Source organism: Culex quinquefasciatus, chromosome 3, assembly GCF_015732765.1.
Source record: "Culex quinquefasciatus strain JHB chromosome 3, VPISU_Cqui_1.0_pri_paternal, whole genome shotgun sequence".
NCBI lineage: Eukaryota > Metazoa > Arthropoda > Insecta > Diptera > Culicidae > Culex > Culex quinquefasciatus.
The window spans coordinates 36,641,608-36,713,696 of NC_051863.1; the positions used below are offsets into that span (position 1 = coordinate 36,641,608).

Consider the following 72,089-nt stretch of genomic DNA (forward strand, 5'->3'; position numbering starts at 1 on the left):
ACAATTGAAAATTAGTGTAGCTAGCTTATTAAATTCAAAAAATTAATGTAAATTTAAAGTAGTTAAATAAAATGTTCCAATTTTTCAAACAACAAAATTCAAATTTACTCAGAAAATTGTTGTGCTGAAAATGCGTTTTTTTTTTATTTTTAAAATACAGATTAGGTTTCGGAGTCGGAGTTGGAGCCGGAGTCAACAAATTTTGGAAAGCTGGAGTCGGAGTCGGAGTCGGCTAAAGTTGGTAGGCCGGAGTCAACAATTTGTGGAAAGCCGGAGTCGGAGTCGCTTGAAATATGTATGACCCGACTCCGCAGCCCTGACTCATGGTAACTATTTTTAAAAATCGCAAAACTGCAAATATTCCGCTGTAATCAAACATTTGGTGGCTACATCTTTAAAACGGGGCACTTTATCAAAAAATCGGTAGAGTACCTTTCGATTGCAAAATCACTTTTTCTTTAAAAATTGAGGTGAATATTTTTTACATTTTTTTAAAGAATTGCTCAAATTTTCAAAAATAAAAACTGCAATGAAAAGATAACAAAAGACACGGTAAATTATGCTTTGGTATCGGAAGATTTTTTTATATAATGAGATATTCAAGTCATTTTGCTTTCAATTTTTTGAGATATTCTCTCTTAATGCAGTCTACCAAGGTGCCTACAACACGCTCCAACGAATCCCGAAAAAATACGTAGCAATATTCAAAGGATCCCGAAACGACACAGTTATCCCATAACCACAAGGCAGAGCATACAACCCAGCCAGCCAACAGCAGTTGATAAAATATGTATAAAGAAATTGAAAACTGAACCTTTCTCCTTCCCCACCGCAAATCCTCGGTGCTTCCGCGCTCCCCAGGTCGCTCTCGGAATTAAATGTCAACCCGAGTGAGACTTCACAAAGAACGCCTCTGAATCTGGACCAGAGGTTTGAAATTTTGAGGCAAAAACGATGATTAAAATTGGAGCAACCAGCAGCAGCTACTGCATGAGGTTCTGGTAGTCCTGATCAGAAGAGTGTGGTGCTACCTCGGTGATATTAACCCACCCACACCCACACACTTCCCGTCCACTGGCGCTAAAGTGGGACAATCTGTGGGTTGCGGGGGGCGGAGGTGGGTGGCCAACTCCCCGCACTGCTGTGAGTGGGTGGGAAATTCGCTATTAAACTTTTGCTCCTCTCGTATCCTTCGATGCCGGTTGGGTTGGCTGGTTGGTCATACAGCTGGAAGAGCTTTATATGAGATCCTGGGATGTTCAGCATATGAAATTTCTTCGAGCGTGGGAGGCTGCAAAACACAACGACGGAAGCAATGAAAATTTATTTCCCTTTGCTTGGAAGTGACTCTGGCAAATGCTGATGGTGGGAGTCCTTCTTGATACACTTGAGTAGTTAAACTAATCCATTATTGCAGGGTAATCAATCTGTACTAAAGGTAGCGAGAGTTCACCGGATTTCAATCCGCTTCAGACAACCTACTTCTATTTACACCACCCGCAAACAGGACCCACAACTTCCTCGACGCGGCCTCAAAAACTGACGTTGAAAAATGTTTACCAAAAAGCAAAACCTCCACGTAATCCGGTAGAATCAGTGCGAGTCAACAAAACGGTTTCCGCAGTCCACACCGTTCCCAAGCATTTTCCGCGAGGCCATCACCGAGAATCGCCCCCTCGCTCACTCTCTCTCTCAAGTGGGTGGCAGCCAGCTCTGACAACCCACCCACCCACACAGCCAGGCAGGGGAGGTTCTGCTTTGTGCGTGGCCTCAGCAGTGTCGTCGTTCGCCGGAAGTTTTCGCATCTCATTTTCCGGCTTTTCCTGCCCCTACTTTCCCTCCCCAGCACCAGCTTGGCCATCGCATGCCAGAGGACACGGCAATGGCTTCACGGATGGCGCAAATGGGAAAATGTCGACTGAACAAACACGGAGTACTCGCTCCGTACGGTATCGATCAAAGCCGTCATAGGTCGAAGAGATTTTCTTTGATTTTTTTTAAAGAGTTGGAGTTTTTCTCTAGGTTCTAGCAAATCAAACCTTAGAACATGGTTAAACGAAAACAAAGCTTGCCGGGCTAGTTTCTTATGAAAAGTGCAAAACTTGATTATAATTTTTACCGGCTGAAATCGATTACTTTGTCAAAAGCCATTGACTATCTTTTAATTATTCCTTCTCTCCAAACGCAAAAAAAAATCAACTTGCGATAATACTTCCACTGCGCATTTATAAACATAATTAATAGGGTGGATTGACGTTTGTATGGAAATCTCCAAAAAAAATGTCCAATTCTATCAGGACACTCACTTTCTGAGCGTAATTAGGCCCCAAAGTAAACCCCTCAAATTTGGGAACAATCCGAGTAGACCCGGCTCTCCGGGAATTTGTATGAAAAAAACAAGTTTTTTGTTATTTGATTTTTATTATTTAAATTTTTCTGTCAATTTAAAAAAATAATACAATAGTGTTCAAATTGGAAAAAAGCTAAATCGTTCTCCAAAAAGTATGGTGCTCCACGCTCCATACAAAAAAAATGTTTTGTATTGAAATTATCCACGAAGGAGGGAGGGGGGGAGGAGGGAGGTCTGAGATTTTGAGTGTTTATGGAGTGTTTATGGATGATCCCTTAACTTATTTTTAAGCAGGGGTTATAAAATGTAGATTTAGCTTGATTTGTATTTTTCGAAAGTGCAAAAAAAAATAGAAATCTAAACTTCAAATTTCAAGCCATATTTTCGAAATTTCAAATCAGTGGCAACTGAATCCCTGAACCCCTGATCCCTGGTCAAAAATCACAGTCAAAATCGTCTACGTTGAACACATAGGTCTTAACTTGACGGAGTTTCGGATGACCTGGAACAGGGGTGCCCAAAGTATGGCCCGCGGGCCAAACGTGGCCCGCGAGGTGATATTTTGTGGCCCGCGGACCCATTTTGAATGTTCATGTAAATTGGCCCGTTGACCACTTGTAAAGTGATTTTATACTTTTTCAAAATTAGGGTTTATTTTACGATTTTTTATGCTAATCTTTTTTATTTTTTATTAATAATATTATTAATATTATTTAGGAAATAATTTGTTCCAAATATTTTGTAATTAAAACAATTTCACACGTTTCAATGTGAGTGAAACTAGTAAATATCGTCAAAACATTTATCAAACATTTTTAGAAATATCAAAAAAACGTACCAGTTTGTTTTAGGCAGAATTCTGTAATAGTTGCAAAAATGAGCATGAGCATGAGCATGAGCATGAGAGATCACCCATGGTTGCCCCTCCGTTGCTGAACAGAACCGTAATATCCTTTCAGCACTACTGATTATAGGCTTCGACGATCTAGTGGTGTTTCCCTTATCAACAGCATGTATGAATGCGCTGAAAAGATAAAACACCATGATTGCCAAAACAAGATCAGTTGCGAATAGGTAGCAGTCATTGGCCACCAACGGCGCCCGCCATGTCAGTTTGTAGATCTCGATTTTTAGGGACGGGAATGTTAGTTAGCGCAGGTTGCTACTAGGGCAGCTGATTTACTCTGTGCTTACACCCCACAAGCGCCAGGAACCTGAAAATTGGTTAGTAGGATAGGGTGTTTGGTCAGGATTCATCATAGAAGATGATGATGCGACCCAAAATCATAGTGTTTGTTGAAAGGTATTATATTTTATACTCAAGGCAAACAATCGGTTGCTGCGGATGAGACATTTCCCGTTTAACTGTTGTTAAATTTTAAATGAAATGGTTTAATCTTAGACAGCCGGCTGTGGAAAGATAAAACCAAATAATATTTATTTATAAAATGAGGTGTTAAACGCAATGCTGCAATGATAGCGTAGTCTGATTTTTAATTATATAATCATTTAGTTCATGAATTTGCAACGGAATAGACGCGACGAACTCAATCATCAAGTGCCTTCCGATCTTCTTTCTGTTAGCTAGATAAGGTATTGATTTTCGTTGCCTCTCGAGCTACGATGCTATGGAGAGGGCTTAACACACAAACAACCGACGTCGAGCCCTCCGAGCTACGGAGCTATGGGAAGGTCTTTTCAACACAAAAAGACTCGCGCACCACACGACGTTCTTAATGAATCAAAATAATTTTGCTGCGCGATAAACCTAACGAACTTAGATCGTTTTTATCGAAAACTATATCACAATTCACGACAAAAATGCGAAACAAAAGGCACACACAAAAAAAAATCACTTTTCACTCCGAATATTTTTTATTACGACCACGCGCTCCTTTGCCAATTATGCTCTGATGACGCTGCATTTTGGAGGGTAATTTTCTCCTCGCAGCGCACAATTCACGACAAAAATGCGAAACAAAAGGCACACACAAAAAAAAATCACTTTTCACTCCGAATATTTTTTTACGACCACGCGCTCCCTTTGCCAATTATGCACTGATAACGCTGCATTTTCGGAGGGTAATCTTCTCCTCGCAGCGCACAATTCACGACAAAAATGCGAAACAAAAGGCACACACAAAACAAATCACTTTTCACTCCGAATATTTTTTACGACCACGCGCTCCCTTTGCCAATTATGTACTGATGACGCTGCATTTTCGGAGGGTAATCTTCGCCTCGCAGCGCACAATTCACGACAAAAATGCGAAACAAAAGGCACACACAAAAAAATCACTTTTCACTCCGAATATTTTTTTACGACCACGCGCTCCCTTTGCCAATTATGCACTGATAACGCTGCATTTTCGGAGGGTAATCTTCTCCTCGCAGCGCACAATTCACGACAAAAATGCGAAACAAAAGGCACACAAAAAAATCACTTTTCACTCCGAATATTTTTTTACGACCACGCGCTCCCTTTGCCAATTATGCACTGATAACGCTGCATTTTCGGAGGGTAATCTTCTCCTCGCAGCGCACAATTCACGACAAAAATGCGAAACAAAAGGCACACACAAAACAAATCACTTTTCACTCCGAATATTTTTTACGACCACGCGCTCCCTTTGCCAATTATGTACTGATGACGCTGCATTTTCGGAGGGTAATCTTCGCCTCGCAGCGCACAATTCACGACAAAAATGCGAAACAAAAGGCACACACAAAAAAAAATCACTTTTCACTCCGAATATTTTTTTACGACCACGCGCTCCCTTTGCCAATTATGCCAATTCTGTAATAGTTGCAAAAATAAAAGTTTTCTTTATTAATTTGCAAGTCATATTGACCCTTTTATAAACTGACCCTCAAACTTACATTGTACTTCCTTAGGGATTCGAACTCATTACAGTTAGATAACGAATCTGATTGACTATCAACTGATTCAGGCAGACAAAATGTGGAAATCTGAGAATCAAGTTTGCAGCAAATATTTAACAAAGCTTTCGTCGATCAACCCACCCCTCCACCATTATTAAAAAATTGGCTCGAAAACCAGGAGCAAAAATATATTTTCAAAAAACATAAAAGAGAAATTTAAGTGCATTTTAATTAACACTGGAACGCCCAACGCATGTCCAACTTACACGGACGCCCAAGCCTCCCAAAAAAGTTGGAACGGTAACTTCAACACGCCCGTTCTCGGACATAACTCAACCAATCGGGACGATTCTTGTTCCCAGTGATTTGTAAGAATGTCTAGATGATCCTAAAACTTTGCAGAACTTGATTTGAACAAATCTGTAATTTCTGCGACCAAAAACATCGTTCCAACTTTTTTTTAAACAACTGCCTCCGCGGAATTTTTGGCGAATTTTTTTTTACACGCGAAAAAAAAAGTTGGAACGATGTTTTTGATCGCAAAAATTACAGATTTGATCAAATTAAGTTCTGCAAAGGTCTAGAATCATCTAGACATCCTAACAAATCACTGGAAAGAAGAATCATCTTGATTGGTTGAGTTATGCCCGAGAACCATTGAGTTGAAGTTACCGTTCCAACTTTTTTGGAGCCTTGGGCGTTGGAATGTTAAATAAGCATTCCTTTGCATTTAAAATCATTTGAGCATGTTTGGGTTTATTCAAAATAATTTGAATTTTAGTAAATTTTCGATGAAATAAATAAATGTTGATTCGCTTTTTTTTTGAAAATAATGATTGCAGGTTAACTATGCGGAAGCTTTCATCATTTTCTAAAAGTTTTTCATTAGCCACACTTAACTTATAGATGAATTGTTCAACATGTAATGTCACCACCATTTTCGAAATATAAAACAAAACTTATTTTTTTTTTGAAAACACAAGTACATTCAGCTAAAAAAAAAATTTTTTTCAAATACCAGAAACAACAAAATCAACAATACCGATAGAAACCAGTTATTTTGTGGTTTCTATTATTTTGAATACACATTTTTTTTAAATAACAGAAATGTAATATTTTACATTAAAATAACGTTATTCATTTTTTAACAACCTTTTTTGTATATTTGGCCCGCAAGCTCATTTGAGCTTTAAATTTGGCCCGGCCTCCAAAAACTTTGAGCACCCCTGACCTAGAACATCGTAAACCATGTAAATTATGGTGTAGCTGTATAGCTGACTTCATAACGATTCCAAAACACTATTGATTTGTATAGTTGAGATGATTTTTTTAATAAAAATATAGCCCATGTCTCCCATATAGCCAAAATCCCATTAGCCCTGTACCTCGCATATGCAACTCTTCCGACTAAACCGAATCAGATGGAATGACTCTTTATGCAAAGTTGCATATGCGAGGCACTCTTATACGAGGTTAAACTGTAGTTCTTTACAATTTCGCCTTTTTTTCGCCTTTTTTTCGCGTTTTTCTTATTTTCATATTTCGATTTGGATAAAACTTTGTCCGACATAGGGAGCAATTTTGCATTTTTAGTTTTTTTCATACAAATCTCCATATAATTTTTAGTGCTGGTCATACAAAATGAGTATGTAAATGCCTGAAATTCAGTATCTCAAGAAGGTTTTATCTAATCGATTTGGTTTCTTCGGCAAAAATGTGGTTAGGGCTTTTTGGATAAAAATAGATACACGGAAAATCCATTTTTTTATTACAAAAAGTCTAATTTCTTTAAAATAAAATTTTGTTGAAAGCTCAGAAGAAAAGATCATTTAAAAAAAATACCGTCACCGAACATTACATCACGATGGTATTCAAAGCAACTAAATTTCAATGAGAAATTTGTAATAATTTTTCACAGCTTTCCAATATTTTTTTCAAGGGTAAAACAAATCTTTTTGATTCCATCTTCAATTTAGCTTTAACAATTGAGTTTTATAAAAAAAATTGTTTAGGTTTTCGATATTTTTCAAACACCGTTTTTTCACCATCACACGTAATGCATATTTTGAGAATGTAACATTTAACGATAGAAAGTAAGATATAAAAAAATCGTTTTTTAGTGTCACAAAATGCTTTGTTCATTATTACAGTTAGGGGAGAGTGGGGAGACTTGATCTCCGGGGACACTTGATCCCAAGCCTGTATCTCGTCAGCATGTGGGTAAAACAATTAGCTTTGTTCTAGAAAGTTGTTTGAAATTAACTAAAACTCATTGTAGAAAACAAAGAAAAAAAAATAAAAAAATGCTAAGATTGAGTTACACACAATTTTATTAAACGAGCTGCAAAAAACTTCCAAGAGATCTTTTTTTCTTTGTTTTGATATGTATAGAAAACACTCAAAAATTATTCACAAAAATATTTTTTATACATGAATTGTTTGATAAACTTATCAACTCCAAAACCCTTACGCATTTGATGTTAAATTTATCGTCATACTATTTCAATCAATCAATTGTTTAAAAAAGTACGTTTAGGGAGACTTGATCCCTGCATTTTTACAGTCACTGGAATCAGCCTCAAGATTAATTAATTGGGCTGGGTTTTCATACATAGTTTCCTTTAGTATAGGTGTACATAACTTACTGCAGTTAGAACCTTTTTTCAAAAGATTGGTAAACAAAAATTTCCAGCTTTTGTAAACATGCTTAATTTTGGTCTAAAAAATAATATATTCAGTTTTTAAATATTTTACATACTAAACATGTTATATTTTGAACACAAACGAACAGGTTTTTTTGTGAAATTGTTGTAACTTATAGAAAATTAAAAGTTTGGATGAATAAGAAACATTTTGCACAAGATTTCTTCAAAATGTTGAAAGGGGGATCAAGTTACCCCTAACATTTTTAAAATGCCGGTTTAAAATATTTATTTAAAACGCTTGGCATGATTCGAAGAGTTCATCTGATGAAATATTCTTATAAGCCAAACATAGATGAATGGTTAAGCTTTCAATTCATGCAAAAAGTTGATAGTTTTGTGAGAAATTGACAGAGTCATCTGCGATACAAAAAAAGGGGATCAAGTCTCCCCACTCTCCAAGGATGCCAGATGCACAGATTTGTCTGTGTTTTACAGACATTTGGGCTTGTGTCAGACATTTTTTGAGGTACACAGACTTTTAAAAAACTTCATTAAATTAATATTTTGTAAAAATTTTAACCAAAACTTATTTAGTTAGTTCTCAAATGCATAAAAACGCAATTGCTGATGGATTTCAATGACTGTAAATTGATATATTTGAATTTTAGACAAGTGCACAGACATACACAGACTTTTTTACAGACATTTAAAAAAACCATCTGGCATCCCTGCCACTCTCCCCTATGTCACAAACATATTTTTTTAAATAACAGTGAATCTATGAAAAAAAAAATCTCAGGTTTTATTATTGCAATGAACAGTTAAATACTTGGTAATCGATAAGAATTTTACATCATTCACGTTTTTTTTCGGCATATATCAGCATTAATTTGGTCTACAAGCATATTTTTTAGAAATTTAAGTTTGCAGATCCGCAATATGGCGCTTTAACATTTTCTTTTCAAATTTATGTACTTTTTAAAAGACTGAGTATTTTTTGTCGTATAAAAAATTAAAAAAAATCATAATTTGTAATTTTTCTTCAAGCAACCGTCTGGGGCAAATCAGGACAACTGCAAAAGCATTTTTTTGCAAAATGCTTTGATTTTTTTTTTTGGTTAAAACAGGAACACAACAAAACAATTAATGCACCGATTCCCAGTTTCATTGCTCTTAAATTTGCTGTCCCTTTTCAGACTGTAGTCCCGATTTTCCTGACATAAAGATATATTTTTCAAATATTTTTTATATCAAACATGAAACTCTGAAGTTTCCAAAAAATCATCATTGAAAAAAAAATTGGTAATATTTACATTGGCCTTACGCCTTAAAAAAACCGTCAATTATCCTTTAAGTAAGAAATTATTAATAGTTGAGACCCTCTCATGCGCCAGTGACAGCGCACATCGTGGGTTTGTTTTTTTTCTAGTTTCGGTACGAACCCGAACCCATTTGTGTGTTGGTATTTTGGTTCATCGTACCAGCGCACCACGACACGCGTCGGCTCGTCGGCTCGGTTTCGTGTCTGGCACTCACCCGTGGCATGAACTCAGCGTATGAGCCAAGGTGGTAAACTCGGTACGTGCCGTGGTACAAACCGGGTCCAATAGAGGAGGAAAGCAACTCGCGACAAAATTTTGAGGCTAGGAATTGTGACAGGTATGATTTTCATAAAGTATTCGCCTCCTTTTCTCTCCCACAGAAAAAGTACGGACAAAGTAACTGTCAAACCGAACAAAGCAGGCGCAAAGCAAAACCGAGGTACAAGTGAACCGCGTGTGCCGCACGGTGCAGGGAATCTTGGATGAGGGTTTGAAACTATCAGGAAGTGTCGAAAAAAGATCGGGTTGGAATCTTTTTTTGTCGCAAAGGCATAAGTGTGTAATGACTCCTATATTTTGCTCAAAAAATGATATCAATTTGTGTTATTAATTCATTAAAACGTTTAAATCATTTGATTAGAAAAAGAATCAGATATATTTTTTAAGAGTAGTTGTTTCAAAAAACAACTTTTCGTTCATTCATTTCAATTCATCAAACCTTTCAAGTAGCCACCACCACCACGATCTGGTATCTGCATCCACCCACAATATTTTTGCGTAAAACGGTTTCCTGGCGTGGCAAGCTTCTGCGAATTCTTCCTACGCGCACCACAGCATCATATTCCGATACTACTGGGACTCTGGCCAGCCATTCACCGTTGCACGACCCCTTGTGGGTTGGCTGAAAGATGCAACAACCCCTTTTGCACGTGGGTGGTGACACCTCCACCTTGGCTCGTGGGTGGCGATTACGCGACGCTTTTGAACGGTATTGGAAATGGTTTCGTGGACGATCCGATTTCCATCGAGTTGTTTAATTTTCCGAAATGAGAGTTTGTAGGAATTTTAGAAGATTTTTTTTAAATTTCATTCCTACTTTCGTCGTGAAGTTATTTTTTGCACTTTTTGCTTTCCAGAATATTTTGAAACATTCCAGAAATCACCTTAAAGGTTTTGAAAGAATTGACTTCGCCGAAAAAACGGTGCACCATGGAGTACATCAAATCGATTGGAAGGTTTTTCCCTTTGAAATAAATGTTAACTAGTTGCTTGCAGCAAAAGGCAATGGCCTGAAAGGGAGAATTTTGATCTTTTTGAATTCATGTGAATCTCTTAGAATTAAATCAAAGAAATTAGGTGTAATTTAAAAAAAAAACTTGTATTTTTGTATACAATGATAACTCAACCAGAAATCAGATTATAACAGAATCACTTACCTATGTCATGATGTCAGATTATTATCTGGTCAATCAGAGTGCAGACATGAAGCAGTTGCATCGGTACAGCACAAGGGTGTCCAAAAAAAGTGAACTCAAAGCTGAAAAACTGCTTTCGTATAATAATGTATTCTAAATTATGTAGATTAAAGAAACATTTTTTGTTCTCGAGAAATTTTGAGAGCGTTTAAATTTGAGAAAAAATATGCCGATTTGAATCTGAAAATAACTTAACAAAACATTTTCTCAAAATCCGGGTCACCCTAGTGCAGCTCACAAAGGAATGCTTTTGTACCTTGTCATCTCGAGATGGTGATGCTACCTTCTGCTTCTTGAGTAGAGTTAATGATGGTGATGAACTCTGTGTCACTCGAGCTGACAAACAGTGACTGTGTCCGTCAATTTGCAGCAGAATTCCCTGTTGCAGTCATGATTGTGGCAGAAGTGTGACAAATTGTTAAATTGGTGGTTTTAGGTGAATGTGTACTGTCCTAATGAGTTGGAATTTTTTTTTGTGGAAAAGTCAAGACCAATCCAATTTAGAAACAACTTTTTAAACAATTAAAGTTTTAGCATTTAAATTTTAAACAATTTTTATTCACCTGTACCAAATTTTGTCACAACATAAAACGAGTCCAGTCTGGAAAACAAGCTGAAGAAAAGCTCGAATTGTTCACTAATTTATGCTAGACCTGTTCGCCGCTTCGTCCCACAACAAGCTGGGAAAAGGCATTCGTAGAAATTTCCTCCCCTTTCTGCATTTGAGTTTTTCCTCGAAAAGCACGAGTTGAGTCTCTTGGCAAGAAGGACCCAACTTTTAGCCTGACTTTTGCGAATAATTTTCGCCATTCCATTTGCCAACTCGCCTAGGTGGATGGGCCACCAACGTCTGAGGAGTGGGCAAAACAGGTGATCTGTCTTCGAGGAAAAATCCAACGCAAAAGTTTAAGATGTTCGCTGCTGCAAAGTCCGAACAGTGCGTTGCCTGGGAAAGTTTACCAAATTACCATAACGAGAAACGGTAAAAGGGCTCGGTTGCCAACTGATCGAATGAGTTAAAATTCACAAGTTGTGGAAATATATTTATGATTTTTTTTTTTGGAAATTGCTTCTATTTTACCATCACCAGATTTCTTTCAAAACATCAATGAAATAATAAATAATATTTTAACATGTCTATTTTAAATTTAATTTCTTGTTATTCATGCATCAAAACCTCTCAAACTTCCACAAATTGTATCCATTTAGGATAACACACCTTGAATCAGTTTATCTGAAATCGCTTCGTAGGACAGGGTACAGCAGGGGTAGGAAGTTTAGCTAAACTTTTCCAATTTTCATCAAAAGCTGCCAAGCGACGCTCTGTGTAGGCTTTATGGTCTCTCTCTCTCTCTCTCTCTCTCTCTCTCTCTCTCTCTCTCTCTCTCTCTCTCTCTCTCTCTCTCTCTCTCTCTCTCTCTCTCGCACATATGCCTACACACAATGCTGGAATGAGTATGTGTGTATGAACGTGTTCACGACGAGATTTTCCTAAACACACACACAGCTGCATTACGCTGGATGAGATACATTTTGGATGGAAAAGCTAGTTGTAGGAGGTTAGTGAACTCTATTTGTTGAATTTTTTTTTTATTTTGAAGAAAAGATTTTCCAAATAGGTTAAAATAATTATGAATTTAAAGAAAAAAAAATATCCCTTAAAACAAAGTTACGCGCAAATCGAAAAGTGGCCGGGGCAACTTTTTCCGATTTTGTGTGCCCGAGCATGGGTAAATAACAAAGGAAATGCCTAATAATACATTTCTCTGGTATCAATACCAAATTTTAACATTTAAAATTTGTCTTAAGGATTATGCAAGAGCAAAATGTGGTATCATACCAATTTAAGGTATTGTTTTGATATTGCAAAATTGCAGAATTTGTCAATGCTCGAACACCACATTTTGGTATTCTTTTGGTATTACAGTATTTTATTAAATTCCTCTGAAACTATGGGAAAATTTTGAGCAATTTTGACAAAATAATTAATTTTGCTCTAAATGATGTCTCAAAGCGAATGCTTTCATTGAAACCCGAAAATTTCAAACTTGATTTTATAAATTTTTGATATACCCCCTAAAGAAATGACTTGAAATTGTGAAAAATTTTCTAAGTCAGGATGCCGTTTAAATCGTTGAAAGTCGGGATAACCAAATACTTTGAAAAACGAGTCAATCGACAGATTATGGAATTTTGGAGAATTTCAATTCAGTTTCATTTTAATGACACTTATTTTTCAATCTTGTTATTTTTCAGAAGCTTCAAGAACTTCAAGCACACAGAAAAAAATAATGTAAATTTAAAAAGCTGTAATTTTGGAAGGTTGAACATTACTTCTTTTATGATGAAATTTTACCTCAATTTAGACTGAAAAAGTGACATTACACCAGAAAAGTGGTAAAATTACACATTTTCAGAGGTAAAATTACACCTTTTTTCTGACATAAAAGATTTACCCCTTCCCAGATGTAATATTACCATGATTTTTTTTTCTGTGCACAGGCCGTTCATCAATGACAAATGCATTCGATGTGGTGAAGAATATCACTTAAAACAACATGGAATCAACAGGTGAGAAGATTCGGTTGTTGCATATGGATCATTTCCGTTTTTTCACTAACTGCAACTGGTGCACTAAAAAATTATATGAAAATACCACATTTTGGTATTACTTGTGCAAATACCAGCGACCAAAATGTGCCTTTGGTTGCCCAATAATTGATGGTAGAATAACTTGAAATCATACCAAAATCATGCATGTGGAATACCAAGTTTTGGTATTCAAGCAATGTTCAAAAATCCGGAAGACCTCAACTTGGTATTGAAATGGTTTTATTTTGAGGTATTATTTTAACCTTGGAATATCATGGTTTGGTATTGTTGTGCCATTCCACATACAAGACTTTAGTATGATTTCATGGTATTTTACCATCTATTACTGGGCAACCAAGGGCACATTTTGGTCCCTGTTATTTGCCCAAGTAGGTAATACCAAAATTTGGTATTCCCGTGTTATTTACCCCTGCTCGGGATACGCGGTCTCACCATACTAATTTGACAGCCTCCCATACAAAAATGGTTTCTGTGGCTATAACTTCTCAAAATTATAATTTAAAGTCTTAAAATAAGAAAAAAAAATCGTATAAAATGACTGGATGGTGGTTCCTTGACTGAAATAATTCGACCCGTATTTTATTTGTTTCGCCATAAGGGTGACCTACGCCGAGTTAGGGTGGTCAGAAAATAACAAAAAATCCAAATTTTTCGCAAAAATCATGTTTTTCAAAACTAATAAATCAATGATAATAACTTCGGCTTTTGGAGAAAAATAGATTGGAATTTCAAAAATCTGTTTAAAAATGTCGTCTAAAAACTCAAAATGATGGTTTGCAAGCTTGTGAACGATAAAATTATCGAGGCTCGTTATTGTTGGCCGATAACGATAATCTATCGTTATTTCGATAATTCTATTGGCGATAATCTTATCGCCAAAATTTTCAACACATGAAGCGAAATTTGGTTTTCTTTTTCACAATATATCGTATTTTTTCGAAAGTACTAAAATGTTCATAACTTGCAATACGGGCACCAAACGAAGCGATTTTTTAAATACTTTTTCACTTTATTAGAGTATTTTTTCGAAAATATTTAAATTTTCAAAATATGCATATGGGTATCAAACGAAGGGAAATTTCGCAGGTGTTTTTTTCACTTTATAAGAGTTTTTGTTTGAAAATTTTCCAAATTTCAATAAATTTTAAATTTTCTATGTTTTCTTTTTTTCTAAAATTTTTACGAAATACCGTACTTTTTCGAAAATAATTAATTTTTTAAAATATGCAATATCGACGTCGTCGTGCTATCATGTCGCACCCGCCATTTTGACGTTCCGAGAAAAACGCGTTTTAATGTTTGACCTTGAATAAACAAAAATGAAAGCACGCAATGTAAACAATAACAAACACGTTTTGTTTGGCTGACCATTCTGTGCATTGACCCGAAGTTTGGTTGAAGATGGTTGCTGGAGTCCCGAGTTATAATTAAAAATGTTTACGGTAGTCTAACTTGTACGTGCGACAAACGCATCCTGACCTGAAATCCCTTTGCCCTTTGCCGCACTTACATCAATTTTCAGGGAGTGACAAGATAGCACGACAGGATTGAAACTTCTTTTATATGTAGAGCAACAAAAATTTTCGGAGCTGTTTTGGTTTTCATTGAATATCTCAGGATTGAAATCGAATTTTGGGGATCTGTGAAGGTCAAAAGATGAGGCATTGTGAGCTGCACAAAATGGCGTTCTTAACTCAATTTGGCCCAAAATGCACGTACGACAAGTTAGCACGATGGCGACGATATGAGTATCAAATGAAGCGAAATTTTGCAATCTGCATATATGCATTCAAATTGTGTTTGCATTCATATCATACACAATTTTTCGTCGTTTGATACCCATATTGAAAATTTAATAAATTTTAGTATGTTCGAAAAAAAATCGGTATTATGTGAAAATGTTAGTATTTTCAAAAAAAAAAAAAACAAAACTCTAATAAAGTTTTTTTTTTTTAAATTTGAGTATTTTTGGAAAAAGCAGTATTTTGTGAAAATGTTCGTCTTTAGTTTCATTTGATACTCATGTTACAAATATTGAAAATTTTGATTATTTTCGAAAAAAATACGGTATTTTGTGAGTCCATATTTATACTTTGAAACTTACTAAATTTTCATTTAAACATTCATCTATGTTTGGCTAATAAGGGTATTTCATCAGATAAACTTTTCGAATCATGCCAAGCGTTTTAAAAAAATATTTTAAACCGGCAGTTCAAAAATGTTAGGGGTAACTTGATCCCCCTTTCAACATTTTGAAAAAATCTTAAGCAAAATGTTTCTTATTTATCCAAACTTTCAATTTTTATAAGTTACAGCAATTTCACATAAAACCTGTACGTTTGTGTTCAAAATATAACATGTTTAGTATGTAAAATATTTAAAAACTGAATATATTATTTTTTAGACCAAAATTAGGCATGTTTACGAAAGCTGGAAATTTTTGTTTACAAAACTTTTGGAAAAATGTTCTAACTGCAGTAAGTTATGTACAGCTATACTAAAGGAAACTATGTAGTAAACCCAGCTCAATTAATTAATCTTGAGGCTGAATCCAGTGACTTTAAAAATGTAGGGATCAAGTCTCCCTAAACGCATATTTTTAAACAATTGATTGTAAAAATAGTATGACGATAAATTTAATTCTAATGCGTAAGGGTTTTAGAGTTGATAAGTTTATCAAACAATTCATGTATAAAAAATATTTTTTTGAATAATATTTGAGTGTTTTCTATACATATCAAAACAAAGAAAAAAAGATCTCTTGGATGTTTTTTGCAAATGTGTGTAACTCAATCTCAACATTTTTAATTTGATTGCTTTGTTTTCTACAATGAGTTTTAGTTAATTTCGCACAACTTTCTAGAACATACGGAATCGACGTAACACCTTATAATGTGGCCCTCTTAAACCTTGCGGTTTCGTCAACGGATCCACAGGCGTGTATCGTTCTTTTTGCGACAAGACTCCGCCTCCCGGGGCTCCTAAGTGTGAAGGTATGGGCACGGGGAGAGGGCACCGAATACCTATATTTACACTTAGAATTTTTTGCGTCCGCCCCGGGATTCGAACCGGCGACCTCTGGATTGTGAGTCCAGTGCGCGGTCCGATTGATCCACACAGGCAGACTTTCTAGAACATAGCTAATTGTTTTACCCACATGCTGACGAGATACAGGCTTGGGATCAAGTGTCCCCGGGGATCAAGTCTCCCCACTCTCCCCTATCGTAATCGTCAGACGATAATATTATTGACGATAATTTTATCGATTAACAACGTTGATTTTTGGTGGTTTCGGGACCATAGGGTCTATATTTGAAAATGCATATATTTTTTAGTTGTATCATAATTGAAAGACGCAACTAAATTTGGTTGAAATTGTGCGGTGATCTGATCTTTTTTATATGGTTCTTTCGAAAATCGAGGATAATTTATTTTGAATTGTTAGAGTTCATAACATTTTTCAAGGATTTCTGAAGGTTAGGAGTACATAAACTTTTATATCTTAGAAAAGTTTTCAAGAGAACGCAATAGTCATTATAATATGAAGAACATCATGCAATTTTGAAATTAATTTTTCGTTATAAGGTCGAAACTTGGCTCTGCTACAAATTTTTCTTGCGTTCTTGCGGGCTTATGCAGGAATAATCTAATTCATTATTTCAACAAATATTTATTAGATTCAAATTGAGTTCAACAAACCCTTGAGTCCCACTCAAACAAAAATCGTCAAAGTTGATCCTAATAAAACGCTCTTTTCAGCCAAACACGAACAGCCAGTTTCGCCGTAATTTTTGAAACTCAGCAGAACTCATCATGGAATTAAATTGTTCCTTGAAGAAAGACGCGCTATTTGCGCTTCCAGTAGAAAAAGTAACTTTTTTTTATTTCCACTCTTTTCTCGAATCTCTGTTTGCTTTCACCCGGCTTTCCTTTGAAATCAACCTCTGAAATATTACCTTTCATCATGTCAGCCGAGTAGGCAGATTTGCTCCCCGTTCGGTATTTCTTCCTTCGAGAATTTTGATTCGCTCCTCCGATTAAGGTGGGGTGCTCAGTCTTTCTGGTCTTTAAGGACATGCTCTTCTTAAAAAAAAATATTATTTTTTTCAAAATATTGTATTTTAATTGGTAAAAACTTTTCGAAGAAACTACTGAAAATTGGTAGTTTTCCCGTAAATCACCTCTCCATTCCGCTCACCAGAGTGACCAACAGAGATTTCCACGACCGTCGGTCCAGCTCGCGCGATAGAAACAAAGTCCACGCCGAGCTCCGGACTCTTGGACCAACCTGGTGCAACGAGCAACGGCAGGTCGCCCTGGGGACGTTCCACGGCGTCCTCGGCCAGAGTGAAGCAAAAACAAATAACATAATTTTTCATATCGTACTGCTATCTTCTTTTTTTTGCGCTGACTTTTCCCCGCAGTTTTTCCTTCGTGCCAACAAAGAACAGAAAAGCGAGTGGAAAACCTCCGCACCCCGTAATGGCCTTTGTTTGGATTCGGATGGACGCCGACTAAACGCGGGTGAGAGTCCTTTCCGATGCAAGGTTGTTTTTGCCCGACTGTTTCGTCTTCAATTTTGTCGATACTTTTAAAGGGTGTTAGGTTTTTATTGTTTGTTATATTTGTTTGTTATATTAATGTATTAAACTATTAAAAGATGTTAACATGTTTATACGAAAAATCATAAACATGGAAATGTCATATAAAATTTGTATGAATTCAACTTACCGAAAGATATTCTGGAATTGGCCAAATTCTCCCCAGAGTTGGAGCCGTTTGGAGCGAAGAAGGACTACTTTATATCGGAGCCTCGTTGTCCCTGCGCTTAGCTTCATAAATCTTTATTATGTTGCTTTGTGTGTGTTTTTTGGGGAGGGCCTGGACTCGGGAAATCGATGCTTCTGAGCGTGTTTTTCCCCAGTTTTATCTTCATCCTAGCACTAGCAGGTGTTTTTTGTGTTTGTAGTTTTTTGTTGTTGCGTTCTAGTACGGAAAATGAATTATGTTGCGCGCAATCCCATTTGTATGCACCATCGGCTGGTAATTGAATTTACTTCGGGAAATCGTGGAGGTTGGTACATTTATTGTTTGATACATGGACATAAAGATGTTTTTTGTTTATCTAACTTTCTAGCATTTTGATAACCTGCGTGATAGTGAAAATTTGTGAAAAAAATTCCGCAAAAAAAATTAAGAATCAGTCAATAAAATATCCGAATAAATAAGACTGTCCGGGGTAATCTAACATTCGACTGGTAATTTTTGTTATACATGACTGAAATACTGTCCATTATCGAAAATCTGACTTTAATGCCAAATGAAGTGATTTGAGGAAAACGCGTTTTATTGTTCATAACCCAATCATCGTCAAAGCCATTTCCGATTGGAATGGGATATCGATCGTTTGGTTTTTGCAGAATTTGCAGCCATAGATTAACACCTTTTTATCGTTTTTTTTTAAATATTTTATATGTATGCATCACCATGGGCAAAACTCTCGATTTTGATAATAATTTATAAAAGCATTTTTTGGAATGATGACCGCAATATTAATTGAGGCATCTAAAATAATGCATACATATAAAATATTTTTACTTGCTCAAGTTTTGTTGGTTTTATGAACTTTTTAGTTCAATTAGCCTATATTTTAGCTTGCAGTAATACTTAAAAAAGACACTCTCTTTTTCACTTTCAGGTATTTTCACATCCTCGCAAAAGTGTACAGCCACAAATGCCGCAACAAAATGTATTTGGTCAAAGTAGAGTATTTCGCTACGAAATCGGTCTTTTTGAATTTTTTAATCCGGTTGAACCTTTTTTGGTGCCTTCGGTATGCCCAAAGAAGCCATTTTGCATCATTAGTTTGGCAATATAATTTTCCATACACATTTGACAGATGTCCATTAAAAAATGATGCATGAAAATTCAAAAATCTGTATCTCTTCAAGGAACTTTTTGATCGATTTGGTGTCTTCGGCAAAGTTGTAGGTATGGATAAGGACTACGCTTAAAAACATGATACACGTTTAAACAAATTGAGTCAACTTTAAAGAAATTTCCAGAATGTGCAAAAAAATCTTTGACCAAGTTATAAATTTTTGAATCAATACTGGTTTTGTCAAAAAATCGAAATGTTGGTTGCAAAAAATTTTTAACTTCATTTTGCCTTCCTCACTGAGGTAAGGCTATAATCCTGCTCTAAAAATGAACTTTGTATAAAAACATCGTAGACCCACCTTCATGTATTCATATCGACTCAGAATCGAAAACAGAACAAATGTCTGTGTGTATGTGTGTGTATGTATTAGGGTGGGTACGTTTTTTAAAAAGTTCTCGGATCAAGTTTTAGTATGGTTCCCCTTGTAGGGCTTGCCCATAGGGACTTTCATGCCAAATATCAGCTCATTTGGTTGTAAACTGGCTGCGCGCATCAGGGTTAAAGTTTAAATGGGAATTACTATGGGAAAATTGGAAATTTTGTTCAAACGCTCCTACAGGTCTGGGAAAATAACGCGCCAACTTCTGGTATGGTCAGGAACATGGGGAATGGTCTGGAGAACACTTTTCCCGAAGAGAGCATATGGATTCGTTGTCCCTAGACCTGGCGCATCGGCAAACAATTCTATGTCTCCGAAATCAACGGTTTTCCCCCAAAAAGCATCAAATTTTCCTTAGTATGCTATGAAAGCTTGATGAACACCGCGACGCCATACGTCAGGCAGCTACCACGTGGTTGAAATATTTGCAAAAAAAATACAAATTTTCTATGCAATGATTCCGAATTCGACTAAATAATATCAGGATTGCTCGAAATGATCATTTTTTAATTAAAAGAAGGTTTGCAATTGAATATTCCAGCCGTTTCTCACCCACGCGGTAGCTGTCTGACTTATGGCGTCGCGGTGTTCATCAAGCTTTCATAGCATGCTAAGGAAAATTTGATGCTTTTGGGGGAAAACCGTTGATTCCGGAGACATAGAATTGTTTGCCGATGCGCCAGGTCTAGGGACAACGAATCCATATGCTCTCTTCGGGAAAAGTGTTCTCCAGACCATTCCCCATAGGCCTGACCATACCAGAAGTTGGCGCGTTATTTTCCCAGACCTGTAGGAGCGTTTGAACAAAATTTCCAATTTTCCCATAGTAATTCCCATTTAAACTTTAACCCTGATGCGCGCAGCCAGTTTACAGCCAAATGAGCTAATATTTGGCATGAAAGTCCCTAAGGGCATGCCCTACAAGGGGAACCATACTAAAACTTGATCCGAGAACTTTTTGAAAAACGTACCCACCCTAGTATGTATGTATGTGACCAACAAACTAGCTCATGTTTCTCGGCACTGGCTGAACCGATTTGACCCGAACTTGTTGCATTCGACTTGGTTTAGGGTCCCATAGATCGAGTTTTATACAGATTGAAGTTTCAATAAGTAGTTCAAAGTTATGTATAGAAATGTGTTTTCATATATATCCGGATCTCACTAAAATGTATGCAAACTATGTCTGGATCCAATATCCGACCCATCGTTGGTTAGGTTATCAAAAGACCTTTCCAACGAGTCCAAAACATTGAAGAACTGGCTACCCTGTCTCGAGATATGGCCACATAAGTGATATTTATGTACTTTTTTGAAGCCGGATCTCACTTAAATGTATGTAAACTATGTCCGGATCCACCATCCGACCCATTGTTGGTTAGGTTATCAAAAGACCTTTCCAACGAGTCCAAAACATAGAAGATCTGGCAACCCTGTCTCGAGATATGGCCACTTAAGTGATATTGATGTACTTTTTGGAAGTCGGATCTCACTTAAATGTATGTAAACTATGTCCGGATCCACTATCCGACCCATCGTTGGTCAGGTTATCAAAAGACCTTTCCATCGAGTTCAAAACATAGAAGATCTGGCAACCCTGTCTCGAGATATGGCCACTTAAATGATATTTATGTACTTTTTTGAAGCCGGATCTCACTTAAATGTATGTAAACTATGTCCGGATCCACCATCCGACCCATTGTTGGTTAGGTTATCAAAAGACCTTTCCAACGAGTCCAAAACATAGAAGATCTGGCAACCCTGTCTCGAGATATGGCCCCTTAAGTGATATTTATGTACTTTTTTGAAGCCGGATCTCACTTAAATGTATGTAAACTATGTCCGGATCCACCATCCGACCCATTGTTGGTTAGGTTATCAAAAGACCTTTCCAACGAGTCTAAAACATTGATGATCTGGTAACCCTGTCTCGAGATATGGCCACTGAAGTGATATTGATGTACTTTTTGGAAGTCGGATCTCACTTAAATGTATGTAAACTATGTCCGGATCCACTATCCGACCCATCGTTGGTCAGGTTATCAAAAGACCTTTCCATCGAGTTCAAAACATAGAAGATCTGGCAACCCTGTCTCGAGATATGGCCACTTAAATGATATTTATGTTCTTTTTTAATCCAGATCTAAAAAATAGATGAAATTTGTGTACAGCCATTGATGGTAATGAGTGAGGAAGGCTTCAACAACATAGGTGGATTAAGTTAGTTTTTCGATGTAAAATTGAATTTGCAATCAAAAAGTTCTTCAGCGAAATTTCACGCCATTTTAAAATGTTAGTAAATTAGTACTGATTCAAAAATGTATCACTTTTTTTTGCACTATCTAGAAATTTCTGAATAGGTGGCATTTGATGTCCCCTAAAACATATCAAAAATAAAAATTAATAATAAAAATTGTGTTTTTTTTTTTGCAAATCAATTTTCAGTGACAAAAAGTTAAATTAAAAATCAAAAAAAAAAAAAATTACCGCGCATCATTTTTTTAGTGTAGTCCTTATCCATAACTACAACTTTTTGAATTTTCATACATTCTTTTTGTATGGACAGCTGCCCAAATTTGTATGGAAAATATGAACAAACTAATGATGCAAAATAGCTTCTTAAGGCTACCAACTTTTTTTTCTATCAACATAAATGTGTCAAACAATCAAGTGCAAATCGTCATTCATATTTAAAATTGTCTGATCTTTACGATAAAAATATTTTCAGATTTTTACAATCTTACCTAACATTTGAAAACGGCCAAAAAATCTTTTATAGCGGAATTGGGGTTAAATTGACCCTAGATGATTTTTGCGGTGCAAGTGGTTATTTTTACTGGATCCCTGGGACATTTTCACATAAGTTAATAAAATAAATTGGTATCGTATAGCGAACTAACTGGAGATATCTAATGTTTTGTTTGAAAAGATCCCATAAACATAGTGATTTCCATAGCTTAAAGGGCCTTTTAAAAAACTCAAAATAATTTTTGTTGTTGGAAGTTTCACTTGTTTTATATAACTCTGCCAATGTTTTTAAAAATGATTTTCTTTGGGGTCAGTTTTTTCCTGACCTTTTCAGAAATTTACTTTATTATTCTTTAGAAAAAGTAACAGTTTTCTGTTAACTGAAAGTTGGCTGTCAAATCTAAAAACGAACGTTTCACACGAATTCCCCCCTAAAAAAATCAAACGCTTTGCCTAGTTAAAAACGCTTCAAATGTAAGCGGTTTGCATAGAAATCAAAACGGGTCCAAAGACGTTTGTTTCGGGTTATCTATAAATCCGAAACTCTCGTATGCCCGGTCTGTGTGAGGTCTTATCTGTGCTGTTCTACAATTAAAACCAACTCATAACTTCACCACACCCTAAACAAACATTTCGGACGGTTCAACGGTTCCACAGTAGCACCCCAATTTAAGACATCCGCTGCTACCCAAATCCACGGCATTGCGGCACCCTGGTAGCGGTCAGCGTTGTTTTACTTACCAATTAGCAACACCATCATCGATGCCCTGATCTCCCTTCCGACCCCACGGGACACCCGTATCATCTCCTCTTCAAACAGCCCGCTGATCTCGGTTTAGCTTTTCGGAAATCAATTATCATCATGGTCCCTCGTCCACACCGCAGCGCAGTCAAATGAACCTGGTTTAATTGCTCCAGGAAGATATGCTGCGTGGCCTAGGGTAGGGTAGTCATCAATGAGACACTTTTGGTTTTCAACTATCAATGATTTTTCTAATTTTTACATCAGCATGTTTTAATGAGCTTTTTGTTGCATTTTCTTTCTTTTAGTGTGTTCAAATATTGACCAAAATATGAGATCGATACGACATCTACAGCCAGAGTTATTCAACTGTCTCATTGTAGACGCACTTGGCAGGAACAATGAGACAGCTGGGGAACAATGAGACACTCTACGAAAGTCAATACTTTTCTAGTAAAACATCATGTTTTTGTATTGTTCCATTACTGGTGACTTGCCTTGAACATTTTAGAGCAATTTTGCCAACATGAAACTTTAATTAACAAAAGTTATACTAAAAAGTATTTAAATTTTGTAAAATCAATATATTTATACTAAATAACTTTGTATGTTTGGTTAAATGAAGTTAAAACTCTATAAATATGCCAAAAATCACTTCCAATTCTTGTTTTGAAAGATTTACGTGTATTTTGAAATGTTTAATGAAGAAAAATCAAAGTGTCTCATTGTTACCCAAGGGCTAAAATGAGTGGGGAACAATGAGACAGCCCTGGATTCTGGGTATATTCTAAATTTTGGTCAAACCTGATGAAAGGACATTGTAGCCCAACTCAATCGCTATGGAACGTCGAAAGAAATTTGATGAAATATTAGTTTTGGTTTAAATGGCAGCCTGCGAGCGAAAAAGTATTTTTTGTCCATAATTTACTTTTACACCCCAGAATCAAACATTTATGAATAACTTTTCAAGGGAGCGTCCATAACCAAAGCCACTTTTATAGCTGACGTGTATCTAGTAGATACACCTTTCCCCCAAATATGAGCCTGATTGGTTGAAACTACAACTTGTGAGAGCCATTTTATCATTGTTCCCCGTGTCTCATTGATGACTACCCTACCCTACATCGGGAGAAGCTAGCCAGAGTGTAAATTGACCAGCTTGGATTACCCGTGAGCACGCACAGTCAAGCACGTGTCAGCGGAAGAATCTCCTCTCCCGAAGTCCCGAGCCCGAAATGAGGTTAAGAACAAAAGACCGAAAAGCGCACAAGACATCATTATCGCTATCAACCGGAGCATCACCCCGTAAACTCCTAGCTGGTAGAGTGCTAGAAGACGACGACGACGACGAGAAGAGAGAGAGGACAATCCGATACTTGCCGGCATCCAAAGAGGACACAAGAAACAGTGGCAGCAGCCGGTGCATGGTGATGGTTCAGGGGGGGGAGTAGAAGAACACCAGATGCTGTCCACGGTAGCGTAGCAACCACCGACTGACGACGAGGATGTTCGTGTAATGTTTCATTTGGGTTACATTTGGTGTCTTAGCCCGAGAAGCCTACACAGCAGCAGCAGCAGCAGTCCACGATGGTGGAGACCTGACCCAGGCAGTGGTCGTCGACGACGAGTTGTGGAACATCACGTACAGATGCTATATTCATCATAAGAATATGAACCACCTTAAGAGAGACAGAGAGAGACCAGTCGTAAGCAGAGAGCATAAAAAAGAGTGTGGTTGATGAAGATGCGATGAGGAAGCAGATTCAGGTGCAGAACAGTCAAAAGAGAGTGTGCTGTAGGGGAGGAGGAGGAGGAGTAGGTAGTGGAAAACCGCGAGCATCAAGAGTTATTACATCGAAAACATTAAGTACAGTTAGCATTTTTGCCGACCTGCTGCTACTGACTGCTCTGCTATGAACTCGGTAGTTGTTGGTAGATGTTCTCGACTGCCTTCGTGTGCGCGCACACTTCCGCGGTCAGGCTAATCTCGACTGTTTGTGGACGGTTTTGCGTGTTGGAGCATTCTGCCGGCACCAAGCTTTTTGCACGTAGAACTACTATATCTCCGTTCCGGACAAGTTGGCTTGGTTCCGGCATTTTTCGAACAGAAATGAAGAATCATGAAGCTTAGAATATCCAATCTGATGCACGCAAACGAATTTCCCATTAATAATTGAACACTGTAAGATTTACATTTCATTTATTAGGTTATTTTAACCTAAGTGGTGCGAGCTGTCAGTTCTGGTCAAGGTTAAAAGAAAATCCTGGTATGCTTGATATAATATTCAATTTAGTAAAAATATAATGTTTATTTCGTACCAAGTATCTTAATGAGCAGAAATAATAAATTTTTAAATTTATTTTTTCTCGAGTTGTAATGCTTTCCGCAAAAATGATCGTTATTTGTCACAATTGAGCAATTCTCTGAACTTTCGGTCATTAAATTTTTGCCTTCGTCACGTTACTGAAAAATGAACTTTACAAATAGACCTCCTACACCCATCTTCATGTATACCTATCGACTCAGAATCAAATTCTGAGCAAATGTCTGTGTGTGTGTGTGGTGGGATGTTGATCAAAAAATTGTCACTCGATTATCTCGACATTGGCTGAACCGATTTTGTCCGTTTTGGCCTCATTCGATCCGTCTTGGGGTCCCATAAGTCGCTTTTAAAAATTATGCAGTATAGGGTTGGTGAAATTTCACGATATCGCAGAAAGCGTAAAATCCGTGAAATTTGGCTTTGCCCGCGAAATCCCGTGAAATTTTATGCTTGTGTGAAACTGTAACGATTTTTCTTAAAAATGATTTATCAAACTCAAATAGGAATAAACATAATCTTATGAACTACTGTAGAATTAAGCGAATGAATACCCTTGTTTGATGACTTACATAGTGTTGGTGATTTTTGGCGATTTCGTGGACGGCGTGAAATTCGTAAATATTATCAATTTTCTCAATTTTTTTTTTCAAAATAACAACATAATAAATGTTTCATCCATACAGACTATTCAATTAAATTTTATTAGTTTTCAATTGTAAAGCTTGATATGAATAATTTGAAGAATTGTTCAGATTTTTCAGTTTTTTTCAGAAAGTAAGTTTAGTAATGTTTTCATTCGCTGTTATATTTTTTTCTGCTTTTTTATTTGAAAGGTATAGTTTCAATAGAAATTAAAAGAATCATCTTTTTTTTATTCAAAATAAAATGAAAGCTTTTAAATCAACTTATAAAAACATTACAGATTTTTCTGAGTCCTGTTTGATTTTAACGATATTTGATTATTTGGGTGGATGATTCCCGTGAAAGATAAATTACTAATTTTTGTTTTGAATTAAAATGTCGATTTCGTTACAAATTATTTTATTTTTGCCTTTTGATATAAAATTTAAATTTTGTAAAAGGAGATAAAAACCTTTACAAAAATGTTAATAAGCTAAATGTCGCAAAAAATTCTAATTATTTCACTATTTTTTTGCTGGACAAGATTGTTAAATCTTGCTTTAATATGAAATGCAATGAAATCAAGCAAATCTGCAAAAAAAAAAACAATTTATCAGTCAAATATTTGAAAAAGCAGTTCAATAAATGAGAATACGCATGCCCTACATTTTATTTCAAAATATAGATAGAGCTCATCCATAAACTATGTGTCCTTTCCACCGCGTCCAAAGACATTGAAGGTTTGACAACCCTATCAAAAGTTATAAGCATTTAAGTGTTATTGACGCACTGTTTGGAGGCCGGATCTCAAATGATTTATGAAAGTAACGTATAACAATGTCTTTTTAATAAATCCGTGAACCACATTAAACATGCACATTAAACATATACTGTTTGTTCACAAACCCATATTGGTCCAATTACTATATTTTGATAATTAATCCTGAATTTTTGCTTACCTTTCATACAGAAATATTGAGGTCCCACATGAATTCGCCTGACCTTGAAAATATTATTCTGCTGACAGCACCACGTAGCACTACCACCACCGTAAACGGATTGTTTCAAACACCTTCAGTGTGAGTGTCAACAACACTGCTAATTCAATCGTCACGAGAGTCCACGTTTGTACTTGTTTTGGTGTAAAAGGTAAGTTTAATGAATCATTTTAGTCAATTTTCAGTTGTTTAAAATGCTAGTGTTTTCAAGTGTTAAGTTAAAATTGTTGGTGATGGTGTAAAAGTGTTCTTCAGGTTTGCAAAATTCTTGAACGACCAGTTTTGAAGAATTCGACTCATGCAGGTAATGTTCTACATGCATAAAAAATTTGGTTGCTATTACCACAATGTTTACAAAACTCCAGCATGACAAAAAAAAGTTTGTCCACACATAAACAAAAGGTTTCTTGGAGATGCGGGGCATCGATCCCCGTACCTCTCACATGCTAAGCGAGCGCTCTACCATCTGAGCTACATCCCCATGTTGAAAGAGAGGTGGCAAATGTCCCACCTGAACGCTGCCTCCCGACACTCTCTGCTTAGCTCGAGCTCGTTCACGCCCAAGAGAGACCGGTAGGTTTGTGTGTTTATTTCTCTGTTTCTCCCTCTTTGCTTCCAACTCCAACTGACATCGCACCGCATCGGCCACCATTCATGAATAAATAATACCAATATGGGTTTAACTTGAAGCTTCATTTTCGTACACAGCTTTAACGCTTATTGAGTGTTTAGTTGTGTGTGTATGTGTGTGCTGGCGCGTTCCGGGTGGTTTACGTTTTTACTTTCAATTTATTATTATGGTTCACGGGAAGTTATTGAGGGGTGAGATAATAGTTTCAAGCCCATTTGTTGACTTTGTTAGTCTTTCCACTGCGCCGTGACATAAATCCTATCAATTACTAACAGGGATTGATTGAAAGTGTTCGATTTTTATACTGGAACGATGAGTTTTGCTTTTTGAACTCTTGTATTCAAAAATGTTTCAATTATTTGAAACCCTGATTTAAAAGCATTAAAATTCGCCTGTTTTTTGTCTACATGAATGAATGTTGTGAATATCAATTGAAATGAATCTTGAAAATTTAATGAAAAAAGCACACTTTAATTTACAAATAATGTTTTAATTGATATATTAAATATTATCTGAAAACTCGAATAAAATATCAGAAATTGTCAAAAAGAATACGGGCTCAACCGGGATTTGAACCCGGGACCTCTCGCACCCAAAGCGAGAATCATACCCCTAGACCATTGAGCCACATGAAAGGGGCGGTGGTAAAAGTACATGAAAATAAATCTGCTTTACTAAACGGGGTCAACTTTAAGTTGACGTCAAGTTGTCGTTTAAGAAAAAGAAGAGGGGCTTTCGTATGTTGAATAAAGTGAAGTGTATCGTTTCAGTTTCCTCCATTTGAAGAGTATTAAATTGAGTATATTCTGTACGATGTAATGTGAGCAAATAAGATGTTCAACTCAATTGAATTGCTTTTTGTGATATATAATGTATTGAAAAATGTTTGTGCATCTTGCTGATTCTTTTGAATAGATAAACAAATTTTGCACTACTTGTAGTGAACATTTCATAATAATATTGCTATAAAATTGATTAATAATGCCACAAAATGTCACATATGCTAAAATTCCACGAAAAGGTTCGACCAAGAAGCGTGTTCTAAAAAGAAACTTCGGGCTCAACCGGGATTTGAACCCGGGACCTCTCGCACCCAAAGCGAGAATCATACCCCTAGACCATTGAGCCGCTTGCAATTGAGCCTGTGCAAAATTTTCGCGGGGGAATGGGAACTAAAAGATGTTTAAAAGTACTGCGATGGCAGTAAAAAAAGTTTCTTGGAGATGCGGGGCATCGATCCCCGTACCTCTCACATGCTAAGCGAGCGCTCTACCATCTGAGCTACATCCCCTTGTCGATTTCGGTGTGAAGTTAACCAATCTGGCGTTTCATGTGTTACACATGCTGATGCGTTGTCCGTTACGCTAAATTGTGTTGAATTATTAAATAAATGAGGGAAATCCTCTTTGCTCTTGAAATTCCACTGGAATCGGAAATATTCCTTAGGCAATCACGTTAAATCACGAAAAATGTTCAAAGAAGTGAAATTGTTTTCGTTGTCAGAAAATGCCATAATTTTGCTGAATTTAAAAAAAAACCGTGGAGGATAACAAAATTTCACTTTGGATAATCGAGTCACGATTTACTTTGTTGTTGTCTTGTTTTTGACCCCAAAACTACTCTGATGAAATATTGAAAAAAAAAATCATTTTTATTTTATTTTTATAGACAATCAACCATTAAAATTTGACTAAAATGGGGTCACGGAACTCTAATTTGATGTTAAGAGTAAGAAAATAAAAAATACGAAAAATTGTGATTCGATTATCCGAAATCCTGTACAAACCTTCGGATAATCGAACTTCGGATAATCGAATTTTCGGATAATCGAGGCTTCGGATAATCGAGTCTGGATTGTAGTTAATTTTAAGACAAGCTTATGGTTCTTCCTGTGATTTATAAGACTAATTTTAAATTTGTTTATTCCGAGCTTTAAAATTACAAAATTTAAGGTAATGTACCCGTCAATACCCATTCTCAATGTTAAGTTTCACGTTCGGTTTAGTTTTATTCCGACCTCCAAAACGGCTTAGTCATCAAGTCATCTCACACCAAGCAGCAGAACATCGCGATCAATGCCACGACCGTTTTGCTCAATTGAGATGTGATTGTGTGCAACATCATAGCCGTGGTGCCTAGCACATCCACCAACGTAAGCGTTTTGATGATCTTTTGGACGCGCAGCTTCAAACGGGTGGTGCGTTCGTTTGGGCAACCTAGGTTTGAACTCATACAATAACTTTTGACAGAATTTGAAGATTTAACGTTATTCAACGTCTAAATTTGTCATATTTCGATGAAAGAACCCAACGGAATCAGTTTTAAGTTCTGACCAGGGTCGCCAAAACGAACGCACCACCCCATTCATTCACTCTCTTGATTCGCTTGATGGGATTGAGGATGAGCGCGCTCCAATCTGGATGATGAACTGGCGGCCACCACCGCCGGTCGGTCAGGTTGATGGGAATCTGGGCAAAGTGTGAATGATTGGGAATTTTTGTTTTGTTTCCAGCGATCGAAAAGCAACGGTACCGGCTCGCATTGCGGTTCAGAGTCGCTGTAAATACCTGTGAACTCTGGCGAGAGGAATTCAAGCTTGAAAGCATCAACCTTCGTACTCAACTCGAGAGCAAGGTGTGTTGAACTGGGGTTCCAATTAGGTCCTCACTTGGCAGAGCTTTGCAAGTGGAAAGGAAATTTCCCATGAAAATTGTACGATACAGTGTCAGTAAATAAAAGTTTTTTCCAGCAAGTGCGATGTCCTCGTTTCGTTCGCACTTACGATGCCATGATGATGTCGTCGTCCTTCATGTCCCCTGTGACTACATGCAGCCGCGGAGTGTCAACTAGCTTCTGGAGGTCCTTGTATCGAAGGATGTTGTGCGGTGCGAAGGACAACTGCTGTGGACGTCTCTGTAGGCGCCTGTGAACCTTTTCCGTTGTGTCCCCTCTGGCTGGCCGATGTCCTGAGACGGTCATCGTCTTTGGGTAGCCGTTTGACGGAGTTAGTTCGATTAAATTACAAAAAGTTCCTTAAAAAATGTTATTTTGTTTTTAAAATCTTATTCGTGTTAAAGATCTGGTAGACATCGAATTTTTGTAATTTCTAAACATCACACTGTTTGATTTACCAATTAGTTGCAATCCATTCCCCAGCACGGTAAATTTCCTCAGTACTTCGTCGTAGCCTCAGTTTCCCCCCTGCCAGGTCAAGTCGCCAAGGCAAAACAATTGATGGAAAGGACATGAACTGCCAAATGGATGTCCGCCCCCACCCCCTCCACGGTCGATAGCTTCGTCCTTCTTTCCTTCCCTTTCCTTCCATCGACCTCCACAGTAACTGCGCCGTACCGTCTCACGACGACGGAGTTCCTCAACAGTCTCCAAATGGGGTGGAAGAAAAAGGGTGCTCACATGTAAGCCACCCCAGGCTGCTTGTAGGGGTGATGACGCCTCCGGTTTTCCACCCCCCGGACACAACAGAGATAGGGGGTGTTTATTGAATTCACTTTCCCCCTTTTTTCTGTCGTGTGAGTGTGTCACTCTTTTAGTACTTCCGCGTGCGCGATTGGTGGTTTGTGAAGACCGAAAGTGATTATGATGATGTTCAACAAGATTGTAGTGTGATGAAACGCAATGTGAATCGACATGGATTTTGTTGAAAATTTCTTGGTTTTTTCTTTCTAAGGCAAATTTTAATTGAAGTTTTTGTTTCCTTTTTTCAAACTATACCAACAATCAGAGGGAAGAAACACCTCGGGGACATAATGTTGAAATTAAAGTATAGGTTTTAGTGAAAAAAGAAGTTTTTCTCGTTTTTGTCATTTCCCGTTTTTTGCGTGGGTGGCGTGTTGAAAAACCCAAAAGAAAATCTTAAAAAAATCAAATCTCGGAATTCTATTAATGAACCTAACCCATTTTTAAGTATATTACGTGAAACTTCCCGAGGAATCCATCAAAAATATTTTCAGAAATCTGGCTCTTTGATCCAGACACGATCAAAACGGCCTTTGAACTATTATATTAAATATTTTTCCTTGAAAGCACAACTAATCATTTTTCAGTTGGGCCCAAGACAACTCAAATCGGTTGAAATGGAGCGAAGTTATGATTTTTTTTTAAATGAGGCTTTGTGAAATTTGCCAATCTTTTTATTGAAAATAATCTAGAAATTTTAAAATTTAGTCTTAAATGTGAGTTGGGATATTTATCAATTTGTAAACCTATTAAAAAGCTATATTTGATTCATAAGTTTTGAGTGTTTTCTTTCACAAGTATTTAATCGAAAATCGAGTCAATAGTTTCCGTGAAATCGTCAGTTATAATTTGACACTTAAAAAATCTAATTTTCATCGATTTAATTATTTGTAAGACGGTATCTCAGAAACTAAAATTTAATTTCCGAAAATTATAACCTCAAAGTGACAATAATTCCAAAACATTGCATTTTTTTCAATTTTTTGACCCCAAAAAATATTTTTCAAAAATTACACTTTTTTCATTAAATTATTCCTCAGTAATCAAATTTTGTACCATCATGCACTATGGCTCAAATTATGTTTCTTTGATTCCGATTAAACATTGGAAATATTTCAAAAATAAAAAAAATATCTATTTTGGGAATCCAACTTTTAGTGAAAAAACGAAGAAATGGTTTATTTTTTTAAGTGTGTTATTATTTTTTCCGAATAGTCCATATTTTAATATACAACTTTCCCGATGACACCAAATCGATCAAAAAATCTTACACACTAAAAAAATGTCCATTAGAATTTTTACTCAAACCAATGAATTGCGTAAAAAATCCAAACAACTCATTTTTTTATATTTTTTAGATGACAAAAATTGTACCATCTTTTGCCCAATGGTTATGATCAAAAATCATTTGGCAGTGTTGCCATTTTCCTCGTAAAATAAGAATTATTGAATAACTTGAAAAAGTCATTAAACTTTTTTGACTTTATTTTCGATGTAAAACCAAATTTGCCAAAAGTATAGTACATTAAATTTGATATCATGCATCGTTTTCAAGTTATAGCCTCTTAAGCATATTTTTTTGTCACGTGACGTGACTGCAACAACACATTTTCTGTCATCTTAAACATATTTAAAAATTAGATTTTTCAAAAATGATTATCAATTTAATTAATTTTGTATGTGAAAAATCGAATTGAAAAAGCGGTAGATTTTTTTTTGAGCAAAACTGTTTTTAAAGAAGTCCCTTATAGTTTTTTTTTTGTATGGACAGCTGCCAAAGTTGTTTGGAGACTTGCATAGACGAACTGATGATGTCAAAAGGTCTTATTTGGTAACAGGAACGTTACAACCAAAGCTTCATCTAAATAAATAAAAAAAACTTAACATAATTGTTGTCTCTCAAGTGTCAGAGAATTGCCCCTTTTTTAGTTGTGCTTCCACTGTTAAGTGTTCAAATCAGGGCTGTGGAGTCGGAGTTGGAGTCGGAGCCGGAGTCGGTGGAGTCGGGTCTTTTTGGGGACCTGGAGTCGGAGTCGGAGTCGGAGTCGGAGTCGTCAAAACTCGAATAGCTGGAGTCGGAGTCGGAGTCGGAGTCGGCTAAATTTTATGAGCTGGAGTCGGAGTCGGAGCCGGAGTCGTAGATTTCTGATTGACCCGGAGTCGGAGCTGGAGTCGGAGTTTCAAAATATTTTATATAATTCATGAACTTATTTATTTTTCAATATTTGTTATAATTCAGGTTAATTCTCATTTTTTTTAATTTATTTATTGAATCGCGTGCACTGCGTTGACATTTTTATAATCATTTTTTTTGGATCAAGATATTTATCAGATGTCATGATGTTTTCGAAGTATTTCTATTGTGATTGGAAAGCTCTTATTGTGTTATTTCAATGATAATCTTTTAATCCTCTCTTGTCAATGTTTGCATACACTGTTCAATAGTGTCATAACTCATAAAATAGTAAATAATTGTAGCTGTGTAGTCAAAAAATTTAAACATATTAAAATGGTTCTTTACTGTCTCTTTTTGCTTGTATTTACAGTATGTAAAAAAAGTATTTACACCCCTTGGGCCCTATGCACATTTTGTGATGAAACATGTAAACAATTTAAAGTTTGGCAGAAACCTAGTACTACGTTTTGTACAGAAACTCATGCCGAACATTTTGCTGAAAAGAATGATTTCTTTAAAAAGTTGTATAACAAATACTATTACAAAAATCAAAAACTATACAAAATAAATATACGAAAAAAATAACATGAATAAAGTTATTTGTTGTCAAATCACAATAAATCCAGCCTCCAAACTCCAAATAGGCATCTTCGACTGATTAAAAAAATAAATTGGATTGAATATAAAGTTTACTTACTGCTTAGTATAAAAGTTTATATAACTCTGGAAATTCTATATAAAACTTATCTTAACTTATTTTTGCAAACTTTTAATTCAACTAAATGTCAATATATTACCATAGAATTGGTAAGGTTTAAAGTAGATCCTTTTTGTTAATAGGAAAATAAAGGTACACTACCAGTACTTAACGAAAAAAATGTAACATTTGTAAAATTGACATTATAACAATACTAATAAATTATCAACTATTATATCAATCTACTACTTGGACCGCAACATGCTCATTTTGTATTTAAATAAAAATAAATCAAAGCGCCTTGCTGAAAACATTTAAAACAAACAAAAAATATCAAAAATAAGTTGCAACTAGTTTTGAAATAATCATTGATTAGATGTATCGATTACCTCAATGTTTACAATTTCTCTTAAAGTGTTGATTCTTAAGGATCCACTACACGCGAACATGTTTTGCTTCGACTTTTTTACGGAAATTGTCATAACTCTGAAAAGAAAACAGTTGGAGTCCCACTTTTTGTATTAGGTCCTGTAGAAATGTGATGCAAAGTAAACGAAATTTTCGCATTTTTTAAGGCTTTTTGAAGAAACTATTGAAACAATCAGATCAGTTTAGGTCTTGTAAACTTTGCATAACTTTTGTACAGGACTTAATACTAACTGTTTCCTATTCAGAGTTATGACAATTTCCGTAAAATACTCGAAGCAAAAAATGTTTGCGTGTAGTGGATCCTTAAATAATATCGATGAACAAGTCTATTTTTTTAAATACCTTAAATCGGGGTGATATAATTGATATAATTTTATTTTTTTTCAAATATATTAGAATTTTCTCATGATTTGTATGTTTAAAGTGTGTTCTGGGCTGGATCACACAATTTCCATATACGTCCTCTGAAATAAATTCAAAAGAGCTTTAAAAAATAGTGACTTTAAAAATAGTCTATTTCAAAACCAGCGTATCTTTGATAGTTACTGTGTTTCTTTAACATTTCAGCCTAAAATTATCCAAATGGATTTTATATGTTTATTCGATCATGAAGGTTAACTTTCTTTTATAATTTCATTTAAAAAAGTACAGTTAAAGAGTGTAGCTAGCATATAAACTTAAAAAAATGAATGTAAATTTAAAGTTTGTAAATAAAAAGTTCCAATTTTTCAAACAACTTAATTTAAATTTATTTAGAAAATTGTTGTGCAGAAAATGCGTTTAAATCTGAAAATATTTATGATTTTTGTTTCAATAACGCTGACAACATGTAACATAGAACAACGAACACTTATCTACCAAGCTTAGTATGGTTCCATATCATTCTGTTTCTATAAATAATTCGTATGTATAATTTTGTTTAACACCTCGAACATAAATGTCACCCCGGTATTATTCGCGCAAGTGTGAACTGAAATGTGAGTGATGTGATTAATTGAAATTTTTAAAATATTTTAAATACAGATTAGGTGTCGGAGTCGGAGCCGGAGTCAACAATTTGTGGTAAGCTGGAGTCAGAGTCGGAGTCGGAGTCGGCTAGAGTTGGAAGGCCGGAGTCGGAGTCGGAACCGGAGTCATCAATTTGTGGAAAGCCGGAGCCGGAGCCGGAGTCGGAGTCGGCTTAACTCAGAAAGCCGGAGTCGGAGTCGCTTGAAATATGATCCGACTCCGCAGCCCTGGTTCAAATGACGAAATTTTTCTACCACTAAACATTCAAGCCCAGCCAATTGTTTCTTTTCAAATGAGTTCAAAAATTTGCGTCTTGAAATTGTATTCTTTTTATACGATTTTGCATAAGGAAAGTTTTTTTTTAGACGATGGCAATTTTGTTTTTTTTTTTGTTTCCACTACAGGCAAAAAAACAATGATAAAGAAGGCAAAACCCCCCGTGTACTCCTCCTCGCAAAGCATTACTGTTTGCTGAATTGTGGGTGGCAGCGTTGCTGGTGGGTGTCGGAATTATTGATTTTACTCCTGCTGCTGCCGCTTTTCCTGCTGTAGAACGATCTGTGTGTGTGCGGTTGGGAAAAGGCCAAAAAGGCTACTCCGTGTGGCGACGATGTGGGATATCCTTTTGCCGAGAGGGTGCCGAGGGGTGAACCTCTCTCCGCTTTTCCCATGAATTGAATATGTTAATTACATTTGCAGTTTCGAAGAAGATGGGATCATCGCGTGGGGTTCTTGAGTGATACACGTGTCCCGATTTCGGCGCTGACCATGGGAAGGGTGACAACATAACACTGCAATCTGTTTGGATTGGCAATTAAGAGGAGTTTGCATGATTCAACAGTTGTAAAATCAATAAGTATTTTCAACTTGAGCGGTTTTCAGCCAATTTGCCAAATTGCACTTTCCAGCAACTCAGTGACCACCAACTTCAAGCACTTTTTATTTGGCTAGTTTTTCTTCCTCACTAAAGTTTGAGTTAGCAAGCAGGAGAGAAATAACTTTTTGAAGAGGATTTTCTTAAAAAAAAAAAAAAAAAAAAATTTAGGAAACTTTTGCGGTCCCTGTCAGTGTTCGAGAGAGAGAGAGAGAGAGAGAGAAAAGATTACCTGGCATGGTAAAAATAAGCTATCACAAAATTTTTTTTGACCCATTCTCACCCGTGATGACGGTAGCATTTATTTTCCCCTTAATTAAAACCAAAAACATCTTGTTGATACAAAAAGGAATAACAATTCATTCTTATTTCTCAACAAGGCATTATGGAATTCTTGCCAACAAATGGACCTTTTAATTGACATTGCCGAGAACTGTTTTGAGAATTCTAAATGATCAACAGCTTAGTTTGAGGTTGTAAAATTAATCTCCCCTTAAGGGAGCAAACCATTAACAACACAACAAACGGCCATGTTCAATTGCATCTTATTGCCAACATGTGTGGAGATTTCAACTCCTCCAAGAATCATAAAAAAAAAAAAAATAAAGCGAGGGAGTTCAATTATAGTCACCGTGCACAGGAGACACGTGGCTGTCTTCACATGGCGGCTGACAGCCGGAGAAGACAACTCGATATCCGATACCTTTTCCAGCGCCAACGTTGCCCTGTTCCACTGCGCTACATAAAGTTGTTGCCCGGCGACAGGAAATCGAGCTGCCGAACTAGGTGTACTCCGCTCTCTGGGTATTCGGAAGTTGCACATTATTGTCACAACACACAACGCGGCGGGGGCTGTCAAATGGATTGTCACAATTCTGGAGGGGAGCGGGGACACCAAGTCGTCTCATAGATCAGCTCCCTAAACGGAGTTCAACGACTTGAACCGAACACTGCTGTGAACCCGAGGTAGGTTGAAGTTTAAACGGCGGCGCGGCTCAAGAGAGATTAGGGGGAAATTTCACCCCGTAAACAGTTTATTGCCGGTAATAAAAGAAAACAAAAATGTTACACGCTGAGGACAGGATTCGAACCTGCGCGGGTAGAACCCAATGGATTTCAAGTCCATCTCCTTAACCGCTCGGACACCTCAGCTGATGATAAGGGGTGGTGGAACTTTCCAGCTTGGCGGCAACCCCAGCTGAAAACTGCAATAAAAAAGGTGCAGCAAAAAAAGTTATCAGCTGATGTTGTCACCCCTAATTTGGATGCAACACAATCAGTTGAGGCTCCGGCGAGATTCGAACTCACGATCTCCTGTTTACTAGACAGGCGCTTTAACCAACTAAGCCACGGCGCCGTTGAACGTGAGGCTGATTGGTATTTTTTTCAACGCATGTGGGGTTGTAAAATAATAATCAAACAAGTCAATTGAAAGGAATCAATTGTATTTAAATTTCCACGGCATGACATTTTTTCAGTTAGGTTTAATTATACCTTGTTAATTAAACAACAGTTATTGCAAGATACAAAACATTTGTTTGTCAAATTCCACAATAGTCTCAACCTCGTTTTAGCTGGCATATTTTATATTTATGAAAAATTTAAAAAGGCTTCCACAGACAAACAGACAAAAGCAGTTCTCTACGATTTCGCGTTTTTTAAATTTTATTTTTTTGATTTGGATGAAACTTAATGTAAAAATGTAAATGTATGAAATTTCTGATCGATTTGGTGTGAGGTACACGCAAGACATTTTCATTTCTTTTATTTAACTTTTTTCACTGAAAGTTAAATTCCCCGCTAAAAAAATCTCCTGAGCCATGTTCTTGATGCTGCAAAATTTGATAAACGAGATATGACATTTTTTTTGTAAAAATCGTGTTTTTTGAAAACTATCAAAATACTGCTAAAAAAATATTTTTTCAAAGCAAATCGAATTTGCAATTGAAAGGTACTTTTTGCAATTCCGTCGTGAAACTACTCACTTTTCCTGTCATTCTTGAACGACGAAATAGCCTACTTTTCTGTACCAAAAATAACAGAATCGAATAGCAACACTTTTCAAAATAAATGCTTAAAAGTTCTACTTTTCAGCACTCAAATGGGTGCTGAAAAGTTAAACTTTTCAGCACTTGTTTCGAAAAGTAACACTTTTCAGCATTTTTTTGATTTAAACGATTTATTGACAAAATACATGAAAATTTGACTTAAAATTTCACTCAGTGTGTGTTTTTTGGAATTGCAAAAAATGTTGTATGGAACTCGTTGCAAAACTTGATTTTTTCAGCACTCTTCGTATTTATTCAACTCGGTGAACCTCGTTGGATAAATGTACGACTCGTGCTGAAAAAATCCTCTTTTTGCAACAGAAATCCCTACAACATTTTTTGCAATTCCAAAAAACACACACTGAGTGAAATTTTAAGTCAAATGTTCATTAGGGTGTAATATGGTTGTATGGAAAAAAATTAAATTGTCCATATTTAGTGAGCACAGCACTTTTTCAGTTCCTTTTGGGGCCCTAAACAACTCCTCAAAGTTTGGGACTGATTGGTTTAGTCCTCATTTTGCGCAAAGCAATTCAGTTTTCCATACAAATTTGTATGGGGAAAACCATTTTTTTGGATTTTGATATTTATCAAATCCACGTTTCATGCTATATCAAAACCGGACTCATATTCGGATGCTCTGGAATGTCCTCTACAACTTTGCCGAAGAGAGTATGGTGCTAGCTTGCCCCTAAAAAAGATACAGCGTGTTCAAAACTCGTCTAAAACGTGTTTTTTGCTCGAAAATCACGTTTTAGACGAGTTTTGAGGAAGGTATATCTTCTTTCAGGAGCAAGTTAGCACCATACTCTCTTCGGCAAAGTTGTAGAGGACATTCCAGAGCATCCGAATATGAGTCCGGTTTTGATATAGCATGAAACGTGGAATTGATAAATATCAAAATCCAAAAAAATGGTTTTCCCCATACAAATTTGTATTAAAAATTGAATCGCTTTGCGCAAAGTGAGGACTAAACCAATCAGTCTCAAACTTTGAGGAGTTGTTTAGGGCCCCAAAAGGAACTGAAAAAGTGCTGTGCTGGAAAATCGATTTTGATATTACACCCTAATGTTCATGTATTTTGTCAATAAATCGTTAAAATCAAAAAAATGTTGAAAAGTGTTACTTTTCGAAACAAGTGCTGAAAAGTTCAACTTTTCAGTACCCATTTGAGTGCTGAAAAGTAAAACTTTTCAGCATTTGTTTTGAAAAGTGTTGCTATTCGATTCTGTTATTTTTGGTACAGAAAAGTAGGCTATTTCGTAGTTCAAGAATGACAGGAAAAGTAAGTATTTTCACGACGGAATTGCAAAAAAAGAGTTTTTAGTCTTTAGTTTTTAGTTTTTAGTTTTTAGTTTTTAGTTTTTAGTTTTTAGTTTTTAGTTTTTAGTTTTTAGTTTTTAGTTTTTAGTTTTTAGTTTTTAGTTTTTAGTTTTTAGTTTTTAGTTTTTAGTTTTTAGTTTTTAGTTTTTAGTTTTTAGTTTTTAGTTTTAGTTTTTAGTTTTTAGTTTTTAGTTTTTAGTTTTAGTTTTAGTTTTTAGTTTTAGTTTTTAGTTTTAGTTTTTAGTTTTTAGTTTTTAGTTTTTAGTTTTTAGTTTTTAGTTTTTAGTTTTTAGTTTTTAGTTTTTAGTTTTTAGTTTTTAGTTTTTAGTTTTAGTTTTTAGTTTTTAGTTTTTAGTTTTTAGTTTTTAGTTTTTAGTTTTAGTTTTTAGTTTTTAGTTTTAGTTTTTAGTTTTTAGTTTTAGTTTTAGTTTTAGTTTTTATTTAGTTTTTAGTTTTTAGTTTTAGTTTTTAGTTTTTAGTTTTTAGTTTTTAGTTTTTAGTTTTTAGTTTTAGTTTTTAGTTTTTAGTTTTTAGTTTTAGTTTTTAGTTTTTAGTTTTAGTTTTTAGTTTTTAGTTTTAGTTTTTAGTTTTTAGTTTTTAGTTTTTAGTTTTTAGTTTTAGTTTTTAGTTTTTAGTTTTTAGTTTTTAGTTTTAGTTTTAGTTTTTAGTTTTAGTTTTTAGTTTTAGTTTTTAGTTTTTAGTTTTAGTTTTTAGTTTTTAGTTTTAGTTTTTAGTTTTAGTTTTAGTTTTTAGTTTTTAGTTTTTAGTTTTTAGTTTTTAGTTTTTAGTTTTAGTTTTTAGTTTTTAGTTTTTAGTTTTTAGTTTTTAGTTTTTAGTTTTTAGTTTTTAGTTTTTAGTTTTTAGTTTTTAGTTTTTAGTTTTTAGTTTTTAGTTTTTAGTTTTTAGTTTTTAGTTTTTAGTTTTTAGTTTTTAGTTTTTAGTTTTTAGTTTTAGTTTTAGTTTTTAGTTTTTAGTTTTTAGTTTTAGTTTTTAGTTTTAGTTTTAGTTTTTAGTTTTTAGTTTTTAGTTTTTAGTTTTTAGTTTTTAGTTTTTAGTTTTTAGTTTTTAGTTTTTAGTTTTTAGTTTTCAGTTTTTAGTTTTTAGTTTTTAGTTTTTAGTTTTTAGTTTTTATAAGTGCAGTGCTTCTCGGGACGCGCAGTCCTGTTTTTTCGTGATAATTTTCGTCTCTTTTGTGTGGCTGTTTGTGTGCATGGGGTGATTGGTCAGTATAATTGAATAATGCCATCATAAGTGCAGTGCTTCTCGGGACGCGCAGTCCTGTTTTTTCGTGATAATTTTCGTCTCTTTTGTGTGGCTGTTTGTGTGCATGGGGTGATTGGTCAGTATAATTGAATAATGCCGTCATAAGTGCACTGCTTCTCGGGACGCGCTGTCCTGTTTTTTCGCGCTGTAGTTATAAAGCAAGATCGATCTTGAAAATTATTCATATTAATCGGTGAGTTATTGTGTGCTTCAAGCCCTTGTGTTGAAAAGACCTTCCCATAGCTCCGTAGCTCGGAGGGCTCGACGTCGGTTGTTTGTGTGTTAAGTCCTCTCTATAGCATCGTAGCTCGAGAGGCAACGAAAATCAATACCTTATCTAGCTAACAGAAAGAAGATCGGAAGACACTTGATGGTTGAGTTCGTCGCGTCTATTCCGTAACAAATTCATGAACTTAATGATTATATAATTAAAAATCAGACTACGCTATCATTGCAGCATTGCGTTTAACACCTCATTTTATAAATAAATATTATTTGGTTTTATCTTTCCACAGCCGGCTGTCTAAGATTAAACCATTTCATTAAAAAATTAACAACAGTTAAACGGGAAATGTCTCATCCGCAGCATCCGATTGTTGGCCTTGAGAATAAAATATAATACCTTTCAACAAACACTATGATTTTGGGTCGCATCATCATCTTCTATGATGAATCCTGACCAAACACCCTATCCTACTAACAAGTTTTCAGGTTCCTGGCGCTCGTGGGGTGTAAGCACAGAGTAAATCAGCTGCCCTAGTAGCAACCTGCGCTAACTAACATTCCCGTCCCTTAAAATCGAGATCTACAAACTGACATGGCGGGCGCCGTTGGTGGCCAATGACTGTTACCTATTCGCAACTGATCTTGTTTTGGCAATCATGGTGTTTTATCTTTTCAGCGCATTCATACATGCTGTTGATAAGGGAAAAACCACTTGATAGTCGAAGCCTATGATCAGTAGTGCTGAAAGGATATTACGGTTCTGTTCAGCAACGGAGAAGGACAACCATGGGTGGTCTCTCATGCTCATGCTCATGCTCATGCTCATGCTCATGCTCATGCTCATGCTCATGCTTTAGTTTTTAGTTTTTAGTTTTTTGTTTTTAGTTTTTAGTTTTTAGTTTTTAGTTTTTAGTTTTTAGTTTTTAGTTTTTAGTTTTTAGTTTTTAGTTTTTAGTTTTTAGTTTTAGTTTTTAGTTTTAGTTTTTAGTTTTAGTTTTTAGTTTTTAGTTTTTAGTTTTTAGTTTTTAGTTTTTAGTTTTTAGTTTTAGTTTTTAGTTTTTAGTTTTTAGTTTTTAGTTTTTAGTTTTTAGTTTTAGTTTTTAGTTTTTAGTTTTTAGTTTTTAGTTTTTAGTTTTTAGTTTTTAGTTTTTAGTTTTTAGTTTTTAGTTTTTAGTTTTTAGTTTTTAGTTTTTAGTTTTTAGTTTTTAGTTTTTAGTTTTTAGTTTTTAGTTTTTAGTTTTGGTGAGTTTTCCCAAGCAAATCACAACTCTTACTAAATGAGTGGAAAATTGATTATTTTGTTAATTTAGTTTACTTCGAGCTAATAAAACCTTCAGAGAAAATCTAAACAAATTGCTGTTCCTAGAGTTTGTCATGTTTCCCCTTGAAATTTCCAACTTCAAAGCTCTCCACAGCTGCGCGTTCCAGAAAGTGTTGGGTCAAGTCAGTTAGTGGAATCGGATGGGAACTTTTCATCCGAAAGCCCTGGATTTCCCACTGCTGAAAATCGGTGACGGAGCCAATTCCTGCCAATTTGGTCGTTTTAACATACGGAAAACCCTCAAAAGAGAGGGAGAGAGATTCAGCGCAGCCTTTTTCCGTGCAATTTTTTCCCCGGTTGTTTTCCAGTACCAGGAACTATTCCGGCAACTCTGGAAGGATATTAGATGATGTGGAAGGAAAATAAGGATACAGTTATGGTAGCTTGGAATTCCTGGAAGGTTAAAACGTTGCTCTAGGTGTTTCCAAGTTTCGAAAGTTTGATAAAAAAGCATTTATACATCAGAATTGTTTGTGATGTTTCAATTTCTTGAATATGATAGAAATAGAAAACAGAAAACCAATCTAGCCCTGGCAACAAAAGCCAACCATCAAATTCACCATACCAGCAGCATCCACAAAAGCTACACCAATTATGCTCGGTGAAGACTCGAAATTTGCCTGTTCCGCCAGCATCAGCATCTTCCACGGTCCCAACCATTCTCGTAATAATGAACTGAGAAAAGTGCACACAAAACAACTCATAATGAGGAAAAACTCGTGCTCTTTCCCCCCCCCCCTTTTCTACAAGGGTCTCTTCCCTCTTCCTTCCCCTTTCTGTTGCTCCGACGTAACAGATCATCAGGCTTTTCAGGGTTTATTGTGCCAAATTATTTTATTTCCCTCCTCCGATTTACCCACCCGCCTTCCTCGCCACATTTCACGCCTTGAAGCTGATCCTGGCGGGCCAACCAACCAATTCAGGAGCCTAATAATTTCATTTTCTCTCGCTTGTCCTTTGTGTGTGTGTGTGTTTGTGCAGTGGGGTCGGGGCAGGCGGGAAAAGTTTTCCACTTGTGCTTGGTGGCCAACGCTGCGGCGCTGCTTGTACTTTTGCGTTTGACTTCCAATCTGGGTATTGATTTTATGCTTTTTCCCAAGCCAGGGCACACAGGGCACAGCCGAGTCGAAACCAGTGCCAACATCGCAGGACAGCCAGGATATTTTGTCTGTGCAGTCAACGTTGGGACAGGGTTTTGTTTTGGTGCTGATTTTGGGGGTTCTTTTTTGGAATTTCCGTCGGAGTGAGAAGGATTTTTTGAAGTTGTTAGAAAGGATAAAAGAACGTTTGTTTGGCAACGTTTATTTGAACAAATAAAAGTATATCCAAAAATACTGACAAAACCGATTAGCATCAGTTTGATGTATAAAATTTCTGTAGTTTATTTTTTGAAGAAAAATTGGTTCATATCATATTCCAAGTAAATAGTACTATCTTCAAACGCAAGCTTGACAGGCCTTAAATTTATCATCGATAAGCCACACTGCTGCCTTCAATTGCCAATTTATAAATTTGTCTGTTGTGTTAAATGAATGTATTTCATTTAGCAACACTGGCGCTCGCTCTTTAAATATCTATTTTTCTTTGGTTTGCTTCTCCTATCTTGAGTATGCTGAAGATAAATTTTAATTTCAAGTCATTTTATTAATTAATCTTATACGCTTGCAAACTCACTTTGGACAGCATGAATCTGGAGCAACATTTGAAAGGGGCGGTACGACATTGCTCTTAGAGTAATTCAATGTCAAATAGGGAATCGGTTGTACCCGACCCTCTCCGATTTCAATGAAACTTTGCAGACATGTTATCCTACGCTTATATAAGCCATTTTTGTGTATATGGAGCCAGTAACACTCGAAAATGACAGTTGAGAAGGGCGTAAGTGTTTTAAATATTTGTGTGTTTCGTAATTCAAATATTGCTGTATCTTGAAGCCTGATCTTGCATCGTATCAAAAAGTTGTCAAAGACAATTTGTCCCAAACTTTGTGGGGGCCTTCCCTATGACCAAAGAAGCTTTTTTGTGTCATTGGTTCACCCATACAAGTCTTCATACAATTTTGGCTGTTGTCCATACAAAAATGTTAAATAAATATTCAAACAGCTGAAACTTTTTAGTGAATTTTCCGCAAAGTTGTAGGTATTGTTGAGGACTATCGAGAAAAAATAGAAACAATGAAGAAAAAAATTGCAGATTTTTTAAACAACTTTTTTTTCACAGAAACACAATTTCCCAAAATACGTATTTTTTTATTTTCGAGATTTTTTGATATGTTTTAGGGGACAAAAACTTGCAACGTTTGAGCCATATAAAAACATGGTAAAAAATCTGCCGCCGAGTCATGAATTTTTGAAAAAATAGTGATTTTTGGAAAAAATCGAAATTTCATGCAAAAACAAATTTGACGTAATTTTTTAATGTAAAATTAAATTTCCAATCGAAAAGTACTTCACAGATTTTTTGATAAAGGGCTCTGTTTTCAAGATATAGCCACCGAAAGTTTGATTTTAGCGAAATATTTGCAGTTTTTCGTTTTCTAAAAATTGTGACCATGAGTGACCATTTCCATTTTTTTTTGAAAATTCAGATAATTTGCTATAAAATTGCCTAAGAGACATTGAATATTGCTGGAGTTTTTTTTGAAAAGGTCCAATAAACCAAATTTTTAATTTTTGCTTTTTGGGTGTTTTTGATTACCCCTGACTCAAGGCGGTTCTAAAAACACCCAAAAAGCAAAAAAATGAAAATTTGGTTTATAGGACCTTTTCAAAAAAAACTCCAGATTGGACCTCGGGTTGCTGAGATACAACCGCTTTAAGGAAAACAATTACACAAATTGAAGTTTTCTAAGTCTCACCAAATCAACCCACCATTTTGTAATGTCGATATCTCAGCAACTAATGGTCCGATTTTCAATGTTAAAACATGAAACATTCGTGAAATTTTCCGATCTTTTCGAAAAAAATGAAACCAAGACTAGCATTTCAAATGGGCGTAATGTTCAGTGTTTGGCCCTTTTAAAATGTTAGTCTTGATTTAAAAATTTCGAAAAAAAAATTTCGAAGTGATCGGAAAATTTCACGAATGTTTCGATATAAGAAAATGGTGGGTTGTTTTGGTCAGACTTAGAAATCTTCAATTTTAGTGTTTCTTTAAGCGGTTGTATCTCAGCAACCCGAGATCCAATCTTCAATGTCTCTTAGACAATTTGATAGCAAATTTTCTGAACTTTTTGAAAAAAAACATATTTTTAGAAATGGTCACGGTCACTATTTAAAAAAAAATCGAAAAACTGAAATCGAGAAAAAAATCAACATTTCTCACTAAAACTGCGAAAATTTTTAAATTTGGATGATGACCTATACTTTTTGGGTACTGAAATTTCCGTAATTGAAAGATTGATGATTTTTTAAGTTTCTTTTTATTTTTTTCTCTTGGTAAGCGTAAATAGATTTTATTTTGATGATGATTCTTCCATCGCTGCGGCCATGGAACCCACCGAAAAAAAAAAATTGAGCTCGATTGGAGAACTTTTTTTTTCTAATCATGCTGTTTTCGTGGGGAATTGTTGTTACACAGTTATTTTTAAAAATCATAAATTAATAAAATATATAGAGCAGCTAATATTGCTGTTTTCTTGGGAAATTGTTGTTATATAGTTATTTTTAATTATTTGAAAACAGGATAATTTAATTGATTTAAACTTGTTGATTTTGAAATTGTGGGTATTTTTTGACATTATCGTCATTTAAAAAAATTGAATACAATAAAGTAAACTTTCAAAACTTTTTTATTGTATAGGTTAAAAAAATTAATTAAAAAATCAAATAAAAATGTTTCAATTTTCTTGCCTTAACTATCAGATCAGGTTAAACAATAACCCAATATTCCACGACCTGGTTTATGTTAATAAATGATTGATGCTTTTGTGACTGAAGACATTCGTTGTTGAACAAGTTTTTTTTTCATTTAAAAATGAAAATTGAAAATAGTCTTTAACTTCCATTTTTTTCATTAAAATATAAAAAAACGAAGTTTCTTATGGTTGGAAAATTGATAGTATATTTTTATCAAAATTATAAATTGTTGCAAAGAGATTTTTCATCATTTTTTTCTCCAATTTCAATAATAATTTGATAAATTGTGGTCAATCTGAATCAGATGTTACGTACTAAATTCGTAACGGGGCGGTTTATAAATACAGTTTTCCACTTAAGTAAAATTTGAATGTTTCATAACTCATTTCCAAAACTGTTTGATGAAGTTTAAGACGAAATTTACTGTTTTCAATCACATTCACACGTGCGAAATTGTTTCAACAAGTTAGATTTTTCATCTTAATATCTGTTTCGTATATTCAGGATCGTAAATAATAAATAAATTATTGGTTTCATATTAACTAAAACTAAAAATGTTCACTATACCTTAATTATAAGAATTATGAAAACACTTTACAGGTGGATCAGTGGGCCATTTTGCATGAGCATTGAAAAATGGTCTGTGGGCCACAAAAAATTACCTTTGGTCACCCCTGCTGAAAATGAAACAATTAAAAAGTATAAAACAAGAGATTTTTTTTTCCGTGGATCAAAAGTTTCCCAAAATGACCTCCTAAGTACGACAAATATGAAAATATCGAACAAATGGGCATTAGAGGGCTAATTTTTGAGATGATTTATTTTTGAACTTCTGCTTGAAATCACCCATGGTTTTCCGTAATAACTTAAAATCAGAATCGATCGATATGAATGCGCAATAAAGGTTAAAACACCCTGGTAGATAAAACTAGAGCGCATACAGTTCGAAGGGCACCAACGGCGCCCGCCATGTCAGTTTGTAGATCTCGACAGGATCTCGGACAGGAATGTTAGTAACGCTTGTCGGTACTAGGGCAGCCTCGTGCTAAGATAAACCTAAAAAGTTCGAAAAATCAAATTTTCATCGTTACAATAATTAATAACATTTTCGAATGTAGGAACTTGGGATAAAAATGTCTTTCGGAAGCCCTTTGGATGATTTGGAGATGTGATATGATTTAGAAAAAAATAACATATTCTCAAACAATATTTGTTTATGCATTTTTTTTGCATTTACAACTGATTATCACTCAAGTCCATTTGGACACTACCAGTGTTTTCCAGTGTTTGCCTAACGAATCCCTTCAAAAAGCATTCTTCCCATAAGAAGGCTTCTTCCTTTCTTCTTCTTTGTCTGCTGGCCGTCCGATATTTGTACACGTGTCTATCTACGTCTGTGTGGTATGATGTTTGGTTTTACCGCTCTTGTCTCAGGCTTCGAGGGCTTCGAAGAAAGGATATGTGGGTATCTGAAAATTGGATCATTTGGTCCTTGACACTGTGGCCCTCGTGCTCAGGGATAACGTCTTCCACAGTGCTGACGTGTGGAATGGCCTGGGTTTCTTCGAGGTTTTCAAGCTTATCTTGTTTGTGTGTGGTTTGTTTTTGTAGAAGAATTGTTACTTTAAACGTAAATTGTAATATGAGCACAATGCAAAGCTGTTTTGATACGATAATTTTAGTGGCAACATATTCTCAAGTGTCCAAGCTCGAAATTAACTTTGACAAGCCTAACATGTCAAGTGCAGTGGCGTGAAATCATAAATTAATAAAATATATAGAGCACGCAAGTGACAAACAGTTTTGAATTTTAATGTAGCCGCCGCTTTCGAATTAATTACTTTCATTTCCCGTGCGACAAAAACGGACCAATTTTGAGTAGCAGCGCACATACAGAGGAGGAGCACCGGAAAAATATGTGTGAACGGCGAGGGCTCAAACACTGTATAACAAGCGCGCGCCCCACACACAAAGGCAGGATTCACAGTGAAAACAACGGGGGTGTAAAATGCTAACGAGATTTGCATGCGCCCCTAGGGTGGTTCTGTCGTAAATTTATAAACTAATAAAAATTGGCGATAAAAAGGAAATTTAAAAAATAAATAATCAACAAACCCTCGAGATGACGTTTACAAAATAAATAAAACAACTTTAAACGGAACCACCCTCATCGCCAGCAAAGCGAGTAAAAACCACACAAAATCAATTGCACATTTGTTGACGGGGTGGTGGTGGCGGTGACGGCGGCGATAGCATCGCGGAGAAGGAAAATCAGAACACAAGTTTAGGGTGGTGCGGAAGGATGGACGGACGGACGGACGGAAACATTTGATAAGCGTTTGTCGCGCGCACTCTGCTGCTCGATCGTCATTTCGCTGGAAGCGGTAAAAGTTTGATGGGTCCCGACCGAAGTGTGATGAAAAGTTTGCTCTTTTTTATAGTTATTGGAATGGGGATTTTTTTGCTGGTGAAAATCGAAACTGTAATGGAAAATGGGAAAAGAATTTGGTGTTAACTTTTGCGATAAAATTTTGCTTGTTTGAATGCAGTTTAGAATGCAATACAAAATATTTTAGAAATTCATCACAATCAATATTGTTATAAATTTGTGAAACGTCAAAGATGCCTTAATTTCAAATCAGATTATTCGCTCTACAGCATTGCTTTGGCGTTCTCGATTGCAAGATTGTTGTGTTGTTTTTGAGGCAATTGCAAAACTCTTTTTACACCTTAGCTTCCATCCACCCCGGGATCCGAACTGACGACCTTTGGATTGTGAGTCCAACTGCCTACCAGCGACTCCACCGAGGCAGAACCCAGGGAGACGACTCCTACACCTGGACTGAGCTATCGACCTAATCTCTAGGTTAGACCGGGGCCAACATTTACTTCCCATCTGACGGAAGGCCACGCCAGACAAATCTCGTCTCGAAAAATGCCACCGGGACCTTCTGGGATATGTCATAATTTAGTCAATTTCAAATTATGTTATTGGACGAATCGGATCAGACTATACAGTCAAGACTTGGTCCAGACTAGATTGTCCAATGTTTCGATTGTCCGAAGATCTTTTTTTTAATTTCTCTATTAAATCAGTAAATCTGGAGCAACATTTTAAAAAGGTGCATAAGCCTTTTGACAGCTGGATCTATTTTGCAAATTCCGAGACAACACGCGGAGCATAAGGAGTTCCCAAAATCGTGAACAAGTGGTCATGAAAATGGGAACCACGAACAAAGTGTTCAAATCCCATGGTACGATTTTGAAAAACGTACCATGGCATTTGAACACTTTGTTCGTGGTTCCCATTTTCATGAACGCTTGCACACGATTTTGGGAACTCTTTTTTCTCTGTGCAGCTAACTATTTAACAAAACCATCTGGACCCCCTGACCTTTCAGCTATTGTTTAAATCTTCAAGCTTTGTGAAAAAGTTATCGGTTGTCCCAGAATTTGCGAAATGGTTACAGCTGTCAAATTGCTTTTTCAAATGTTGCTCCAGAAATTCTAGTTCTGCGACCTCATTTTTGACTGCATGCATTTTCTCAATATTTCGCCATCTTGAATTTAAAATTTCCAAATCACCCGGGTTGACAACGACTGATCATTTTGAATCTTTCTGGTTTGGCTTGGTCTTGTCGAAAAAGAAAAACAGGAAAATTCTGTTTTTTTTAAATACAGACAGAGCATTTTTGGGTCAAATTTTAGCCCTACGACCCAAAATAAGACAACGAAATAGTAGTTTATGCAACAAGTTGCAAAAAAAGGATTTTTTCAGCACGAGTCGTACATTTATCCAACGAGGTTCACCGAGTTGGATAAATACGAAGAGTGCTGAAAAAATCCTCTTTTTGCAACGAGTTCCATACAACATTTTTTGCAATTCCAAAAAACACACACTGAGTGCAATTTCATGTCAAATTTTCAAGTATTTTGTAAATAAATCGTTTAAATCTAAAAAATGTTGAAAAGTGTTACTTTTCGAAACAAGTGCTGAAAAGTTCAACTTTTCAGCACCCATTTGAGTGCTGAAAAGTAGAACTTTTCAGCATTTATTTTGAAAAGCGTTGCTATTCGATTCTGTTATTTTTGGTACAGAAAAGTAGGCTATTTCGTCGTTCAAGAATGACAGGAAAAGTAAATAGTTTCACGACGGAATTGCAAAAACTCCATTTCCATTTTCCGTTACTCACTTTGAAGTTATTTTTTTATTAAGAAAAAAATAAATATTCAAAATGTCGTGTTTTTTTCTAACTTTGAAGGGTAGTTTTCAAGTGTAATAAACAACAAATCAAATTTGATTAAAATGGGTGGAATAACTCACATTTCATGTTAAAAACAAGAAAATGAAGAAACATAAAAAAAAATTGTTCGTGATTCGATTATCCGAAGTCTCATACAAACCTTCGGATAATCGTGTCTGGACTGTATACTAAAAAATGTTTTGAAAAAGTTGGTTATGTCGATCATGGCCGAACACGAACGGAAACAAAAAGAAACGCAAAAGTAACTTTGAAAAATATTTGCAATGGCCTAGTTAGTGTTAGTGAAAAATATTTAAAAAGCAAAGATATGGTAAATTATGAAATCCTTTTCCAATGATTTAATAATAAAATGATCTGGCAACTTTGCAACACAGTATTTATCTGAGATAAATTTTGAGAAATCTTCTACCAGGATTGAAATATTTTTAAAATTACTTCTTAAATGTCCGTGTTGTTGAACCTTTTCGAAAAGTCATAACATAAGGCAACACTCTCACAGAGAATTTTGGTTAGAGCCAAATCGACTCCAGGCTTGAGTCAAAATTCTCACTGGGCTGTTTTGAGATATCGTGCATGGAGAGAAATGTAAGGAAATCCGGAACTCTGTGTTGTCGAATTTGTCATCAGGTAAATGTTTATAAAATCGTCTACTTTTTTTATTTCGATTTCACAGTAATTTTTTTTCTAAATCGACAACATTTTTCTCAAAATCGTAAAATATGTAAAAGATTTTGGAATCATTTCAATGTTGACAAATTTAACAACACAAAGTTACCGGATTTGCTTACAGGATTTCTATCCGTGTGCCTTTTGTGTTTTCTGTAGATATTTTCTAGGCCGATTTAGTTAGTTCTGATGAAAATCATTTCCGGAACCACCTTTTAGCGAAGTATCGGAAAGATATATGAGTGCCCTATTTAATAAGTGATATTTTTTCTGGTCTGGCAACACTGTTAACATATCGATGCTTCTGTGCTCTCTTGTACTATAGACATCCCACAAATTCGGAACACTTTTGTGGTAATTTGTCAATAGGATTCGAAATTCACAAGAAAAGCTTTCATGGACATGGAGGTAAAAACATGGAGATAAAAGCAAATCATTATGTTTAATTATCAATTTTCTATGATTTTTTGATCTTTCGCCGACCTTTAAACTGTTCCGAATATGTGGGATGACTGTACACTCAACCCCCGGTGGTTGGTCACTTTTTCGTTTGACACTTTTCTAGTTTGTACCCTGTTGGTTGGTCAAAGTCAAACTAAAAAGTGACGAACTGTCACTTTTTACACGGCGCTCACGCACACTATCAAAACAAACGTTTGGTAGTGTGTGTGAACCTCGTGTAGAAGGGGTGTCAAACTAAAAAGTGACCCGGTTCGTTTGACAACAGTTGGTGTCAAACCATCGGGGTTTGAGTGTAACTAGATAAGAATCCCAGCAAGCTTTGTTATTGTTATTTTGTTATCATGAACACTGTTGTTGTTTGTTTGTTTATTTGAGGTAGCTTTCAATTTTTTGGCCATTCGCTGCCTAATTATAATAAGGGTTTCTTAAAAATTATTTTAGCTAATCAAAACTAGGCTATGTAACTCAAAAAATATACTCTGTCATTAAATTTTAGTGTAAAATACTTAAAAAATAGAGGAAATTATGGAAATAGTTCAGTGTCAGTTTGAAAGTTTTCCGTACAATGTAACATCAAAGTCTTTCTTTTTAGCGCTGTCAAAAAAATCTGCAACCCATCCAAGCCCCAATGAACCTTCAGCGCCATCCGTCAAAATGGCTCATCTTTTCAGACGATTAGGACAAACGCGCGCGTGCTTAGGGGAAGGTGGGGCAAGACGACCATATGGGGCAAGAGGAACAATCGCTCGTACGGCCGTAGTTTTTACAATTTTGATTATTTCCAGTATGAGGAATTGTTGCTAGCAATGCAATCAGCTGATTCTACTACCACATAACCGCCAAAACAACGTAAACGCCACGGGGCATAAGATTTAATGAAGTTTTTTAAAAACCTTTGTTTTCTTATAATATTTGGAAAGTACAAAATAAGGCTTAGGGTTTGTTTTAAGGCTCATTTTATCAAAATGCAATTTTTCCTAGATCAGTAGTGTCCCTACCAATGATTTGCACCTATTAGAAAGTATGATTTGACTTTTGGTTATTTTTGTTGAGAGCTTTTAAAAAATCTTGTTCAGGTGGGGCAAGTGTACCATATGAATTTTTAGTATGGAAAAAAAATACGAATTGCTGCAGCAACATATTTTATTGGGAAATAAATACAAAAAAGTTCTTAAAAACTGATAAACAATTGTTAAAACAAATTTCCACACAAAATAAAGTGATACTATGAAAATTTACTATTTATCATCTAAGTAATTATTTTTTTCGTAAGAGCGATCAAATTTTTAGTAAAATATTATTATTTAACCTAAAAATGAAAGAAACGTTTCAAATACATTCTAATCTGATGTTTCAAAGTGATAGCAGTTCACTTGTTAGCAAATTAACACGTTTTTTCATGCATTGTTCCTCTTGCCCCAACGGGTTGTTCGTCTTGCCCCACTAGTTGAGTAGAACGTACGGAAAATCAAAAATTTTAAAATCAATTTTTAACATTGAAAAACAGGATTTTTTCAAAATTTGTTCTATCAAAGTCTTAGTCAAGACCTGAAATAAGATGATTATGATAAAATCCGGCAGATGTTTTAACATTTTAATGGGTTTTAACGAGCATTTCCTTAGCTTGTTACACTTGCCCCACTTTCCCCTATGTCGAAAATAATTCTCGGCTCTTCTTCGGCTGGCCTCGGCAATTGTCTTCTGTGCAACGCCCGAAGACCACCCCGAGGGTGCGATGATCTCGCCGTTCAAGACCCGTAATAATACATATCAAGAACGTCCGAACGTCGTCCTAACCTCCAAAAGTACGCGAAGGGGAACAAACTCGCCGGCCGCTGACTGTGTGCATTCGTCGTCAGAGGATCTGGTTGTGGTGGTGAAGTGCAACATGTATGCGCTGTGCAGCACAGCATAAAAACAGCATACTTTTCCCCCGCTCTTCTCCTTCTTTTAAGCTGTTTTCTTAAGGGGGCATTTGTTTGAAGGTTAGATTCGAACCCACAGTTGAGTTGTTCTTCAAACGAACGCACCATTAGCTACAGTTTAGTTTTATTACAACCGCCCGAACAAATCCATTGTCGTCGATTGGAAGAAGATGTTCCGAAAGGAGATCGGCCAAAGGAAAAGCTGATGAAACCGAAGGAAGGCAGAAATTAAAAGAATGAAAATAAAAATAAAAAAAAATCTTGGGCGCAGACTTGTGTGCGAGAAAGAGAGGCGATGGTGAGATCTTCAGGAATCACGAGACTTCGGAGGACACGCGGGTGTGAATGAACTCTTGAAGTTCTCGGGGTCCTCGGGATGCCAAACTGAAAAAAAGCGGGAAGACGGTCCACGTGGTGTGTGAGGAAGGGGAAAATCCACACATGCACCTTAGGGCGCGCAGTGCGTCTCCGTCGTCTGTCTACCGTGACAGATGGTTGGCTGGCTGCAGTTGTGGTGGTGACTTGGCTTATGGTGATGAGCCCGGAGGTTTCAGCAATGAAATACTGGATGTTAGCTGTGATAATTGAAACACTCGATAAGGGGGATATTATCAATTCAAAGAATATCCTATCGATCCAATTTTTCTATAAAAAATTAAACTTTTTAGCAAAAGATGGATTGTTGACTTTTGGAATATGTTGTCTAAACTTATACTTATGATACAGTTGTTGGATTCAAAATTTGCTTAGTACAAATACAGTCCATACTTGATAAGCTGAACTTCGATCATTCAAAGTTTTGTATGAGACTTCGGATAATCGATAATCATGAAGATTTTTTTTTTATTTTCTTTCATTAACATAAAATTTGGGTTCTGCGACCACAGTTTAGTTGCATTTGAAAAGTTAATTGCCTATTTACCAAGGTTGTTAAGGGACCATCCATAAACCACGTGGACACGTGGACACTATGGATGGTCCCTAATCGATAAAATTAAAAAAAAAGTAAAAATATATACTCAAAATTGTTTACAAAATACCGTATTTTTCGAACGTACTAAAATTTTGAAAATTTGCAATATGGACTCAAAATTGTTTACAAAATACCGTATTTTTCGAACGTACTAAAATTTTGAAAATTCAAACGAAGCAAAACGTTGCATGCTTAATACATACATTCAAATAGTGAATGCTTCATTTAAAATTTTGCGTTTTTGAACCTATATTGCAAATTATGAAAATTTGAGTGTTTTCGAAAAAATACGGTACAGTCCAGACTCGATTATCCGAAGGGCTTGGAAAAAATTCACTTCGGATAATCTAATCACGAAAAAAATAGATTTTTTGCTGTCTTATTTTTGATTGTTGAGCTTTACAATGAACTACTATAAAGTGATTTGGAATTTGCAAATTCAAGATGGCGGCCAAAACGGCGGTGATGAAGTATTGAAAAATTATTTTTTGATTTATTAGGCAACCCATCCCGAGCAGGGGTAAATAACACGGGAATACCAAATTTTGGTATTACTTGGGCAAATAACAGCGACCAAAATGTGCCTTTGGTTGCCCAGTAATAGATGGTAAAATACCATGAAATCATACCAAAATCTTGTATGTGTAAGGGCCCAACAATACCAAACCATGTTATTCCAAGGGTAAAATAATACCTCAAAATAAAACCATTTCAATACCAAGTTGAGGTCTTCTGGATTTTTGAACATTGCTTGAATACCAAAACTTGGTATTGCCATGGTTTTATTTTTAGGTATTCCCGCGCCCTTGGAAAATCAGATTTTGGTATTTCTGTGGTCTTTCACATACATGATTTTGGTATGATTTCATGGTATTTTACCATCTATTACTGGGCAACCAAGAGCACATTATGGTCGCTGGTATTTGAACAAGTAATACCAAAATTTGGTATTTTCATACCATTTTAGTGCAGCAGTTGCAGTTAGTGAAAAAACGGAAATTATTCATATGCAACAGCCAAATCTACTCACCTGATGATTCCATGTTGTTATTAGTGATATTCTTCACCACACCGAATGCATTTGTCATTGATGAACGGCCTCTGCTTGAAGTTCTTGAAGCTTCTGAAAAATAACAAGATTGAAAAATAAGTATTATTAAAATGAAACTGAATTGAAATTCACCAAAATTCATTAATCTGTCGATTGACTCGTTTTTCAAAGTATTTGGTTATCCCGATTTAGAGATATTTCAACGTTTTTGAAAAAATATTAGTGGGTATATCACACTAATTTTTAAAATCATCTTTAACATTTTTGGGTTTCAAGTCATTTTAGCGCAAAATTAATTAACTCGTAAATTTTTTTTAACAGATATCCCATAGTTTCAGAGAAAATTGATGAAACCTTTCAATATTCAAATAATACCAAAATGTGCCATCCTGACTTAGAAAATTTTCCACAATTTCAAGTCATTTCTGTAGGGGGTATATCAAAAGTGTTTAAAATCAAGTTTGAAATTTCCGGTTTTGAATGAAAGCATTCGCTTTGAGACATGATTTTAGCGCAAAATTAATTATTTTGTCAAAACTGGTCAAAATTTTCCCATAGTTTCAGAGGAATTTGATAAAACACTTTAATACCAAAATAATACCAAAATGTGCCATCCTGACTTAGAATATTTTCCACAATTTCAAGTCATTTCTATAGGGGGTATATCAAAAATGTTTAAAATCAAGTTTGAAATTTCCGGTTTTCAATTAAAGCATTTGCTTTGAGACATAATTTTAGCGCAAAATTAATTATTTTGTCAAAATTGGTCAAAATTTTCCCATAGTTTCAGAGGAATTTGATAAAATACAGTAATACCAAAAGAATACCAAAATGTGGTGTTCGATCATTGACAAATTCTGCAATTTTGCAATATCAAAACAATACCTTAAATTGGTATGATACCACATTTTGCTCTTGCATAATCCTTAAGACAAATTTTAAAGGGTCCAGGAATACCAAAATTTGGTATTGATACCAAAGAAAGGTATTATTACGCATTTCCCTTGTTATTTACCCATGCTCGGGATCACTCAAATTTGACTAAAATGGAGTCGCAGAACTCGAATTTGATGTTAAAAGCAGGAAAAAAAATACGAAAACATTTTTTTTTGTTCATGATTCGACTATCCGAAGTCCCATACAAACCTTCGGATAATCGAGTCTAGACTGTATTTTGTGAAAATTTTAGTATCTTGCAAAAAAAACTCTAATAAAGTAAAAAAGTAAACAAAATGTAGCTTCTTTTGATACCCATATTGCATATTTTGAAAATTTGAGTATTTTCGAAAAGTATGGCATTTTGTGATTTTTTTATATTTCCCACATTGCGACATAAGCTCTGAAAAATATTTGCAACGGCCTTACTAGAATTTAAAAAAAACTTTATTCTTAGTGAAAGCATTGAAAATTTAACATGATATTGTTAAATGAATCGATTTTAGGAAGATTTTAAAAATTTGTTATCCTCCATTATCGAACTCTGCACTTTTTTTTTTTTAAAGGTCCAATAAACCAAATTTCAAATTTTTGCTTTTTGGGTGTTTTTGAAACCGCCTTGAGTCAGGGGTATTAAAAATCACCCAAAAAGCAAAAACTGAAAATTTTATTTATTGGACCATCTCAAAAAAAAAAAAAAAAAACAAAAATGTTCCAGAACTATCGTTATCGTGCTTCAGTAGTTGTATTGTTAACAACCTTGCTATTTACAAAATGCTCTTTTCAATTTTTATTCATTTTGGTCACCATTCTTAATCACAAAAGCATAATTAAGGGGTGCTTGTGTAGTTGAGCCGACAATTGAAAATAAGATAGAAAATTAACATTTTGGCCTTTCGATAATCGAGTCTGAACTCTTTAAAAAATTTAGTGATTTAAAAAAATACAGAAAATTAACAAACTAGTTCGAAGCATTTGAATTATTAATTATTTTTAATTTAGATTAACAAATTCAATTTTCAAAGGCAGATATTTTTTGTTGTTGAAAATTCACAATAATTGATTTGTGCATCATTGCCTTTCTAAATTAATGCTTAATGACTTTTTTCATGTATCCTTACATAGTTAAAATCTGATGTTTTTTTCCAAAACATATGTAGAACGAATTATTTTTACAAACAATAATCTGTCCAGCTTGATGGTGTTGAATAAAATCATAAATCCTGAAAATAGTAGTTATTTTGGAAAAAGAAAAATACCGAATGTTTAGCACAAGCCTAATATTAATAAGTTTAGGCCGTCTGAAATGTTTTCAAAGTTTATTTCCCTGATTTAGAAGAATTTATATGAGACATCTTTGGGCAAATAGACCGAAGGATCATATCCTTCTACAGGTAAATTTAGTTGTTCAGTTTTTTTCAGTTTCATTTTTCCATAGGGCTGTAATTATATTAAATAACTATTTAATTTCTCATTTCTATTGACGGTTTTATTGACGTTACGCAGCTGGGTGCTGAAAAGACAGAATGCGTAACGTGATTTTCGAATGATCCCTATTGCTCCTCACTAATACAACTGAACTACAGCTGTAAACATAAACAAAGTAGAAGGCTTTGTTCAAGCTCAAGCGTGACATATTTTTTGCTGTTGAAGTGACTCGTTTTGAAACATTTTGGATCTGTTGATACATATTAAAGTTTTCGCTGAAAAATTAAGTTCTTCGTGCTTTTTTTGTAGACTAAACGATGGGCGGTTAAAAGAGTCCTTTTTTGTTTTTAACGTGATGAAATATTGCGTCAGAAGTGGGGGAATTTCGTGAATCAGGAGAGTTACCGGATGGATGTTACGAGATTATGTATCTTTGAAGCGCAGTAATAATACAGAAGTAAGATTATTCAATGTTATTTGGCAGGTGCCATTCACAGTTACTGATAATTCGTCTTAAACAATTTGTAAACATAGGTTTTGAGTGAGACATAGCGTTTATGGAAATGTTAACAACAAATTAAGACAATCTCGATTTCATCCCTTTTCTTAAGACTGACTCAAAAGCTTGACGCCCTCGACTTTTTTATTCTTGACAAATAAATTATAGATCGATTACAATACTTGCCAATTCATGGCATCATTTTCCAAACAGTAAATTGATTCCGCTTTGACAGTTCTAAATTGAGGCCGCTTTGCGGACAACTATTCTGCACCCAGTTACGCAGTTATAATAAAAACAATTTTTCAATGTTCAATGTGTTACGTTGTTTATTTATCATTTATCCATCTGGAATCGATAGATCGATTAACTTGTCTCTGCTAGGCCGTGGAAAAATGGTTGCACTGCGAAGTACGTTTGCTGATGTTAATCACAACGCATGAATTAACATTCAATGAGGCTCGATTGTTTTCCAGCAAAGTGCGATAAGATAAGCTTGTCCACGGTTCCATGGTGTAACGGTTAGCACTCAGGACTTTGAATCCTGCGATCCGAGTTCAAATCTCGGTGGAACCTCATTTTTTTGAAGTAAGAAATTAATTAGATTAAAACTTGTGAGTTGTGTCAAGTTTGCTTAAAGTTGATTGTTTTTGTATGTTCTCATAGAGTTCTGAATATAGTTCAACTTTTAATAATTTAAAATACGTAACCTTATCTCTGATAATTAATTCCTATCTTTCCGTAATAATTAATTCCTATCTTTCCGTAATAAACATATCGCTTGACGATTTCGTTATCAACAGGTCCTCCCCCCCCATCCCCTCTCGTTAGTCCGCAACATTCCGCACCTAACCCCGAAGAAGTGCTTATGCCCTGGTCCAATAGCTTCGCAGCTCGTTAAAAATAAAGTACCATCTCAGTGGTGTGCACTCGGTGCATCCAGCACAGCACATTCTTCCAAGAATCGAACGAACCAGAGGCAGCAGCAAATACAGAACAAGAACGAGAATAAAAAAAAAACTGTTCGAAATTTGTCGTTGCTCAAAATTCCTCACATTTATCGCTGATTCTCAGTTTATGTGCGGGGTTCAGCCGCCGCTCGTCTTCGCATGTAAGGGAACGGTTCAACGAAACTAATCAGTTTTTAGTTTGTTTCGTTTCTCCTTTTTTCCTCTTTGGAAAAACAGCCGTTTTCTATGATGTATTGAGAATGTGGAGTAGGAGAAATGTTGAATAATGGAGATATGTTCGGAGACCGGCCGGGTCCAAAAGTATCCGCGAGAAAGTTCTTCACATCAATAAGAACTGTGTGTAGCAAATCGCTTCGTTTTTATTGGTATGTGTAACAATTTTACAGTGATCGGAACAAATTTAAACCTCAGACATAAACAGATTTTTAACGTAAGATTAAATAGTAATCGTGCCTTTGGTTACAACGTATTATTCAATTATTGAGACATGATTAAAGCTTTCAAAGCACAAATCTAAAAATCAATGGAAAAAATAATGTCATTGTCACGTTTATTTTCGATCTGTAGTTTCAAAGTTATTTTAAACATATGTGTCCCAATCGAAAGATCATCTAGAATAAATTTGCCAAATTAGTATTACATCTAATCTCTGAAAAAATAATCAAATTGTAGTGTACGATTTTTTTTTAACTCTGTGATATAATTTCTTTATTGACATATACAGCGTATTATTCAATTGTTGAGATTATTCCCAGATTGAGTAAATTTAGTTTAATTGTAAAAAGAACCCAGCTTATTGTAGATCTAGAAAAATTATGTTATGCGATTTGAAAGTATTATTGAATAAAAATTTAATATTTACGGTGTTTGACTTGGGCTAAAACAAAAGTGATCGGATCTTCTTATTTTGTGGTCTGGGATTCTTTGCCCAAAATAGTTGTACTCATTTTTTAGCCATTAGGGTGCTTCATGCCGTGTCAGGGTGGTCTAAAAATTAATCACGACTTTCCCAAAAAAAAAAAATCAAAACCGTTACTTGGTGCCTTATTGTTCGGATTTGTTGTTCCAAAATTAAAAATTTGTATTGCAAGTGCATTAGAGTGATTCTCTACGATTTCACAAATCGACTTTTCTTCACGGCTACGTCACGACTGTCATCCACATACAAGGCAAGTGAAGTCAAAATCGAACCAAATTTTTGGCGCGTAGCGTTTGAAAAGGTCGTATGCGCATCGGTTATAATTTACAAAAAATATTTTTTTAATTTATTTTTTGTCCTTAAAAAAGATTTACATTGAATTTCAGACTTGAAATTGGGAATCAGCATTTAATTCCATCGAGCATTTAATGTTGGCATATCACCTTTTTGGTGTTCAAATAAAAATAGTTTTAAACATTTTCGAAGGAAATTTAGTGAGTATTTTAAAAGCGCAATTTATTTTAAACCAACGGTCAGGAAGAATCAAACGTAATTTATGTTATTTCAAGGAAATTGAATCTATTTCATTTTTAGTTTAGTGTATTTTGATATATTGCTTGGATGGTCAAGTAAAACCTTTTAATATTTTGATATTATAATTGTTATGTGTAGAGAAATTTACTTGTAATCATCTCAAACTTATGTGCAAAAGATAGTGAAAACTCAGAAAAAATAATTTGGAAAAATATTTATGTATGTATGTCATACGACCTTTTCAAAAAACCACACGTAAACAATATTGACAGCGCCTCTGGCGGTGACTTCAGAAAACTGCATGCGTGTCAGATTCTTGCTTTTCTTTGTATTTTTTTTTTTATCTGAATGAAACTTTGACTACGAAACTCCGCCCACTAAAACTGCAGTTGCCCCGACCCCTCTTCGATTTGCGTGAAACTTTGTCCTAATGAGGTAACTCTTGTCCCTGATCACGAATCCGAGGTTCGTTTTTTGATATCTCGTGACGGAGGGGCGGTTCGACCCCTTTTATTTTTGAACATGCGAAAAAAGAGGTGTTTTTCAATAATTTGCAGCCTGAAACGGTGATGAGATAGAAATTTGATGTCGAAGAGACTTTTATGTAAAATTAGACGATCGATTTGATGCCGTACTCAGAATTCCCGTTTTCCTTCTCATGATACAAATGGAATGCATAAACAAAGTATTCATTTTTATTTTGTACAGAAATTGACAACACTGCTTAATGAGTTTTGACTGTTTGTTGTTGCTCAAAATGTGCCAATTTTCATCATTTAAAAAAGTATTTTAAATCAAAATGTTCATTTTAGGCTATTTTTTTTTTGAGAAATTAAACAATTTTTTTAATCTTTTGAAAGAACTATTAATAGACATTTGTCAAAATTTAATGTAGTCTTTTTTGGACTAACTAATGATGTGAAATTGCTACTTGGGTAATTATGAACGTTTTTATTTTGTGATAGACTTAAGTTACACATTTTGTTACTCCAATTGCAGTACCATATAAATTTTCAATGGCCATCTTCATCAACACACACAAAAACGTAGTGCACTCTCATTCTCCCCCTGTATCTTTGAACTTCCCTCCTGTGTTGCTTACTGCTACCACATATCGCTCTCGTCTTCTCTCTCAGTCGTCGTCGTTGACGACGGGTGTCATTATTGTTATGTTTTCATGCCAGATTTGATTTCGACCAACAACCTCCGACCGACATGAGTTTTTGGGTAGACCCAGCTGTACCTCCACCACCACCACCACCACCATCCAACAACTCCGTAAAACGCTTGTTTGTTGTTGGCTATCATCTCGGCTGTCGTCGTCGTCCTCCCGGTCGTCGAGATAAACATCTTGCTTGCTTCTTTCTTTTTTTTTTGGTTACCTTCTCCTCAGATCTCCTCGTTTGGCATTCGGAGGAAGAAATTTGGCCCGCAAGAACTTAAAGCGACTTTCGGGAAAAGGATAGAGAGGTAAAAAGGAGTTGAAAGAAATAGGAACAGGAAAAAAACGAACGCTCGAACGGCCTGCGAAAACCTTCACCAATGTTCTCCTCGGTGTGTGTCAGTGCGCGCGCGATTTACCCTCTATAATAACCATGTGTGAGTGGTGTATCGGTGGCGGATCACCCTCGTTGGTGTGTTTGCCTTCTCGGCCGAGGTTCGTGCGAGTGCTCCGCGCTCCCCTTTCGGGTTTTTATTTATTTACTTTTTTTTTGTTTTCCTCTGTTTGACCGACTCACACTCCTGGCCCGGAGATGGTTTGGTTCGTTCGGCTCGGCTGCTGCTTCTTCTTTTGCGGGATGAATGATTATCCGGCGTTTCGGGGTAATTTTTTACCCATTCTTGACGAATCGGTTCGCTTCTTTGCACGTCCACATTTGAGGGGGACTTGAGGACGCACTACTGGGGGTGATGGTGGTAGAACAAGAGGATTACCGAGGACCATACGTCGACTCTCTCGTTGATTTCATGAATCCTGCCTTCTTGCACTTGGTTTCGGAGGGTGATTATGGGCTCACATAAATATTGGAGTAATTATTCAATAATTGAGTTCCGCCGAGCGTAGCTCGGTGTGGGAACAACTTCAACTTGCGAGTACACGGAGCAGCCCCCGGAGACATCGGAATCAGTCGTTACGTAAAACGCGCGCCTATAAAACCTCAACGGACGAGGAAGAGGCGCGCGCGCACCAATCTTCTAAAGTGATTCGGAAAGAAAACTTACTCACACTTTCTCGGCCGCGCGCGCTCCGCCACGCTTTTGTTGTTGCCGAGGAGCCGGCTACGGTTCCGTTAAACGTGCGGGCGGAAGCGTAGCGGAGGGGCGATTGGGCGATTCGCCAACTAGTTTGCCAGCACTTGCCAGTTTAACAAACAGGTTAAATTGGCAGAATGCGGCTGTGACAGTATTTGACAGAGTTTGACAGATTGACAGACTTATGCTAAACACTTTGCACTTACCCGAGCTCAGCAAACAACACTTAGTACTTACCCCCTTTCAGCAACGTTCAAGTGAGCGCCGCGACCCACCTCTGGGTACCTCGAATCTGACGTCCGTAATCGAAACCTCCATCCGTCGCCTACTTCGCAGCAGTGACAGCGACCTTCCATCGCGTTCTGCAATTATTATGATACATCCCAATGCGTTTAGTGCATCTTCCAATTGTTACACCTTTTGCGCTAATCTCACTCCCCAATCTGGTGTGACATCTTGCTTTATGTATTTTTAAACACCGCAAACGTCACCGCGGCTTTCCACCTCGCAAGAGGAAATCAAATTTTTGCGCTCAGCTGGTGGCGATTCACACATACACAAACTCACACACGCAGTCGATTATCGCCCACATTTTTCGTGGTGAATCTCGCTTTATGGTCCTATCGGGGCGCTCTCGCGCGCGTGTGTGTGTGTACGTCATTATTTTATGCGGTGTTTCCTTGTCCGATGCTTCCTCACTGCGCGGAAGAGCGATGGAGAGGGATAGGTAGGGTGAGGAAGTGTCTCACTCTCTTAATACCACTTGAGGAGATAAACAGGTTTCACTTTTTTTGCGCTGGTGCCGCTCTCGCTCGGCTCTCTTTTGTGCGAGCGTAGGGCACTCATCGGAGAGCGCTGAGTGGCGCACCCGAAGTTGGGTGAGAGTGTGTTGGTGGCTTTTGGTGGTGTGCGTGCGAGAGAGGCGGCGAGAGCGCCAAGTGCTAATTGAGTGGCACTAGCGCGCGCGAGAGAGCGGTAAAAAGCAAAACAGGCATAAAAAGATAATCAACGAGGGCGATTAATTCGCTTAAAATATTTGTTTTCCCTGACTTTTCGCTTGTAATTTCTACTAATTTCCTGCGCGCGTTACAGTGGATTAAAATCGACGGGGGTCTACTTGTTTTTTTCGGGTTGCAGGGTTTCGCACTGGTTTTGGAAACCGATAGCGAATTTCTAGACGGAGAATTTCAACCGGTCACAAGTTGAGGCCGACCCCGAAAGTGGAACCGTTCAACCGCCAACTGTAATAATTCATACAGAATGCGAAGGAGAGAAGGAAGGGGTCGGTCGTCGAGGCCCTGAATACAAACGTTGCCGTCGGATCGTGAGCATTGGGGCAAAAAACAACCCAGTAGAAACGTGTATTTCACAAAGCAGCGAACCATCATCATCAGCAGCAACACACCACTCCGTGTTGCTCTGTCTGTGCGACACACGAAACGGTCCGATGTCGGTCGAAAGGGAAGGGCGAGATATTGAAGGCACCACCGACCGCTCTGGAGAACGACACCAGACCCCTCAGCAGCATATTGGAAGGCCGCGTACATAAACCATGCACGTTGAGGGAAATTACGACCCAAAGTTGGCATCATTGCTGTGCACGAAGCGGTAAAGTTCGTCGACGAACGCAAGGGCAGCGAAGGTGTTCAGAATGCGACGCTGAACTGACAAACAAACGCCACTATTTGTGCTCGCAGAGCGCGTCTGGATCGATCTCTGACGTCACAACGCAAGATCAACCTCGAAGGAGCGAGCGCGATCAAGAACGCAGAGAGAGAAAGGCGCTCAGGAGATCGACAGACAATGACAGCTACAGAACCACAAGCTGCTAGCTTTGTCGTCACCGTTTTACGATACGGTTTCCACGCTGATAAGCGCGCTCGTAATGAACTGACGTGCTCGCAGTAGGCTACCCAAAGTGTTCGTGGGTGTGTGTGCGCTGAAAAACCCACACACAGCCAACGGTGTAGTAGGCGGCTCTGTTGTGCTCGCAAAAGAATAGGGTAGGTGGCGCCACGATGCGAAAAAGGGTGAATTTTCTCGCCCTGCCTCCCCCTCCTCCTCTCTGTCACTGTAATCGCATGTGTGTGTGTGGCACACATACACTCTAAAGTCGGCTGGTGTGTGAGAGGAGGTTGGGTTGCGGTTTTGGAATTGTGATACACACCATATTATACCCATTTGTGGGATTGATATTGGACACTGTAATCAAATTATGTTCCGAGCGCGGTCGCGTTGTAACGCGTGTCCGTGGACCTTTCGCGACGACGACAAGTTGCGGAGCGATGTGTGGGTGTGTGTACATGTTGATTTACTGCATTCAGAATGTTTGATGTTGTATATGAAACGTTATCTCTATGGTGTGAACCGTGCCGTACAATTTAGAATGTGTCATGAACTCCAAATATTGTATGATTAGTTTGGACATCTTATTTGTGGAAATTTAAAATTCAGATGAATTTTCAGCAAACCAGTTAGTTCATCCAATGAGTTTATATTGTTTTTATTGTTCATTGATTACAAACATTGTTCTTTTAAAAAAAATATCAGCACACAAGAGAACGTCTGACGTTTTGTCAGTAAACGTATTTGAACCTAAGGTAAATTTTGTTTTATGGAAAACTCGAAACTGAATCATTTCATTGATATCTCGCGAAAAAGAGAAGAGAGTCGATTACTCTCACAGTAAGCGCTCAGTCAAATTTTTTTTATTAAAAGTAACTATTATTTAAAGACTTTACCATCGCTGATCGGAGTACTTTTTGAATGGTGAAAAGTCCGTTTTAACGTACCTTGACTAAACATTGAGATGTTGAAATTTATGAAAATATCACTTAACTAAGGATTCAAAAAGCGCATGAATCAGACACTAAAGCGTCAACTCTTAATGTTCTATTGACTCATTTTGTACATGTTCAAATAGTTGGTAATGATCAATAATTAATAGAAGAATTATTCTTCATAACGTTAACATTCTTCTAAAAATATAAACAATGCTGTCGATTCTAAAAACATTTGCTTCGAAATTAAGAAAATTGGAAATTTAATATTTTGGATACAACCCAAATGTCTGCAAATTTGGCAACATAGATTTGACGGACCTTCTTACAAATAGCATAGCATAACGGGTCTGCACCACGCTGTAGGGGGTGCCACAATGGTCAATTCAATATTCTTAGACAATTTGATTGCTGCCCGGTACAACCAAAAATATCTAAGAACGGAAATTTCCACACTGTGCTCCAAGGCTACGCCCATACAGTCCCGTGGGGATTTGGGAGGGGATGTTTTTGTTGTTCACTAGTGGCAAAAGTGCTGGGAACCCATGCGACTTTTAAAAGTGAACGGAATATTTTTGGGAGGTTTGGAATCGGGGTTAGGGGAATTTCATCGGGCCGATGAAAATGGTTCAATGCGTAATGTATTAAATGATTTGAAGGTTTGTAAGTGTAAATGTGAGTCTGTAGTGTATTATATAAAAGCATATAGTTTTGTAATAATAATAAATATAATAAATATAGTAAATAAAATGAATATAAATATAATCAAGATGCTTCCAGGAAGCTGTAAAAAAACAGTAAACTAAAATCTAAATGCTCCAGATGGTTCCCATGCTGTTTTAGAAAGTTTCGTTAATTTAAGCAATTTGATCATTTGTATGAGGAGATGGTATGTTACAGGAAAGGTATAGGACGAGGAATAATATGAACATTTAAATAAATCATAGTGAGTATATACATTAGGGTGTTTCATCCAAAACCAAAAGTTCTCAGAATCAGGCAAACCGAGGTTCCCCTAGTAGAGGATACCCATAGGGACTCTCATGCCAAATATCAGCCCATTTGGTTGAGAATTGACCTGTCCCCAACGGTTTAAAGTTTACATGGAAATTACTATGGGATTTTTGTGCCTTTCATTCAATCGTTCCTACAGGTCTGGGGACAACATGGATTCACTCGGAATAAAGACAGGTGTGTAGGGGATGGTCCAATGAACACATTCCAGAAGGAATTAGGCTTGTCCATTCTGTCCCCAAGGTGCGCATTGGATCGACGTCCGGTGTCTCCAGAATCAACGATTCACCCTTCAAATGTACGCATTGTCCTTAGTATGCTATGACGGCTAGAAGAAAATTACGACGCCCCATGTCAGACGGTGAACACGTGGCAGAGCATCTACTCGAGTTTTAGATCAGAAACATTCTTTAGAGTACTAAAATTATAATTATTGATGTTCCTGGAAGAATTTCAACTATTCTAAATAACGTAAAATGATGATTTTGTGTTAATAATGCAATCGATGCCTCTCCACGTGTTCACCGTCTGACATGGGGCGTCGTAATTTTCTCCTAGCCGTCATAGCATACTAAGGGCAATGCGTACATTTGAAGGGTGAATCGTTGATTCTGGAGACACCGGACGTCGATCCAATGCGCACCTTGAGGACAGAATGGACAAGCCTAATTCCTTCTGGAATGTGTTCATTGGACCATCCCCTACACACCTGTCTTTATTCCGAGTGAATCCATGTTGTCCCCAGACCTGTAGGAACGATTGAATGAAAAGCACAAAAATCCCATAGTAATTTCCATGTAAACTTTAAACCGTTGGGGACAGGCCAATTCTCAACCAAATGGGCTGATATTTGGCATGAGAGTCCCTATGGGTATCCTCTACTAGGGGAACCTCGGTTTGCCTGATTCTGAGAACTTTTGGTTTTGGATGAAACACCCTAATATACATTTACATGTAGACAGTTAATTTCAAAGAATTCCAGGAAGCTGTAAAAAAACAATAATTTAAAAACTAGTTCTCGAGATGGAACCACAAATAAAACAACAGAGGCCAAACACGATCGAAGCAAGCCTTGCTTCGCAAAGAGCAACGGCGAGACTGGCCAGCTTCTTTCAAAATCACTTTTTTCTTCCTTTTTCTCCCGCGTGAATCAACGACGCAGGCCAAACACGAATTAAACAGCATTTGACGGACCTTCTTACAAATTTGTACAAATTTCATTCGACTTTTCTTGAATGGTTGAGTTACATAGTGTACCATCCTAGATCTATTTCCCTGGACGAAAATTTCGGATGATGTTTTTAAGACAGTACTAGCCAAAAATACAAGACATTGGTGGGTTTGTATAAAATCACCTAAAATTCAATCGGCATTCTTTTGGGTTTCTATCTATGTAAAAGTTTAATTAAATTGAATTACTGAAAAGTTTTGCCGTGAACTAACATTTTTATTTATTGATCTGATAAATATCACATTTGGGCCACTTATATGTTAACTGCTTTATTTTGAGATTAGATTTTTTTTTTAATTTTTTATTCACTACTAGAATACTCAAAAAAATAATCTCAGAATTAAATTCGGAATGTTGGCACTAATTTAACATGGTCGTGACGAAAAAAAAGACAAGATTTGCTAAGAGATTAAATTACAGATTATTAAAATAATATTCGAAAATCTCAACTTTTGATCAAGATTATTTCAAAACAAGGCCATAGAGTTATCTAAGCCCGATCTCACGCACATTAGCACGCCATTTTAACAAAATTTAACCTCAATCTTTTTCGTGTACGTACACGCAATACATGCGCACGTAGATAACTATATTGAAAATGATATTTCTAGTTTTTGTCTCCCCACCTCCCTTAAACATTTGACCAAAAAATCAGGAAGCAAAAACCTATTATTACTTGAAATTGAATTTTTCTTTGAAAAATCTTGTAAAATCGACTTTTAAATACTCAGAATAAATTGTATTAATATTATTTATATACAGTCCAGACTCGATTATCCGAAGCCTCGATTATCCGAAGTTTCTATTATCCAAAGTTCTATTACCCGATGGTGTGTATGGGACTTCGGATAATCGAAACATGAACAAAAAAATTTTGTTTCGTATTTTTTAATTTTCTTATTTTTAATATCAAATTCGAGTTCTGCGATCTCATTTAAGTGAAATTTTAATGATTGATTGCCTTAAAAATGACCAAATGCATTTTTTTAGTACAGTGGACTCTCTCGTTGTCGATATTGAAGGGACCGTCGAGAGAGGGAGTTATCAAATTATAGAACGGAAAATCAAAGCAATCTTCTTTAAGGGACTGAAAATTTTATTGACAGCTGGAGCAATATTGATATCGAGAAGATCGACAGCCAGAGAGTCCACTGTATTTCGTATCCGCCATTTTGGTCGCCATATTGGATTTAAAAATTCTAAATCATTTTAGAGTAGTCTAGGGATCATATCAAAGCTTAAAAATATTTTTCTGAGGCCTTCGGATAATCGAGTCTGGACTGTTTTTTAATCTTTTTATAATTTTATATTTTGGTGCCACAGATCGATAAAAAACGTAAAAGTGTAGGAAAAAAATATATTTTTAAATTCATCAATATTTAGCAAATTATGGACAGAAGTATAACTGTCATTTTTTTAAACTGAAATTTTGAAAATAAGGCTTGAAATTTGATCTTTTTCAACTTTTCCCCCTTCCCCTCGACTAGAACCGAGGAATAAAAACTCTAAATGAAATTTGCACTGGCCTTATTTCAACCTTATTCTTACAAGTATACGAAATAAAAAAAATACTTGAATCAATTGATTCTTCAGATAATCGAATCACGAGAATTTTTTTTTATTGTCTCATTTTTGATTTTTGAGCCCAAAATTGCTCTCAAATGATTTGAAAACTTCAAATTCAAAAGGATGGCCACCAGAATCGCGGTGATAAAATATTGGGAAAATGCATTTTTCAATATTACAGACTCACCTTTGACTAAAATATGGCCGCAGTTTTCGTTCTTGATTCGATTATCTTCCTAAGATCCGGAGCGTTTGGTACGGTATGTCCACGCATCCTTCCTCCCCTGTAGATTCTGTGGAATGTGATCCGTTCACAGAATCCTCTCTGCGGTAAACACAACGTAGTAGGGCTGGCCGCTTTAATTTTTGTATTACATTTTCGGGTGATCTCGGATGTAATGCAATTATTAATATAGACAAGAAAAGTGCTTGGGGCGTAATCTAATCACAAGACTTTCCAGCATGCTTTCATCGGACTGGCTGCGTTTGTGTTAGATTAGATTAGATTAGATTGATTCGATTATCTTCCTAAGAAACCAGATGATCGAGCATTGGATAATCGAAATTTCGGGCATAATCGAATCTGGACTGTAAATTAAAACTCAAATGTTTAACACTACAGTCTAGAATCGATTATCCGAAATCCTACATAATGAAATATTTCGTATACAGATTCGATTATTTGAAATTGTCGTAAAAAATTACTTCGGATACTCGAATCACGAAAAAATCGAGGCTTGACTGCATTGAGAATATTATTCGGTAATAAAATAGGAATTCGGCTACTCAAATTTGACAAATTTTGGTCATTGAACTCACATTTGACTGAGAAAATAAAAAAAAAAGACATTTTTTTTCGTGTCGATTACCCGTTCTTTTTAATTAAGTTTTGCTTTAAAATCACATATGATCGCATTTCCCAAAGATTAAATTTAATTTGAGTCAAATTAATGATTAATTATTATTGTAAATCAAACCACTTATAAGTCAATTTGCTTAATCGTTTTGAAGTTTTGTATTACAAATTGATGGCTAAGAAATTAAAACTATTTTTTTTATTTGCTATCGTTCACAAAGCATTTACATTTGATTTGTATTTTAATCAATGGTAAAGTTCAAAAGTTTGTCGTTTGATAATGATTTTGAATCAATCTCATCAGCGCAATCAGCAGCTCATTGGCACAACTTTATCAAAAGCAAAAAATGAAACAAAAAGTGTTAAATTCTGTTTGCTACTTTGCAGCCGAATTAAACACACCAGCACCAACGATCAAAGGTGTCCACACACAAACACACCTCAGCCAAACAAATAAACAATCGCCATAACGAGCGCGAAACGCCTCCACATAAAAGGTGGAAAAACAAAACAAGAGCGAGAGAGAGAGAGAGAGAAGAAAGAAAAAAAACGCGAAGTGCAACATTATTCGCTCATTATTATTAAACCCCCATTTTTGCGCTGCCACGGTTGGTGGTGGTGTTGGTTTTGGTCCCTGCTAGTGTGCGTGCCACCACCATCGTCATCATCATCATTGTCGAGCGAGCGCGCGCGGGATCGCTCACTTTGCCTTGAACCGAATTTTGCCGTCTGTGTTCGACGACGACGACGACACAAATCTGCCTTGTTGTGCCAGAGCCGAAGGAAGAAATCGTTTCGGCAACATGAAAAAAGAACGCGCGCGCCCCGTGTTCGAATCCATTTCCGGCAGCCACTTCCGCCCGACAAAAGGGGGCAAAATTGTGCCTTTTGCAGTGCAACATTACACATTTGTGTATTTTGGCTAAATTTCTGATTTGTTCAATTCTGACAAAATTGTTTTAATAAAATTTGTTTACTTGTTTTTGTTTCAGTATTGATATGAAAAATTAGAACATATTACACCAAGTTAATGTATTTTACGGTAGAATCTTTTACTATTTTACTATCACCATAAAAAAATGGGTTGATTCCAATCTGTCAAATTTCCCAACCTCTTCGTTTGTTTACATTTAAAATTTTCTCCAAATTTGCATCTGTCAACGATTACGAAGTCGAATTGGAACACAGCTCAAATCAGGCCAAATTTCAACGATTTGAGGACAAGAACTTAAATCGCTCTGTCGCGCGATAAGAACGCGCCGCCGTGAAGAAAGGTGTGTCTGAGCTGATATGTAAAGCAATTTGGAAACGTAAACACACAGTGCCACTGCTTTGGAACGATTTCGGAACGCTCTAAGCAGCCTGGTGAAGTTCCGCCGAAACGGAACCA

General features: G+C 36.1%; 7 non-coding genes across 7 annotated transcripts; 1 reads left to right on the forward strand and 6 right to left on the reverse strand.

Moving 5' to 3' along the window:
• Positions 1-27,449: 27,449 nt before the first annotated feature.
• Positions 27,450-27,522, reverse strand: Trnaa-agc. Its single transcript has one exon. It is a non-coding gene; the product is annotated as a tRNA-Ala (tRNA).
• A 705-nt stretch (positions 27,523-28,227) lies between these two features.
• Positions 28,228-28,299, reverse strand: Trnap-ugg. Its single transcript has one exon. It is a non-coding gene; the product is annotated as a tRNA-Pro (tRNA).
• A 429-nt stretch (positions 28,300-28,728) lies between these two features.
• Trnap-ugg lies at positions 28,729-28,800 on the reverse strand. Its single transcript has one exon. It is a non-coding gene; the product is annotated as a tRNA-Pro (tRNA).
• A 90-nt stretch (positions 28,801-28,890) lies between these two features.
• Positions 28,891-28,963, reverse strand: Trnaa-agc. The gene has a single exon. It is a non-coding gene; the product is annotated as a tRNA-Ala (tRNA).
• Positions 28,964-37,403: 8,440 nt separating this feature from the next.
• Positions 37,404-37,485, reverse strand: Trnas-uga. Its single transcript has one exon. It is a non-coding gene; the product is annotated as a tRNA-Ser (tRNA).
• A 131-nt stretch (positions 37,486-37,616) lies between these two features.
• Trnat-agu lies at positions 37,617-37,690 on the reverse strand. Its single transcript has one exon. It is a non-coding gene; the product is annotated as a tRNA-Thr (tRNA).
• Positions 37,691-59,079: 21,389 nt separating this feature from the next.
• On the forward strand, positions 59,080-59,151 carry Trnaq-uug. The gene has a single exon. It is a non-coding gene; the product is annotated as a tRNA-Gln (tRNA).
• The last annotated feature ends 12,938 nt before the right edge of the window (positions 59,152-72,089 follow it).